At 42.3% G+C, this 71,370-nt stretch overlaps 2 protein-coding genes across 4 annotated transcripts in view; one reads left to right on the forward strand and one right to left on the reverse strand.

Annotated features, from left to right (window-relative positions):
* Nucleotides 1-14,577: 14,577 nt before the first annotated feature.
* GNA12 (G protein subunit alpha 12) lies at nt 14,578-53,948 on the forward strand. 2 transcript variants are annotated; one of them, XM_059826701.1, is made up of 4 exons: nt 14,578-14,898; nt 28,101-28,316; nt 50,803-50,853; nt 51,860-53,948. In XM_059826701.1, exons 1-4 carry the CDS (start codon nt 14,578-14,580, stop codon nt 52,427-52,429), a joined length of 1,158 nt encoding a protein of 385 aa, XP_059682684.1. In that variant the 3' UTR covers nt 52,430-53,948. The 2 variants fall into 2 exon arrangements, with proteins under 2 accessions (XP_059682684.1, XP_059682685.1); XM_059826702.1 differs by lacking the exon at nt 50,803-50,853.
* Nucleotides 53,949-65,024: 11,076 nt separating this feature from the next.
* The window catches only part of AMZ1 (archaelysin family metallopeptidase 1), an 8,439-nt gene continuing 2,093 nt past the window's right edge, over nt 65,025-71,370 (reverse strand). The window contains exons 3-6 of one of the 2 annotated variants that reach the window (XM_059826536.1): nt 71,341-71,370; nt 70,835-70,998; nt 69,297-69,404; nt 65,025-65,594 (exon numbers count right to left, since the gene is read on the reverse strand). The exon at nt 71,341-71,370 is cut by the window's right edge and continues 99 nt beyond it. In XM_059826536.1, the coding sequence (XP_059682519.1) occupies nt 65,025-65,594; nt 69,297-69,404; nt 70,835-70,998; nt 71,341-71,370 (872 nt within the window). Of the gene's footprint in view, nt 65,595-69,296; nt 69,474-70,834; nt 70,999-71,340 lie in introns of both variants that reach the window. The other variant, XM_059826535.1, reaches the window with a different exon arrangement.

The following is a 71,370-nucleotide window of genomic DNA, read 5'->3' on the forward strand; positions in this document are numbered from 1 at the left end:
ACCTGTTTGAGAGTAAATATCTGCAACAGCATGTCTGCTTCATCAGATATTAGCATCAAAAGCTGTCTGACAATTTAGCAACAAACAGCAATATTGATTTTCTTCCAAACTGCAGATACGGAAAGACAAAGATGGAGAGATGGCTTTTTCATAGGATCCCCATCATGCCCGGGCAAATAACAAGACAAGACCACCGGACAGTCAGCATGGTAACAGCAGCCTGCAGGTTAGAAGTTATTAAAGGATACACGAGATAGTTCAGCTCCAGGCTCGTCAGGAGCCTGTGCAAAATAGAGTGTTACCATCCCAGGGATGAAGGACTGGGACTGGGGCCAGGACCAGGCTATTCCCACCAGGGAAAATGGGAAGTAGTGTAAAGTAGGGGAGCTGGGATGGAGTGTGGAAGAGCCCTGAGGTGCAGCTTGCTTCCCTTGCTGTTTTCAGAAGATATGTGAATTAATTGCTACAAAGCAGTCTGAACAGTAATAGCTACCACTCCACCTGTCCCTCCCTCAGATACAGCAGCCATCCTGACTTTCCAGGGCACTGGCAGTAAAGCCATTTTGCCACCTTGGCAATCTTGAAAAATTCCACCTGAGAACTAAGGTGTGACTGTTTTCTCCTTTATTCTCTGTCCCGTTAACTTCTTGTTCACAAGTTAGTAGAAAAGCCTTCTTGTGGTCAGCAGTCAGATCTTGGAACCATTTCTTGATGACAAGTGTTGGGTATATGCTGTCCTTTGGAGAACAGCTTCCTTTTTCTGATTTAAATTCACTGCAACTAGTGGTCTCACATCAATTATGTACACTTCTCCTTGTCTCTCTGTCTGAAATGTCAGTGAATCTGATAATTTTTACTCACAGAAGTGGGGAACTAACAAGGATCTCTGGCACAGCCTGCAGTGATTGCATCTACCAAGGCATTAGCAAAATAGCAAGGAAACAGAAACAGGCACTGAAACTTGCTGAAGTTCAGTCCTGTGCTCACAAACCACTATTCAGAGAGTGACTCCTAACACAGCACTTAAGAAGGCACCAGGGCACATCAGGACAGTGCTCAGGAAGGGCTACACAAGGCAATCTGTAGCTGTGGTCATGGGGGCATCCAGAATGTTCAGGAAAGAAACAAACATGGTAAGAAATAAAGAATAACTCATAGTTAAACTGAGAGATTTATTCCTGGTGTAAATGGACACAATTCTATTACCTTTTGGTTCTGTCTAAATATGCCCCAGAAGGAACTAAGCTGGGTATCGACTTTGACCTAGTTGGAGTTCTTTATAGTAACATTACTGTATGGTTAAAATACTCTTTTAAGAGCAATTTTTGGTTGTTGCCTTCATTTTTACACCCTAGAGAAAGCCAGTGGGGTAAACTTCTATTAAATGAATGTGAAAAATTGATGCCTAGTTCTAAGCGCACATTTATAAATACGTCAAATCCAGTGGGTTACAACAGCTTCTTTCCCAAACAGCTCTGCCCTCCAAGCACTGCCTACCCCGCTGTAGTAATGGTCTTTCTCCGACCAGCCTCCTGAAACAGTCAAGCAGTCTTTCAAAGACAACCTTATGCTGGTGAGGTTTAGCTTTGTCATTGTAGCATGCCTGCAGCATTTACTTTGCCATATCCTGGTGCTGAGCTGATTTGCTCATTATCAGATTGCTGTTTATTAATCAAAGCAGTAACAATGGGACAGAGAAGCTGGAATACAGCACAGTGCTTCATTTGTTCCAATTGATTTTCCTATCACATTTTATTACTACTATTTACTTTGTATGCCTCGGGAAGATTGAACTGCACTGTGTAGTAGGGGGTACGTATTTGAATTTCTCTTCTTTTCAGCTCTTGCTATTTCTATTATGATAGTCAGAACAGTAGGTTCTTCCAGCAACTAAGCCATGACCTTCTCTGCTATAAAACAGCGTATGGTGATTTTGTGATAATTAGACTCCACCAGTGTGTGAAGTCCTGCAGGTGGAGTCCTAGGGAAATCCGTGAGAATCATGGATACCGAGCACATCTGAAAATGAGATCTCCAAGACGACATCTTACAAACTCTCAGCACTGACCAGAACCATTGCTGTAGCTGAAGCAGCTAGAAGGTATAATGAAAGAGCACACAGAATAGGCATATACATATGCTTAGGCTAGGACGATCCGGTTTCAGTATGAGGTTTTGTCTTGCAGTAAAATTAATGGAGATGATGGCGATGACGTTTTTCCCTGCTTCTTCCTAGCTCTTTTCTAATGTCTTAGATCACTGTTCACAAGCTGGATCTTGCAAACTTCAGCCAGCATGTCTAAAACATCAGGGAAGACCAGATGATTACTGTCAGGAGGTATGTGGTGGTTTATGGAAGTTGACGTATGGGTCAACAAAAAGACAAAGGATGGCACATGCTGTAAGATTGCATTAATCGTCTCCTTTCCATAAACAAGGCTCACTGAGAACCAAAAGCAACTCAAAAACTGCCTGAAAAAACTATCAAAATCTGTGGTGAAGCTCCTATTTTCAGCACAGCTAGGATTTCACTCTAGAGATTTGTAAGTGTTTGAACTATATTTGTTCTGAAATTGCCCCATTCAGTGAGTACAACAGGAAACCCATGGTTGGCTGCAGCTGTAGGTGTGAGATGCAGTTGCGTGGGGGGGTGATGAGAATGTATTTTAAACAAAAAGCTTTGTTTTCTACATTAATTTTATAATTAGCCTAATTCAGGAGTGAGGAGGCAGCTAGCAGGTGGTAGCATGTGTCATTAATAAAGTTCAAAACAGAAACCACAAATAGTCAGCTGAGCTGAAAGTTTCCGTGGGCTCTTCACTGTTACTGGAAATGTGAGAGTCCCTCACACAGGAATTTCTTTCTTATCACGTGTTTTATCTGGCTGAGGTGCTGTTTTGTAACAAGCAGAATGTGTGAATGTGTGTGCAGGTGCAAACACACATCTGTGCACACATGTGCACCCACACAATATTATCCTCTTTGGGAACATGCCACATGACATGGGGTAGAATTACTCCTTTTGGTTTTTTACTAGCAGAACTGCTTATTTTGTTCTACTAGCAGAAGCTTTTGGTTTCTAGAGCTGAGTTGTAGTGCCCTGGCCACCTCTCTGAAGTACATACATACACCTGTCAGTTGTTCAACTGTGTCTGAGTAGTACGACTTTGAGCTTGCCTGATGGTTCCCTATCCTCCTGCAGCTGATGACCTTGAGCTGCACCAAATAATTATTTTCCACTGGTTTTTTTCAGCATCAGTAGGGGTAACTGAATGATTGTAAAATAGGACAGTAGGGGTTAAGTGAAAACTAAAATAATGCCATCTAGAGGAACATTTTTTGGTCATACTTAAGGTCACAGTCAGATAAAGGGTTAGGAAATAGCAGCCTGAGACTTTAACATCACAAATGGGTTTCTGCAAGCACAGCTTGTGAGTGATGGGAGGGGGTGAGGAAGAAGGGAGGAGAATATACAGATACTGGTGGTGGATTTAACCTGGACTAAGTTCAGACACCTGGGTAAGATTCACCTGAGCAGTATTGATCAGAGTGGAAATATTAAGTATCTTTGTTAATCTGGCACTGTTTCATTCATGCTGTATTATTATTGTTATCAGAATCTGTGATTTGCTGTGTCCAGCCTGTATCAAATTCATCAGCTGTATTTCTCAAGATTATTTTTTCACCCTTTCTTACTGAAGTGCATTTATGGCAGCAGCAGTTTTGCAGCTTTTTAAAAGAATGATGTCTCCCTCCAGTGGCGACGTGATACAGCTTCGGTTTCCAAAATCAATTAGGCCATGTGAGTCTGAGTAAATGAGTGTGCATGACAATACACTTCTATGTGAAATAATTTTGTGACACGTAGAAGAGGAGAATGACCCTTCATTATTAGCCACCTGTTTTTATAACGTTTGTCCCAGAACTACCCTGTCTCTTTGAAAATCCTCTCTTGTATAGCAAATCTCATTTTAACACTATGCATTTTAACAAAATAGTTTAATATATGCAAATAGCACTGAATTCCTACTCAATTTGCATGTTTTACTATTTGAATAGTAATAGTTTCTATCTGCTGAGTCCCGAGTTGTACAATAAAATACTGGGTTGGGTCCCATCACCCTGTGGCATGAGGTAATACAGTACTTTAGACACTTTGTAGAAAAAATCTCTTTGGCTTAAGCTGTTTTCGGTTCAGAAGAGACATGTTCAAGCCCTGGTCACCTTGTAACAGAAAGCCATATGATACAAGTGCACTGGGGTGAAGAGATATTGATTTACCTTCTGTAAAATAAATGTAAAGTCAAAAGCCTGAGCATTTTTCAGCACCTCTCCAGTACTCTGCCTGATTTGTGTGACCCTTGCTGCAAGCCCCAAGTCTCAGACCTTCCACTACACATCCCACACCTTTCTAAACATCCCTCAGTTGCAGATTCATGTTATGAGTTGCAAAACTTGTGTGGCCTGTGTTGTGAGCCACAAGTACTCCCTTACTCATCCATTTTGTGTTCCTTACTCAAGTTCTCTGTTTTCCCACCTCTCTCCTCACATTTCCCCATCTGAGATGAACTTCATAAACCACTTTTCTTAACCTCTCTATGCCTTACTGTAGTCCCAGTAGAAACAGTGCAATATTAAAAAGGATATTAAAATAGCAGAGTGATACCTCAATATGGGAAACAGCAAGAAACATTATTCTATTTAAGCCAGTATTTAGTGTTAATTATGCTTTTCCTTCCAATAATGACTAACCACTCAGTGATGAAATTGGAAGACTTGCTCAGAAAGGGTTCCATGGGATTATTTGATTATAATATGTCAGTGGCGCTTGTAGTTACCATTCTGCTGATTTCATGCCAAAACAATGGGCTGTGATGGCTTGAGAATCAGCTAAACCGTTCCCCTTCTGCTGAGTATCATAAATAGATTGGAGAAAACATATTTGGGCATTTCCTTTCTGAGCTCTTTCATCATCAGAACTGTGATATAGAGTAGCTTTCTTCAGTGCTCACTGTATCACAACCATTTGCTAAAATATGAATATATTTTTGAAGATAAAATGTTATCTTGTCTCTTCCAGGAGAATGCATTCTCCTTCCGTTTATTTTGGGTTTCTGCTTGTACTTTTGCCCTGTCACCCACAAATATTCTTTGTATGTTTCTTCTTCCTTCTCTTCTAGCCAAGGTTATAAATTAAAATTCAATTGCATTAAAATTGTAAGTAATTATTCTTTGGCTCCCATTAGTAATGATTCGGTGCAGGGGGATCCCGGCTGCTCCCACAACTGTAATTCAATTGGACTCACCAGCTCTTGTTCACAAATCGCTTGAGCTGCACTTTCTTCACAAATTTATGGCATCAGCACTGTCCAGAGGTTGAATTACAGCTGCAGGTTTGATCAGGGACTGCATTATTCTGCATCTAATCCCTGCATTCTGACAGCAGCGGGGGGAGCGCTGTTGTTTTACAGGAACTGTGCATTGTTCTTTGCTTTATGTCAGGGGCTGAATTGCCTTTGGAATCAGGGAACTGTCAGCCCAAAGCTACAAGCAAACAACAAGCTCAAAATGACATGGTGCATAAATAACAAACATGGAGACAGTCAAAAGCCAGCACTCCTTCTTCTGCACTCTCCTAAATTACTGGGATGGTGATTGACCACAGACTGTGCTCTTGCATCATGGGATGCTATCTGAATATATGGATGCTCTCGGAATATATTGTTGAAATGTGACTCCCAGCTTTTACCCAAAATGAGGAATGTTGATATTCACTGGTGGCAGAAAGTCACTTAAACATTGATTAAATATTTCAGCCAGAAGCCATATTCATGCATTCATTCACATACAAGCCTTTCCTCTTGAGCAGTGATCTGCAACCTATGGCATTCTTGGCAAAAAGGGTATGTCAGCAGATCTGGAATGGCATGCAGCAGGACCTGTGCCATTTTCCACAGAGGTAATACGTCACCCATCAGCTGACAGCCAGGACTTTGCCTCCTGCAAGGCAATATGCCCCCAAACCCACTTGTACCCACGGTTTAAACCCAGTGGAAAACAGAAGCCTTTATCCCTCCTAGAAAGACAGTATTGTCATTCAGCTGACTGAAGCAGGGACTCGTGGCTCTTAGTTTGGAATTGATCTTCATTAGGACTAGAGAGGTACACACGCCGGACACGTTTAACCTCAGCTTGGAACAGGGGGAAAAAAATGGTACATTGCCTTTGAAAGTTTTTCCTGCTTTAATGAATCCATATGCATGTGCTCCAACAACACAGAGCAGACCTGTAGCTGGCATGCGTCAGTATCTACTACTCATTTAATTGAGCTTTACTGTTAAATCATTAATGGCAATCACTGAACATGGGGCAATAAGGTAGCTTCACCACCATTCTGCTTCTTGTGGCTTCTGCTAATTTTCTTGTGTAGTTTTGCTTAATAGCAAAATCTGGCATATTCTAGTTTTACACAAATCCTGGGAGGCAAATTAAAAGGGATGTAGAGCAATTCCTGTTGACCTTAACGAGGGCTGTAGTTTTTAAAAACTACTTCGAGAGGAAATCTAAGGTCCTTTTATTTCTTTATGCAACCTTGCCTTTTTTATATGCTTTGTTGTTGGAAAGACTCTGACATGAGACAGGGTATGGGAAATGTCTGCTTTTGTATGACAACTCAGAGCAACAGCATTTGGCTACTGGATTGCAGCTTTCGGCTGAGCTGTCGGAATCACCTGTTGTGTGCAGTCCCTTGAGGCTGCACGCTCCCCGTGCCGGGTTCTCAGCCACTCTTTCCCAGGTGTGTTCCAACATGTTTTCAGCGTATTTTAGTTCCCTCATTTGCTCATTTTTTATTCCTTTGCAAACTGAAATATATTTTTTCCATTCCTAATTAACTCCCTGCCACCCTGCTTGTGGTGAAACCTGATTTATTTCTCCTTCTCTGCACTGAGAGGACAGGATACTTAATCTCCTCTGGGTGGACGCTGAAACACCGTCTGAATAAAATGCTGATCACTCATCTGGTTAGTTCCTGCCAGCTCTTCTCTGCATTCCTGCCGCCTGGGTTTTGCATCATTTGCTATCGTTCCTTTAAATGACAGAGTCCCTTCCTTCTCCGCTTTTGGAGATTAATAATTCCTAAATTAGCCAGTAGTCACATTTAGGTGTGCCTGCGAGAGTTTGTCCTTTCATATTATCTGTAAGATCATGAATATTCACAAGCTAAAAAGGATTGTTTGGATAAATACTTTGAAAGGGTATTAAGCTAATAGCTACAATCTATTGCACTTGCTGGGGCATTTTTTTTTGTTGACAGGGACCCGCTTTTTGTGTTGATGTCCATTTGGTAGCTGCAGAGCAATAAAGGCGGCTTGGGATCCCCCCATTCAGGGAGCAATGAATAAACATGTTGTAGAAACAAACAAATATAGCAGCCCAATGAATTAGCATTTTGAAAGCCTCTGTGTTTGATACCCATCTGCAAAGTAAAGAGTGAATCTCAGATATATGTGGATGCATGCATACATGTTTGCAGTGGCGAGCTCTTTCAGATGGCAAACACTCACTGTAAGTGCCAATGTTTTTGCACATCTTGAAAATATTTGTGTAAAAATGGAAAAAGAAGCGATTGTCCGTCTGCAACGTGTAGTGGAAAATTATGTGGGCAGAATGCACAACGTGTGCTAAGTGAAGGGAGCCAGGTGAAGGAGGTGAAGAATCAAGATTTTTCTTCTTCATGCGGAAGCCTTGAGAGACCCATTTAGTGACATCTCTAATAGCACACTTTGCAGATGCGCGTCCGTTCTGCCTCTCCTTTGAAACTAACCTGGGCTGAGAAACTTAACAATGAATTCAGCCAGAGGGCTTGGAAGCCTGGCCTGCCAGCCCATTAATGGCCTCAGGCAAATACTGTGGACTCTCTCCTATTTATTCATCCTAAAGTGTAGGTGTTAAGAAATATGAGGCTGGTAAGTGGGAGACAGGCATCTGCAAGCGTCACCTCAGCAATTCAGGTTAGCAGAGAGCCTTGGAGTGGGATTGTAAAAATTGCATCATTTGTAACCTTTTCAGCACCAGCCTTTTTATAAAAAAAAACTGTAACCAACAGCTTTCCTTTGGACATGAAGGGAATGACTAAAGAGAACATCTGTTTTCCCTTTAGATGTAGAACTGCAATAGCAAGCCATGCATAAATTTTATTAAGGCTTGCTAATTTCCTACGAGTTTGGGGAGCTACGTGTTACCCGTGGAGATATGTGGCTCTGCATCACCAGATGAAAAGTCATTTTAAAAACAATGCAGAAAAAATGGACATAGCTTGGCAGCAAACAGGTTAGGTTCTGTTCTCAGGGAGCTCCATTTTCTTTGGCTTTGTTTTTGCACTTTATAATTTGTGCCTTTTTTTTTCCCCCTTTTGATGTCACTCGTCTTGTTTTCGAATGACTTTTTATGACATAGACGACTAAACGAAACACACGCCTGAATTGACAAAACTACTTACTGCTTGAGTCTTTTGTACTCAAAATCAGAGGTCCAAACACTTTCAGGACTTACGTCTGCTTTTAAGTTGTTTCTGAGATGCCAGACTTTTTGCGTATGCCAAAGACACGCGCTCGAGCCAGCACGTGCCTGTTCTGTCCCTTTGTGCTCTAGGAATACGTCTCCAGATTTAGAACTCAAAAGCAAGGGCTATTGAGACGCCGCCCCGCTCAGATCCCACAGGCCCAGTTTCTGTGCCCTCTGAGGAAACACTTCGGAGCAGAACCTCACTTTCTGATCTTTCTATACTCTCAGAACCAAGGTACACCGTCCCGGTGTGTAATCACAGCAGCTTCACGCTAAGAACTCAGAGCCTGCAAGACACTTGGCAGGACATGGCTGGTATTACACAGATCATGCCTTGTTGCATGAAATGAGTAGAAGTGTCATAGGCCAAGTTAAAAATATGCTTGTCTTCTCTCAATAACTAATTGTTTGGGGATTAATATGAGGGTTTGTGTTTTGAAAGTAAACGAATCCACTCGTTCGCTGGTGTGTAATGAAGGAGAACTGGCTGCTGTCAAACAGTCTGAAAACAGTGAATATTAACTACGTGAAGTGTCACAACTCACATATTTTATGTATATGAGTAACATATCCTCTGTGGGACAGAAGATGAAAATATTATATGGAAAAGAAAAAATGGTGGCCACAAATTTAATAGAAGAAGCAGGCACACTTTGCTTTGGCATAATTTGGCATTTTTACTGCTTAGTGGCAGCTGGGCTGGACCATTGCAAGAGAATCCACGTTTGTGAACTCACAAACATTATGAACCAAACATTCTGCAGCCTCTGTACTCACAGAGCTAGCAAAGGGGAAAGAAAATATAGTTAAAGACCAGAATACACTGAAATAAAACAATTATAATTTGAAAGCCTTGTTTGGTTATCCATTTCTCTTCCAGTCTTACCATCACAAGGCTGCCCGTGGTTCTCTAGTTCTTTGTCTGGACCTAGTTTTTAACATCTTGATGTCAATAGTTAGAAGCTCGAGTTTAGGCAAATCTGGATCGAAAAAATGGATGCGTGTCCCAAACAACTGTATATTAAAGAAATGTTAAAAGGGACAAGCAAATACTGAGATGCAAATTCACTAGTAAGTGTATTTTTTCTTGAGAGATGCCTAACTACTTCAGTTTTCTTTGGCTTCATGGGTCTTGAGACTGCAATCACTTCAAAGAATTGGGATCTCTGAGAAAGAGCATATTAAAATAGCGATCATAAAGTCTTGCAGAAAACATCCAGCCAAGGTCTCAATACCTATAGCAAAATACTAATATATTAGTAGTGGGAGGTTCCCATATACTTAACGATGTTACTAGAAAATAGTTGATCTATTTGAACTGCTCGTTTCATTCCTCCACAAGAGAACATCATTCACTTTGTCTCTCTCCACCTTTTCGTTCCGCTATGGAGAGTGTGCAGAGAGAAGGCCATTGAAAAAGCCATATAAAACCTCTGAGAATGCAATAAGCAGAATACCACTCTTTTAACATGACAAAACTACCAGCTTAGGTAAGAGCTTGCAGTGCATATAAACTCCAGCACCTCCTCAGGCAAAGAGACTCACAGTCTCAACAACGGAGAAGCAGCAAAAGGAGTTTAGATCATAAATCTTCTTCAGATCTACAAGCTTTGCTATCTGAATGCACAACGAGCAATTTAAGGGCCCCAACATCTTTAAATAAGTCAGACTAAGCCAGGAGTTCTTCTGCCCTGTGGTAACAACAGTTCGATATTTTGACTCAGTTTGCTCATCTAGCACAGTGGTCAGAAAGGACAAGGTGGATGATTTATCAACTCAGGTGATTCCATTAGTGCATACTTTTTCTTGCTGTTGTCTTAAGATTGCCAGATTCTTGCTTAAACTCTGAAGTTTAAATTACATTAGCGCTAACTCTGATATTGCTGCATGGTGCTGTACTGCAAGGTGGTAGGCATATCCTCCTTGTTTATTTGCTTCCCAGTCTCACTGAGCAAAATATTCTTCCTGGCAGTGACAGTGTCTGGTAGCGCTCAGGAAAACAACAGCCATGTCCCAGGTATGGGCAAACATTCAGTTTTGTAATACTTTTAGGGTCCATTAGCTGCATTCTCAGCTGAAGTGGTAGCACCTTCTTCACACTGTGCCTCCTCTGCTGATGTTGGTAACACACTTTCAGAGGAGAGAACACAGTCTTTAAGCTATGGGCCACAGTGGACTGGGTAAAGAATGGGCCATCATCCAGGAGGGGACTTGGGAAGACTTTGGGATTGGTCAACTACGAGCCTCAAGACACCAAAATGATAGCTTTGCATCCTCTCAAGGGCTAAACCCACATATCCTCTCCGTGCTTGACCCAGGTAGAAACAAGTGGGGCTTGTGACATATAGAAAGAACCAAAGTCAAGCACCTCAGCCCTCCTCTTTTCGCGTACTTTGTCCCAGCATTCATCAGTGAGGCCACGTCCTCTTCTGGCCTTTCTGAAAGCAGAAAATGGGACTTACTGACTGGGGCTCACTATCAGTGCTTTTTCCATAACTTCTTCATTTACCAGAGCTGCCCAGATGTCACTCCTGTCTGCAGTAAGGTCTTCATGCACAAGCAGTCCACTAGCTTCCCCAGCTTTTCAGCTTTAATCTTCTGCTGCCCATTTCCAGGGCCAGGGCCTCAGAAGTTCATGCTCCAGCCTTCCCCCCAAGCGCTCCCCATCTTTCTGCTCATAACTCAGTTGCTTCGTAGCCAACAAGGGAAATGGAAATAATGTTGCCCTCATTGCCTCTTTCTTTCTATCCTCCAGTCCTCTAGTTTCTTCCATCTTTTAGTCTCCTTCTCCCTCTCTCTATATTTCTGCGAGATGAAGGGAGGAGAAATAGAAGCAGCTGTACAAGTATTTCTTCATCTCAGCAGAAAGAGAACAGAAGTTATAGGAAGAAACAGATGGGGAAAAGGAAAGAGTAGAAATAGAAAAAAAGGTAAAGCTGGAAAACTGAGAAAGTAAAAGAAGGAATAGAAAAATGAAGTAATTAATATGATTTTATTTTATTTTTTATCAATATAAATTGTTTTAATTTCAGTCTAAGCCCAAAGAAGGGACATGAACTGGAAATCTTGATGCATGGAACTGGGCAAATAATAAAGAAACAGAGAAAGGGAAGCCATTGAGACTGAGTACAAGCCTCTCTCTTATAAGCTTTTACTGGGGTGCTTACACCTATTGCTTACGCTCATAACAAAACATCTGCAGAAACATCAGTAGGGATCATCACATGCATTTGTGAGGTTCTGCCCAGTCCCTGGGCAGAGCAACAGAAGATGTACGGCTGCAGATCTGTGGTAGTAAACAAAATTCTGGTTTGTCCCATTTTTAGAACAGCTCCTGAATGATTAGATGAGGAACAACAGTGCTGTGGGGGAAAGAGGGAGGGGTGGACCTTTTCCTTTTGACAATTAGATGTGAGCTGTTGAAAGCTGCTTTCATGGATGAATGCATAGAGAACTAAGGATGTCTGGCAACTGATTTGTTTGATTAGTTTATTGTATACCATAATTTCACTCTTACTTACAGACGAAGCAGGCCTATCGCAGGAGTTGGACTTCATAGTTGTTTGCATTCTCTGCCAAAACCCCTTAGCACCTCGGAAGTCTGAAGAGAACCTCAAGTAGGGCACAGACAAAGCTAGCGAGGCAGGAGTCACTGAGCTAATCAGCAAATATCAATCTGGGCACTTCACAGTTACATAGGGCCTGATTCGCAGGCAGTTTAGCATCTGTGGATTCCAGCGGGAGTCCTGAGAGCTCAGCTGTTCCTAAAATTAGGCCTACAGAGTATGGAGGGTTTTGGGGGTTGAGTTGTTTGTCTCCATCCGGCTGGTCTGACTGGCTTCTTGTGGGGCAATGATGACATCCAGTGGGAAAACTCGTGAATTACAGCAGTATTTCGTATGTGGAATGAGCTGCTGCAAAGTCTCAAACTACAATTGAAGAGTAAAATCCTGGAAGAGAAAATAACCTTCTCATGAAAGGTCCTGGGCTGTAGTGAATGGCTCATGACTAAGTCTGGTGCTATTCTCCTCCTGAATTCTGCAATACCTACAGGCGTTTTTAAGTGCCTCCTCTTGCTAAGGGGAAAAAGACTTGCTCTTTGGGGAAGGGTTGACAACAGCATCTCAGTGTGATTAAGTCACAGGGGATTCTCACTTCCATGAAAGGTTCTAATTTTTTTGCTTTGTTCTAAATCTGTGACTCCTTGATCTTTTGGGCCATCTTAAGGCTTCTTAACAGTCTCAACTTTCTATGAAACCTGTCATTTTAGTAGTTCCCTCAGCCCTCTTTGTCACTTGCCCCGGTATGTGCTAGCTTAGGCCTGCTCCAGTGTTTGGTACAGGCCGGGGCCAGGGTAGATTATCTGAAGCTTAAACTGGATTAGATGTTTATGGCATAAATAATTGGAAGCACAGACAAAAGAAGTTGTACAGGAAAGACCGTATAATCTCACAGAACTGAGGACATGTGTCTGTTTTTTATGATTTCATTTTGCAGCCAGAAGGTCTGGGATCCCAGCCACTGCTAGGTGATCGCACACCAGCTGCTTCCGAAAACGTTTGGTTTTTTCCTCCAGTACCTCATCAGGAAACCGAGGGGATTTTCCTTCAGATGTGTACTTTGATACTTTAATCCCTGCCTCATCATCAGCCCAGCACTAGATTGCTTCAATATGCTTTACAAGGAATTACACCTGACGTCCATCAAGAAATTAAACTTCTCGCAGAACCCCCCCGTGTTGCAGCGTGCTTCAGCGGAGGGCAGAGCTCCGGCGCTGGCCGGGCAGAGGCCCCTCGCCGCTCTCCGGGCAGAGGCCGGGCAGGGGCTGCGCCTTACAGGCCGAAGCCACCCGGGAGCAGCTCCCTGGGGCAGCCGAGCCTCGGGCTGCGGCCTGCGGAGGCAAATCCCCGCACCCTTTTAAAAACTGCCTTAGTCAGACACGACAGCAGCTGCTGAAGCGCCCTGACCGCGTGTACTCGTTTGATGGTGTCAGCAATGACACATTTCTGTATGTCACTGCGTGACCTTTCACAACCTGACGGCTGAATCGCTCTGCTGTGAAGTAACCCCCGCTGTTCGGGTGTTCCCCACCACGTTACTCACGCCGGCCCGCGGTTAACACCGCCGGCCCGGGACGCCGAAGGGCCCGTTACCAACAGGCCCCGAGCGGGCCCCGCCGCCTTAGCGCCCACCTCACGCCAACGGCCCGGGACGCGACGCGACGCGACGTCACGCCCGGGGCGGCGGACCCGCCTCTCCCACAGCGAGGCCCAGGCCCCGCCCCCTGCGAGATCACCTCGCTCGGGGGGCCGCCCTCTCGCCTCTGATTGGTGCTTCCCCGCCTCCCGCGGAGCAGCTCCGCCCCCCCGTCCCCGTCCCCGCCCCTGCGCTGTCCCTCCCGGCGCTGCCCGCCCTGCCGTGCCTTGAGCCCTGTCGCCCGCTTACCCCCGCCCCACACGGCGGCTTCTCCAATTGGAAGAAGGAGGCCTTGACCGACACTCCTGTCGCCCAATGAGACGCAGCGTTATCGGGGCGGGAGGGCCGGGCGGGCACCTCCCTCCGCAGGCGGCGGCGGCGCTCCCTGAGTGAAGGGGCCGGGGGCTCCGCGTCCCCCCCGCCCCGCCGCGCCACAGCGGGACCGGAGGCGGCCGCTGGCTGAACCCGGGCCGAGGGGCTCGGGGGCGTCTTCCCGCCGCTCTCCGACCCCTCGCCGCTCGGAGAGGAGCGGGGCGGCGGTGCCCCCTCCCTGGGCAGGGCCTGTGGGCCGCGCCCCGCCACCCCTCCCCCCGGCCGGCTGGCCTCCCCGGGCCGCACCCCGCCTCCCCTCCCTCCGCAGCGTCGCCCAGCCGAGCCGGGAGAGGGGAATGGGCGGTCCCGGCCCTTAGCCCCCGGCTGCGGCTGCTGCTCCTCCTCCTCCCGGGTCCCAGCGTCTCGGTGGCCTCCGCCCGATGCTGGCGGAGCTGGCTGGGGTCTCCGCGGCGTTGTGAGCGCTCCTGCCGTCCCGCAGCCGCCATGTCCGGCGTGGTGCGCACCCTGAGCCGCTGCCTGCTGCCGGCCGAGGCCACGGGCCGCGCTGGGGAGCAGCCGCGGCGGGAGGGCAAGGAGCGGAGCCGCGATGCGGAGCGGGAGGCGCGGCGGCGGAGCCGGGAGATCGACGCGATGCTGGCCCGGGAGAGGCGGGCCGTGCGCCGCCTGGTCAAGATCCTGCTGCTGGGCGCCGGCGAGAGCGGCAAGTCCACCTTCCTCAAGCAGATGCGGATCATCCACGGCCGCGAGTTCGACCAGAAGGCGCTGCTGGAGTTCCGGGCCACCATCTACGAGAACATCCTCAAGGTGAGGGGCGGGAGGGGGCCCGGGCCGGGGCGGTGGGCGGTGGCTCCAGCCGCCTTCGCCCGGAGCAGCCGGGGATGGAGGCCGGCGCCGACACATCCCGCAGTTTTGGGAGTTTGGGCCGTGCCCAGAACCGCCGTCGGAAGGGGACGTGAGCTCGGCCGGGGCGGCGGCGGCGGCTGCTCCCCCTGGGCTGCTCCGCCGCACCTCTCGGATGCGCCCTCTCTTCGGGGAGGGGGTGTCTGCCGGGCAGGTGTTTCGGAAGGCGGGTACCTTTTGTGCGGGCGGGCAGCGGGAGGAGAGGCTCTGCGGGCTTCCAGCGTTAGCCGTCAGAAGGCCTCGGTGAAAAAAGGCCCAAAGGAAACTTCCCTGCAAAGGGGATTGAGAAAAGCTTTGTGGAAGCGCAGAGGAAGGAGGATATAGGTGTGGCCTGTGCTCTGGAAAGAACATTATGAGAGCATCCTCTAAGTCCGAATTGGAGAAACCCCAAAACTTGAAGAAATGAGGAGGAATTTCTGTGCCTCTGCTAAGTGCCCTGAGTTTATATACCACGAGATGGGACAAGAAGTGGGTCCCCATATGGATGGTGTGGCTGCAAGTGGTTGTTACTTGGTACATCTTTAGAAACGGGGGGCACTTGGAGTTGGGTAGTGTGGCATGTTATCAAGCGTAGCTCTGAAATGAAAATAACTTTTTTTGTTTTGGTAACTTTGCAAAAAAGTTTTTGTTCCATGCTTGTGCAGGCTTTATAGTGCTAGTACTGTATTTCTCTAGTGACTGGAGAATATAAAGGTTACTGATAGAGCCTACAGGTAGAGCCTTTGGTCTACAGACAACTAAGGAAAATCAGCCTTGACAAATACTGTTTCTTTCTGGGAAACAAGCTTTGATGCCCTGTGCAGGTAGGAGAAGTGATTATATTTCACAAAATCCCTGAAGATGCATAAAAACCTCACTTAAGACTGTATCTGTCTTCATCCTCATAATCTCTCCAAAAGAACTGCTGCTTTCCTGCTTGTGTTTTTCTGTAGGACTGTCTCCATTCTTATGTGGGCATGGTTTTCTGAGGTTCCGTGAGATTTCATAGAAAATTAAAGGAAAGGGAATTGTGCAAGTTGATGATAACGAGAATTACTTCTGAATTTTCAGTTTCGTATGGAATAGAAGCTTAATGTGCACTTAATAAGCACACACACAATGACTCTTGTTTTTAAGAATGCTGCTATTCCATGAAGGGCTTTTGCTTCTGGTAGCGAACAGGAAAATTGTTGACTAATTTTCTTTTCCTTTTTTTAGTCCATTTTCAGGAGCATGTACATGTATTCCAGGAGCCCATTAGCTGCAGGAAAGTTGAAGCTCAGAAGGTTCTCTTTCATTGAAGTTATGGAAGCAAAGAGAGTTTTATGAGTTTTTATCTGTACACATAGAAATAAGGAACCTTATTTTAGAGGTCTTAATGCTTATTTTGGTACTGCCAGTGATTATTTGTTACTGTACTGATTTAAAGTAGTGGCAGAGGCTTCTAAGGAAGTGATTTGTGAAAACAGAAAAAAAATCTGAGACTCCTTCCTCTTGAAGTTGTCCAAGCAATGCTAGTTATGGTAAAATTTTGTAATATTTTATATATGCAGAAGGTATAGAGCTTTCAGCAGTAGAATTTAGTGTGCTTTGGAAAGGAAAGTAAGTGTCTCCATCTTGTAGTAGGGGAGGCTGAGTTTTGCACTTGAAACACTTGTTTGCTGGATGGCTGTGGGCAAATTTGCACAACTTGGAGTAGAATCCAGGTCCTCAAGGTAGCAGTCAGGTGTTCTGAATCCAAGATAGTAGTTAAGGACACTTCTTGGACTGTTGTCAGCTGAACACCTTTTTAAGCCTTCTAATCATCAAATTAAAATTTGGAAGTATTTTTAAAGTGAGTTAATATAGTTCAACAGGTAGCCCTTTTGGCCTTTCGGATCGTGAATTGGGAGTGTTAGGTTTAGGCTACCCTTCTAGGTATGTGGACCGCATCTGTCTGACTCTTCCTTCTCTTACTTCTCCAGATGACAGAGATGGGTGTTGCATATAAGAATACAGTTTACTCTTCACCTGTAGGTTTTGGGGAATGGCTTGGGAATGGTCGCTATGGAAAGAGTACGCAGAAGGAGGGAGAGCAAACAAAGGGAACTAAATGAGTTTTCTGGTGGGAGGGCGGTCTGAGACTGGAGTGTGGGGAGAAGGCAGTAGACATTCTGTTGGTGTTTTACTCATCTGAAAGAAACCTGATAACACCTTGATATTCTGCCATAATCATCAGGAAGAAATCAAATACCAAGATGGAATTACAGGGCTTTCAAAACAGAGTGATGTTGTCAGTGCATTTATTTTAGGGTAATTGTGTAATACTTTCTTGTATTAAACTTTGTCCTATGGAAAACCATAAAATGTTTCAAGTAAATTTATTTTGCTTCTTTGACGATGTAAATTGTCAAGTGAACCTGATTGCCGTTCTTTCTGTAATGAAATGGTTAGACTACAGGTTCTTCTCACTTTTTCAGGAATTTCGGACTAGAATGATCATCCATTAGGCCTATATGGAGCAGAGGCCAGCATGTATCTAACTTACAAGAAAGGCTATAAGATGAATTTTTATAATGCGATATGTGAACAATGTGAAATGAAAATGATCCTATGGAATAGCTTATAAATCTGTTTGACGTCGTGAAGTACAGCTGCAGCAACCTTAGCCCCTTTTTCCACACAGTTCTCAGCATGGTCAAACAATGGTTCTGTTAAGCTTCTACAACACTGAGATCTGAGTTAGAAATGCAGTGTAAATCTCTGGGATTAAATGGTCAATTTTCATTTTCCAACCATGACTAAACTTCTCTCTGAAGGAGGAGGATTACTGCTCTCTCAATAGTGCTTGATATTTCTAAAGTGCTTATTGCAGTAGTATTTAGGCAGTCTATACAGCTTAGAGAGAACGAAGGGACTGATTCAGAGAACAGAACCTGAAACCGCTTCGAAAATAACGCTGCTAAGTATGAGTTAACGTTAGTGTCAGCTTCCACTTTACTTTGAGTTTTCAGCTTTGTGCTTTTCTGATATCTTCTTAATGCTGAGTTCTTTCCTTACCCTGTTGTCTCCGTTTCTCATCCCCCACTTTGGGAAACCCTAGTTAGAAACAAAATGCTGAAAAGAAATAAATCTGTGATACAGAATTTACTTTTCCATTTAGTACAGGTGATGGTTCAGGGCCTTGCTAGCTTTTTCTGGCATTTGTGGGACAGTCTTCAAATACATTAGTTTTGCTTTGGTTTAAGGTAAATAGTCATCGGTTAACTAGGGTTTTGCTTGTTAATCGAGGCTAAGTTTCAAAGTAACTTTTTGGAACTTTTTGATGATTGAAGTGAAAAGCAGTAGTGTTAATGTTCTGGTATGAGTACACAGGCTTCATGACTTAAGCACACCCACCTGGAAAAGAAAAGTGGATAGGATGGGGCTAGTTGCTGCAGCATGAATTTTAAGGCAACTCTTGAATATACAGAAAAACTCTGAAAACTTTTGTGTACCTTAAATTTCAAATCTAAGAAATGGCTGGTGGTGTTACATGAGTGTTTTGATGCCTTCCAACCTTAGCTGAAGGAGTAATCTTTTGATACCTTCCAAAACAGATGGGTTGGCCTTGCTATTCTACTTGCTTCCTTTGATAACAGTTAAAGAGCTTACATACTTGAATCATGTCTCTGATGTTCCTTGTCTAAATGGGTTTTTTGTTTCAAGTATGAGAATACCATGCTGCTTGAAACAACCTGGTTTAGCTGCATAAGAGAATAATTAAAGTAATCTACAAGCACCAGAGTGGTACTTGCACCAGCTTGTTTGGGAGACTTCAACCTGGAGAGAGGAAAAAATTTAGCTTTGAAAAGCCTGAAGTATAATCTGTTGAGTTTTTGGTAATGTTAGCTTCCATGTTGAAAATGGGAAGGCCAGCTCAAGGTTTCAATACATCTGTGAGTGTTTTCTTGTTGTCTGTGGCCTGAATTGTGATGGTTGACCAAGGAATTGAAAAGCCTGGAATTGCAGAGGAAAGGACTACTCAGGAAATGATGTGTAACTTCATTGGTGGGCTCTGGGTGAGGAAAAAAACAACCAAAGATTTTGAACATGGAAACTCCTTGAGGATATATCCTTGGGGCTTTTGAGTGCAGTTGCAATACATGTGGGCATATCTGAGAGCATTTCTCCTTGACGGCTTGAGTATGAGTGACAGTAAAGCGGTCAAAATGAGTAGCCTGTGCTGAAGTCCATTTTAAAAGGAGCTTTGGACTTCTGCAACCAATACCAAACCTAGACTGCTACTGCTTCATTGTTGCAGGTACTCTGTATAGAATCATAGAATGGTTTGGATTGGAAGGGACCTTAAAGATCACCTAGCTCCAACCCCCCTGCCATGGGCAGGGACACCTTGCACTAGACCAGGTTGCTCAAAGCCCCGTCCAACCTGGCCTTGAAAACTTCCAGGATTGGAGCATCCACAACTTCTCTGGCCAACGTGTTCCAGTGCCTCACCACCCTCATGGTGAAGAATTTCTTCCTTGTGTTTAATCTAAACCTACCCTCTTTCAGCTTAAAGCCATTACCCCTTGTCCTAATACTACATGCCCTTGTAAAAAGTCCCTCTCCAGCTTTCTTGTAGGTCCCTTTCAGGTACTGAAAGGCTAATATATATGTTTTATATACACACACATACCTTCAATGGGCTTATATTGTGTTATAGTCTCTGACTATAAGGTAGATGTACCTTGTGTCATTGAAAAACAAAATGAGAAAACTCACTTGTAACCTGTGAGTGTCAGTTGAGTACAGATACAAACTCTGGTAAGTGGGAAAAGAATATTCCTGAATTTATTTGGGAGCTACGCTTTAAGTGACCAAATTATCTAGTCATTTATAATGCATACATATTTCTTCTAATAGCCTACAAATGAAGGAGGAATACATCTTTCCATTATGTGAACTCCAGTTACTCTTTAAATTGACTTTCCTACACATTTCCTTGGGTCTACACGTAAATGAATTTGGTAACCTGTTAGGAGGTGATGATAGTGACACGCAATCTGTTACTTCACGGATCTATTTGTACTTGAGTAGTTGGTCGCAGGACAATCTCATTCCTGCTGGGACAGCTTATTTTGAAAGGAATGACAAGGAGAATACTCTGTAGGAACTGTGGCTAATTAGGAGCTTTTCCATTAAATTTAATACACAAGTGCTAAAGCTCCATGATAGAACTGGCATTTAAATCTGATTATCTTTGCTTTATGCTTTTACTGTTTAGTCGTTATTTTAATATGGAAAATAATATTCATAAAATTATGTAGAAAAGAAAAAACTCTTATGAGTCTGGTCTTTCTGTTCCGGGTTCTTTTAATCGATGAAACTTGTACTAACTTCCAGTTGATATATTTCATGTGTCTTAAATATAAATTCCGTCAGCTCTGGTGGTCTCTTTGCATTTGGGGTGTCTCTTGGTTGGGCTAGGAGAGAGCAATCTGTCTTCATCGTGGAGGATAGTGGAAGAGGAGTAATGGTCAGTCAGTGATAAATAAATATTCATTGTTGTTCCAAAATAGAGCTTACAATGCTCTTGTGATGTAGTCATTAGTATTGCAGAACATGAGTTAGTCCCTGGAGACTGTAGACACATACTTTGATGTTTTCCAGACAAAAGTTTAGTCACTTGAGTGACTAAATTTGGGAGCTTACATTATATTCAGTTGGTTGAGTATACATATATTTTTATAATTAACTTGGAAATGGTGTTGGCAAAAAAATAGCAAATTGTGCTACTAACAATGTTTACAAGAAAACTTTAGAGCAAAGGCGAACTAATGCACATTGTTTGAAAAAGTAAGTTCAATACAAATTACAAAAAGAGAAAAAGCTAGAAGGAATCGGAGGCTGTAGAGTTTCCAAATGAGTTTCCTTCACGTGCATGGAGTTTTTTCACCCTCGTGGGGGTGAAGAACTGGTCTTATCTTAGCGTTGAAGGCCTCTCCTTCTCCACCCTTCCCTTCTGTCTAAGCACATCTGCTGGGTACTGTGGCAGTGTATTTCAGGGCAGCGTGACAGGGTCTTGCAAAACCTGATGGGGATACTTTTGGAACTGCAGATGCTGCTTCCGCTCCATAGAAAGCATGAACTAATTATGAGCTAGATATTAGTGTGATGGTCTCAGGAAAAGGAGAAACCTGGTAATGTAATTCTGAAAGCATTAACTGAACTTTTTTTAAGGTCCTGCACCAGTTGTCACCTCTGAGGTCATCATCTCTCTACTTTGTGCCTAGTTGCAAGTAAAGCTTGCAGTGAGAGTATTTTTCTTCTGCTGCGTTTATCGTCGTTTTGCTGGATTCAGTCAAAGACAAGGACTCTTTTCAGAGTTTCCAGACAAGCAGACATCACTGCTGCTCCCAATTCAGAGGTTCAGTGGCTAATCCAAATGTTTCTTAATGTTTGTGTTCTTGTGGACTAAGTAAATGACACTTCCCCTTTGTTCCCATTTTTTATTTGTATGTTGGGCTGGGAGGTAGGTCATCTTTACTGTTTACCCTGCTCTCACCTGGGTGGTACTGGAATATGGGAATGGTGAAAATACATGCATAACTGGTGAGCCTTTTCGTTATCTAACTGGTGCTGCTCCCACCCCTACCCTTCTGTCTGTCTCACCTTACAGCAAACTAATATAGGCGGTGGAAACGACGTTTTATATGAATTACTAGGGTTTTGGTGATGTTTGCTCACTGGGTTGGCTTATGGGCTCAGACAAATGACGAACTATCAAACTGGACTACCAGGGAAGATGCCCCTTTTGATGGTACCTAGTTGTTAGAGTGACTGTTCTGTAATATAAAAGCTTATCCTTAATGACACTGGGTTCTTGGCTGCTGCTTGGCTGTAATGTTCCAAGGACATAGATAAAATAAAAACACCGTTAATGCTTTTATGATAGCATACTGTAAAAATCTGATTGTCTTGCTATTACTTTGTTAGTAGTAGATCACCTTCTTCCCAGTGTTCCGGACAACAATTTAAAAAAAAGTGCATGCGACTCTATTTGCAAACACTGGCAACTTTATTTTTAAAAATTGTATTTGAAAATGTCTTTTTTAGAAGGCTAAGAGATGTTTTCTAAAAATACGAGTAGGTTACATTTTATCATCTTTCTTTACTTGCCAGTAAGCATCGCTGCTGAAAAGTCCAGTCCCATCTATGGCTGTGTGATTCAGCTTTCTCTCTCTTGTATTGGCAGCAGCGATCACGGAGCTGTTGCAGTTTTTTGGTGCGGTTAGACTTGCCAGTTGAGCTGGGCCCGTGTTCATATAGCTGCATCGCTTTGTACTGTTCCACTGGCTCAGAGGGTGTATTAGAAGTATCTTGCCAGGGTGGGGGCACTCGTTCTGGCATTAGCTCAGATTTATATTGGTCTCTGTGAATTGTGATCCCCAGACTTTGCCAGTTCCTTGTCAACAACGATGAGGAAGAACACACAGTAGGAAACACGTTTGAATCGCCCTGTGGCCTGCAATGTTCATGTTGGTTGACAGCCGTAGGAGAAGGCAGTATTGCCTATTGGCTGTGACTTGGAGCCCCCTGATCAAGTATTCAGCAGTGATCAGCGCTTCTCTCACAACAGCAGTTTCCATAAGTGATGTAGATGCTGGAGATTTAGGGCTTTGGTATGAGACTGAGCAGTGTATTAATGGTAAAAGCTTAAAAAGTAGCTGCTGCAGTTATTTCATGTGTAACAGTTACTCTATGGTCTGTGATCTCATACCCCATAGTAGTTCCTTAAAATTATTTTGAGGAAATGCGCTTTTCTATTTGTATACAAACTCTAAGTAGTTTTGCAAGTTCTCTCTAGACACTTGACTAGAATAATCAAATCTTTTGATCACTTGACTGTTGGTTTGCACATGGAAGAACCTGCCCTTGCTTATGAGCGACTGTCCCCCCAAACCTATTGTTTCTTTTATGTGTTTGCTGCTTAACTGTGTGTGTTCTCTCAGCCTCCGAGTTGGTCCATCTGGCGAAAGGTGTGGGACTTTTAGGATAATGAATCCTTCAAGTACTGGAGTATGTGAAGAATTTAAAATGTGAATGTTGTGTTTTATGTAGTAGTGTAACTATTGATGTAAGATATTCTTAAATCAAGCTGCTCTTTAAATGCTGCAACACTTCTTTTCATGTATTGGCAAGCATCACTGGCTTCAAGTAACGTTAGTGGTTGATAACCTTTTTAATAATTCCCACAAAATAATTTAATTAATTGTTATTTAAAAATACAAGACAACCTGGATTTTCTTCAAAGCTAGAACGCCTTCCAAAGTAAAGGAGAAAAAATATATTTGAGCCAGTCCTAGTAATGAGCGTTTGTGCAAATGCTCATAAAACCTTCATGCTGCTGGTGAGTGGCAAACATTCTGCTTAGGGCCTAACAGCTGTGCTCTGTCAGGCCAAGGATCTAGCGCTTTGTCTCTGACATGAAAAAAAAAGAAACAAAACCACAAAACAACCCAAACCCGGGTACGAGAACGGAGCAATGTGATACTTTGGTATACTCTTCCAGTTACTGGCAGCCTTTGATTTCGGAAACTTCTTGAGCCAGGACTTGCATCTGGAATGTAATTGAATAGTCTTTTTTGGACCTTTCTTCCATCAATTTGTCGTGATTACTTTTTGAGTGCATTTATACTTTTGGCCAACATCCTATGTAAATGAGTTTATCTCACTGCGGGGGTGTATAGGAGAAACCCTTCTTTGAGTTTAACCTTCTGTTTGATAACCGTGTTGCAGTACCACTCGTGTAGCAGGGGGTGGGGAAAGAATAGTCTTTTTCTACTCCCTTGCTCCAGGTGGTTTGTAATTTCTGTAGACTTATGATATATCATGCCTTAGTCATCTTCTTTGAAGCTGTGGTTTTCTAGATCTATTTAGTGTTTTCTTCTGTGTAAGATACAATACTTCATGAGTTAGATCTCATGTCACATTCTTGTTACACCTTTTCTTGTTCTACCCTATCTCCATTCAGGTTTTGTGCATGTCAGGGATTTAGACAGTGACTTGAATATGTTAAAAATTGTTAGGAAAGTAATGGAACAGAGAACTTCCTATTTTTCCTCCCTAACTGGTTCTTCCAGTATGCTGCTGTTTTGCCATTTTCTAATGCCTGGCACTATCCTTACCTGTGAAGGTTAATTCTTTCCACTTGTGCTTATTCTCTGTCCCGCTTTGCTTGCGGCACAAAAGCTTTAGAGCCATTGAACTGTTCAGGAGTTTATTTTGTATCAAAAGTTGTTGCTGCAGGTTTTTCCATATTCCAAATTTGAAAACAGAATGGTAATTGGCAATATTCAGTTTTCTGAATGAAAGCGTGAATTGGCATTTTCTATAGTAGTAGAAAATCAGAAAAACTGTCGTAGCAGTGTTGGGAAGGTTTACTGTGAAATGAGCACTGCAATGAAAATAGTCTGGTGTTACCTTCGTTGTTAGAGCTCAGGAGGGAGTGTTGTACATGCAGTAAGACTTGTTTGGGGTTTTTCCTTATTTGTGTCAATGGTGTTTGAGTCCAAATTCAGTTTTGATAAATATACTTTATTGTTAAATATATTAAACTATTCTGTTCATTCTATAAAAACTAAATTTAATGTTCTAAATGAAATCTTTACCCCTGGGCATCAACAGTAGGTATAAACTTCTCAGCAGTTTTACCTACAGATAAAAGCGACTGCCCGGCTGTCTCCCATGATGGTCTTTTGGGAGGAAAGAGGTATGGAAGGTGTTCTGAATGAAAGAGGGAACCTTTCCTGTGGTAACTTGTACTGCAGATTAATGGGGCAAGGATTCTCAAATGCTCCTTGTGGCAGCAAAAAATAGTCTAACTCTGAAGTGCGAGAATAGCAATACGTGGGATCTAAATTTGGCGATTTCTCTGTTTGTCCTCATCTTTCTGACATCTGCTTGTAGCATTTATAGAACTGTTTTGCAGAGATGGAGAAATGTTAAGCTTAGATTCACTTTACTGGGGATCTTGCTGAGTCACAAATACTTTTAACTGTTAAGAGTTGGGGGCAAGAAACATTGGCTGTTTTCCTCTTTACGTAAAGCTTTTACTCCTGATGCATTTCAGGTTTATTCTCAAAGCTGATGTGTTCTCCAGATCCTGATTTTGAGAGGTGCTGTTCCTGTGGATATGCGTAGGACAGCATTCCTGCTAACCCATTTCCTATTTTTTGTTCTTCATTCAGTGTTTAAAATTGACCTTCTATGCATGTCTATATATGTCGCTGTCGCTGTTTTGTCAGTGCTAATGCTGATGTATCTACATCTGAATCTGCCACTTTGTCCCAGATCGGGCTCTGTGTGTGGTTTGGTGGTGACCGTTTCTCTCTCTGAAACAGTCAGAGGAAGGTGCTGCTGCTATGCACTCCCCATGGGTAACCTTATGGTAGTTAATGCACTTGCATAGGGTCAGTGAGGTCTGAGGTTAGTTCTCTCTCCTGCCCCAGGGAGAGTCAACCCTGCATGTCCAAGGAGCAGCAGCCAGCAGATAAGTGACTGTTCTGGGACCGGAGCAGTCTCCACGCCCTTGATTGAAACTCTGTTCTGTGGTTTTCTCCAAACAAATGATGAAACTTTCCTTAACAGGAGTCTCTCGATCCTCTGTATCTCCAGTGGGAGCAGGAAAAGGCAGAGCAGCAGTGTGGGGAGGTGCACTGAGCATTTCCCACTACCGCTTTTCCCACTACCGTTTCCCAGAGGTCCCACTACTGCTTTATCTGAACAGGAGTTGTGCGATCTTGCGTCGTTCCTTTGAGACGCTCCGAAGGGACTGCAATAGCTGTGAGATGGCTAAGGGTTAACTCAGTCGGAAAGCTGTAAGACAGAAAAGCCGGGGCTGAGCGGCTGGGGGAGATGGTTGCAGAGAGCTGGAGCCGAAGCAGGTGAAAGGTCAGAGCCGGCCTGTGCGGGCTGGGAGCTCCGCGCTGGGCCGGTGGTGTGGGGAGATGGTGATGGATGGCCGACACACAGTGCCAATTAACTGTTTCTGTTCATAAACACTTCTCACTGATCAGAAACAAACCTGGCATTAAATATCTAGAAATAGCGGCGTCCCACAGGTCTTGGTTACCGCACTGCTTTGGAAAAAATTAACGTTGAAATTCTCGACTCGCGGGGCTGATGCTGGCTTGGCGCGGCAGCCGGGATGGCGTTCTGTGCAAGTGATGGGTTTGCAACCTGTCTAAGGTCGTGAGATGTCATGCAGGCATCAGAAATTCAGAGACAGAACCTTGTAAGTGGTTTTTTTTTCTTCATGCTTATATTTGTTAACACCATTCAAATAAAGCAGATCTAAAGGCTTCTGTTAATAAAGGGATAAACTCTGTAACTAGGAATGAGATTTGGCTTTTGTTCTCTATGACAGAGTTACTAAATAGTTATGTCTTGAATTTAAAGCAGCAGTTTGTAAATATATCAATTTTAGGTTTTTTCATGGTATTGTGGAGATATATTCTCTGCTTCATAAAAAGAAAGTAACAATCGCTAGAGAATCATAAATACTTACATTTTTGGAAAACTGCACTTCAGGAACACTGTTGCATAGTGACAACCACGATGCTTTGCTTTGAGTTCCTATTCTGTGACACTCACACTGAGTTGCTTCTCACTTCCCTCTCCAATCTTAATTTCCATTGGGAAAGTTACTGTTCTTGTATGGTGCTGTTAAAGGACTGGAGAGGTGAAAGGTTCAAGTGTTAAGAACACATGTGCAGTCTTGATAGCCTAAAGTATGCAAAAAAAAAATCAGTCCAATAATGTGGAGGTTCACGTGAATAGCTGTGGAAACAGAACTTCAATTTTTTTTTATTTTATTTATTTTCATAAACTGTAAAACCAAAAGATCAACACAATGAGAAAAGTAGTTTAATATAACTCACAGATTTTACTTGTGAATTAGATGGTACTTGAGATGTTAAGCCACCATTAACAGATCTATCAATTATTAAAATGGTGCTTACTATTGAGAAATAACTATTGGCCATCTGAAGCTATTTAGTATAGGTGTAGTTGGATTCAAGACTGAAGTTTCAAAGTTACTTAACCTCATGTGTTTGGCCTGTTGCCACGAATATGAAATTAAGTTTCAATAAAAACTGCAAAATGTGAAATTAAGCAGTCTCAGTAATCCTGAGAGATCTAGATCACTTTCCTTCCAGATTTTTTTCCAGAATTAGAGTGCCAAAACCTACCTGTCGTGACTTCTGAGTAAATGTGTGGCAAGTTGAAAAAGTAAGCTGGTGCTGATGGTAAACTGCACCTGCTTTACTGAGCCTAGTAGCTTGAAATCTATGCAACGTCTTCAGTCCTCTTGCTGCTGAGCTTCCCTACTGGAGGGAACTATTTGGATGAAAGTGTCTCAATGGAAGATGCTCATTTACAGCAAATTTTCAAGAAATCTGAAGTTGGATAGCTGTGTTGTATAGCATCCAAGTAGATCGTGTCAAAATTGTGCTTTACAGCAACATGCTTTTTGGATCTTGCTAGTTTGGTGTTGCTATCTTTTTTTACCTAAATGTTTAACTAGTTGGTGGATGCGTACAGCACTGGAAGTTACTGAGTTTCCTCAATTTTGGATGCTCGATATACTTCACCAAAATATACAGTACATTCTTTCAACAACATTTTTTTTTATGCTCTTCTGATCTCCTAATGCTTAAGAAAGCTAGTATTTCCTTTTTGGTATATAAAACCAAAATGCAAAGAAAAAGATGGGAAGAATACAGTTTCAAGGGATGGTGTTACTTTTTTAAAACCACGGTGATGAGGATCATACATTAGTTCCCAGACACTCTTCTTATGCATTTCATGTTTACTTTTATTATTTGTTGGTAGTGTGCTTGTTGCAACTAGCTGTTGCTGCTAGTGTTTTTTTTTTTTTCCACCTGGAGAGAGATATTGTGGCTAAGTTGCTTACACAAGCAAGCTCTTTCTATCTTATTTTTGTTGGAGATGTTGTGATAAACAAAGTTTATGATTCTCTCCTGAGTTCGGTCTCACTAGAATAGTGTCAAAAAAAAAAGCTTCAAGTACCTCTGAGTCCTTGTTCTTTTACACTTTAATCTTTTTATCACTGACTTTTTTTTATCTGAATCATTCTTTAGGGCTGCAGGGTTCTGGTTGATGCACGGGACAAACTGGGGATCCCTTGGCAGTACACCGAGAATGAGAAGCATGGAATGTTTTTGATGGCTTTTGAAAATAAAGCTGGAATGCCCATAGAGCCTGCCACCTTCCAGCTGTATGTACCAGCACTGGGCGCACTCTGGAGGGATTCAGGAATCAAGGAAGCCTTCAGCCGTCGGAGCGAGTATCAGCTGGTGAGTACACCCATCTCCATGGTGGGAGGAAAAAAGTTCTCTTCTATATAAATCTCTCTTCAGTTGGAAGATTGTTTGCTATGTGCAAGATTTAGCCATCATATGAACCGTTTGTAGTAATGCTGTAAATCTGAGCACTTCAGCAGCAGAAACAAGTGGTAATTGGAGCCAAACTTGAAAAACTACATGGCAGTAAGAGGGAGTGGAGAAGTGCACATGACTGGATAAACTGGAAGAGCAAGAGGAACCAAAAAAGGCAGGAATTGGTTGAACTAAAAATATTTTAGCAGCTCAGTAGGCCTGTTCATAGTAGGTCACTGATGAAGGCACACTTAATTTGTAACTTTCCAGTCCTGCCAGCTTGCACTATATTGATACTGGCAAACTATTCCTGCATGCAGATCTTTTGAAGTGAATGCAACACCCATTCTGGCTGCTGCTATTTGACTGTTTCTTTTCATCCTGACGTCTGCAAGTGAAACTTGGATAAGCAACTCAAAGATGACCGTGAGCTTAAAAATGTGCTATCTTCCTTGCTTTCTTGTTATTAGGTTTTCATGCTCTTGTGCCAAAATAGCTGCACTTCTGGTATGGAATATGTTTCTGGCAGCTGCTCATAATCCACTCCTTTTTCTTCCTATGTACAAGATGAAGATGCTTTTTTTCCCTCTTTCTCCTTTGTTCAGTGAAACAAAGTACTGATCCATGCACCTTAGTGCCACTGATACTAGTTCTTGGAAGGTGATATGGGATGATACCCTCATTGTTCTAATAAATGTATCTTTGATTTTGACATTAATGATGCTTTAATCAGCAGGTAGAATTCTTTGTTTTGGGTGTTCTGTCCCCAAACTTCATTCAGCTTTTTTTTTTTTTAAAAAAGGGCAGTCAAAGGTGAAAACCTTCATGCCTGGCTATGTGATCAATGTTTAGAGAAGTGAGTTAGAGGATAGAAACATGGCTTTGTATAGTCTCCCTTAGACTCTTACAAAGGAACTGGATATAGCTATAGAAAAACTAGAGAAATTCAGCAGTGAAATTCTTGTAGTTTGTTTCCTCATGCTGCTTCTCTGTGTAGGTTCTCCAGTGTCTAATACTGCAGTTAAACTCATGGTGCAGCCCTTAGGTACTCATCTGTCTCCACTGATAAGATGCCTTTTTGAGTCCTGTTGCATATTTTTGAAATCTGTCTCTGAAGTGTCTTGAGACTGGTAAATGGCTAAAGAATAAATAAAAGGACTAGGTAAAGTTGTTACAGGATGATTGTATAAACCTCACTTCCTTAGGCTAAAAATGTAACAATTTCCATGTTACAGCACTGGGGATGGGGGGGGAGGATATGCAGAGGGAGAGAAGATAGATTAATTGTTCCATAATTCCTAGCGTCTGTAGACACAGACTAAGACTTTGTTCTAAGCACTGTTCAAACGTGGAATAAAAAGATGGTTCATGCCACAGGGAACTTGAATTTAACATGAGGCAACTACTAAGAGAATCCAGTATAATAAGCAATAATTGCATCAGCAGCCTGTTAAGAATTTTTTTCTGGGAAATGCTAGGACCAAGCATGGGGTTTGTTTTTAAGGGGAGGTTCAGATTGGGATCATGTGGGAGGTTCATTCCTGTACTGGTTAGCAATAAAATTGCATCAAACTGGAAAAAAGAAGTCCGGTTTGTTGAATAAATAGCATTCCAAGACTAGTAGGCCTACCTCTGCATTCTCTGGCTTTGAGGATTAAACAGGAAATACCAAAAATAAAAAAGCCCCACAAAACCCAAGCATACAGGCATGCGAGTGATTATTTAATATGATGTGATCTTCAACATCAAGGTATAGTTCTATCATGCATCTTCTTGGATGGCATTCATATAAGCTGTGTAGTGTTACTGGGGCAACTGGAACTGCTGCAGGCACCAGAACTGTTAACTTGTCGACAGTGCAACGATACGGTGTACTACAAAAATACTGTGTAACTCAGTCCCACTGTATGCATCTGTGGCACTAACAACTTGAAAATCCTGGGTGCTGTTATTTTACTGTGCAGGCTGCATCACCAGGAGATGATGAAGTACCTCAGTTGTAAACAAAAAGCACTTACTGCATAAAAGTTTTTTAAATGTAATAGATTGTTCTCAAGGATACAAATGCCATTTCTGGATTGAGCACTAAACAAATTAAGACCTTAACTTGAACAAGTTACCCTGCCTCACTTCTAGGTTGAGCAGAAGTCTGATTCCCTGAGTACATGGGGATTAGCAGCAGTACAATTCCTTAAAAAAAAAAGTAGTTTAAAACTGTATAACTTTTTAAAGAAAGCAGGTGGTTTAAGGAGATGCCTTATTTATAATTCATAGGATGTGTATAAACCCATACCTTCATTTACTTTCAACTCTTGCTGGATATAGACTCATGTAAATAAATAGAAGCCAGATATAGTCGACTCTGAGAAAATAAATATCTTCTGAACTGATTTTGGCTAAGGCTAAAGAAAACCTCTGCATCAGCACTCCCTTTCTTAATATAAGTGAGCTATTAAATGGAATATGCTTGGTTTGAACTGAATTTCTTATCTTCATAACAGTTTTAAAATCATCACCAAATTTTGAAGCTTTACATTACCATGATCTTTCTGAATGCTTCTTGACAATGTTTGAAATTAAATCTTGCTCAGCACTTGCATTTTCTTCACCCTGGTCTTACAGTCAACTAAACACCAGCTCTTTTTTTATTATTGTTGTTATTTTGGCTTCTAAGCCCTAGGATTACATTGGTCTGCTTTTGAACTCTCTCTATTTTTCCAGGAAGTTGTGTGACTTTGTTTAAAAATAAAGAGTAAAACATGTTGGTTGGTTAACTAGAGCTGAAAATTGCAGTATACAGGTGCCTTCCTATGGTCTGTAATGCTAAGCTTAATGACTGACTCATCAGTAGCAAACTTGTTGAAAGAAAATGGCTCTGACCATAACCTCATACGATCTGAAAGCTGCTTCTCTGGGACCACAGAAGCTGCCTCTGGGCATTGGAGTGTTTTCTGCTTCATATTCAGTGCCTAGAAGTGCTGGCTGTAAATCCCTGTCTGGGTCTTTGAGCCTTTCAGAAGTGAGTGGGTGGATTCTACAATAGCAGGGTGCTTTTTTGCTTTTTTTCTTCACCGTCTTTCTTAAAGCAGACTAACCAATTTTGTTTTCTTTTCACAAACATCAGTCTCTCGCTCTTCCCCCGCCTCAGCCTGTCCCCACCGACCCAAGTTCCTCTGTTCCTTATGTGCAAGCCAAGTAGTTTGGGGACAAAAGCTTCATTGTATGTTTGGTTACATTGTCATGTCTCTGTCCTCGTTTTTTAACTACTAGAATAGGAATTCCTTTGTAATCAGTATGCGATTCTTCTCCCTTCTCCCTTCCCTCATTATCCTCCCCTGTTTTCTGTCTGTATGTTAGAAAGGAATACATTTATCATGTGTCTCAAATGTCTTGGAACATTTGTTCTTTTGAGGTTGCCCGTGGTGCTTTGGGCAACTGGGTGGTAATTCTTCATTGCCGGCAGGTGGAGACAAATTCTACTTTGAATGGCCCCCTCGGAGACAGGCCCTTGGGACTGCCATCATGATTTAGCTCAAAGGGTGGAGGCTTCTTCAGCTTGAGCCTAATAAGAAGTATTTGGGCATACCCAGGAGTTCAGGTGCATATATAATAATCTGCAAGCGTTTTTGCACCCATAAATGATGTTTCCTTTTATGTCACAAATCATGGAGACTAAGGCCAACGTAGGAATTGCTTTGGTCAGTTCTGTTTTGTTGGGTTTTTTTCGTCGTCCCAGGTCTCTTGTGGGAGAATGTGAGAAGCCATTTACTTTTGGTTTAATGTGTCCAGAACAAACATAAAATCTGAAGTGAGGTTAGCTACTTTTTTGACGTCTTGCAGCTTGGCATGCTTCATGTCATTGTGGGTAAAAATGGGACAAATAGGGCTTGTCAAGGCAAGATGATGATACTTTTGTCACGGTCAGAACAGATACATATTGTGCACTAGCACTGTTACAGAGCTTAAGCTAACAATGAGCACATCTGCAAAGGCCATCATCTGGCTTCAATTCTTAAAGCAAAATTGACATTATTTTATCAGATTGGGTTTTTTAAACATATGCACACTGTTTTGTTTTGGGGTGGTTTGGTGTTTTAAATCTCTATCCTAACTATTCTTAGTCAAAGCAGTATCTTTATTTGAATGAGTCTTACTGCTTCCCTTCAAAATACCAAGTCTTTCTAGCCTGTAACTATGTATTTCAAGAGCTCCTGGACTTCTCCTGTAGTACAAGTCATATTCTCATCTCTTCAGCATTGATGGGGCTATTTACTCTGAACTCCAAAGCCTCTTTGCAGTAAAGGCAACTGTGCCGAGTTACTCACATGCAGCCAGACTAGCTTCTGACTTGTGCTTACAGATACCTGCCTTTTTCATACGGAAAAGAGCATGGCCATCCAAGGAGGCTGCAAAAGGCATCTGTTTTAATGCAGTTCTTAATACACAGAATATATTCATGATTCATCAGTAGAGTATTAATTTAAATTTGTTATTATTGATATATTATTATTGATGTTCACTGCACTGTGAAAGAATTTCTAATGTTTTAATAGTTCCTTTTTTAAAAAAAATAGTCAGCATTAATGGGACGTAGTGGTTCCTGAGAGGGAAGTAAGGGGCTTGCAAATACAGACAAAAACTTACTACTGTGTCCATAGCTATTTTTAGATCTCTGCACAGGGAATTGTATGGAACACTTCCAGTAATACTTCAAATACTAAGAGCCTCTGAAGCCCTGGATGTGGGAAGACGCTGGAAAATGTTTTAAAGACCATTTCTTTTATTTCGAGTCACTGTTCTCTGGGTGTTTTGAGGTGTGGGGGTTTGGGGATATTTGTAGTAGGACATGAGTCACTCCCCTATGAATTAACTATGTGGTTTTTTCCTCTAAGCAGACACTTGAAATAAATCGAAGTGGTTAAATTATGCCTGCCAGAACAGATAGTGTGCTGGAAATGTTGCATAGTGAACAGCCTGCTCTTTGTGTTAGTATAGCTTTGGTGCTGCATTCTCCTTATGCAAGGAGCTGATGGCTTCAAAGCCTCGTAGGCAGCCAGCTGTGTGTTTCGGGCGGTATGGAGGTGAGGCACTAGTCATTCCCACTAATTCTTGATACAGAGTGGACAAACTCTTTCTTAAACGGCTTTATTTTGGTACAGAAATACTAGGTATGGCGGTAATGTAAGATGATCAGGAGTTGGGCTATATACCAGCTGCTGTAGCATGTGGAGGTTGTGGCAGCGTTTGACTGCCTCTGTAAGCCAAGGGAATTGAGAGGTTGGACAGTAAAGCAGAGTACTGACTTGACATGAGGAGTAAGTGACTTTGGAAGTGGCATGTTAAATGAAATCTACAGGAGTGGGCTCTATTTTGTCAGAATTCTTCAGTGCACTTTAATAGAGATTTCTTGAATCCTTAAGTAAAAAGTTTTGAACTTATCATTTGTCGTTAAGATGTAAGGGCAGACCAGAGCTAGCCTTAAAAGCACGTTTCTAAGTGCTTTTCTTTCTAACTACTCTTCTTTCACCATATATGCCACAGCACTGAAATGCAGGAGTACTTGGGCCTGGTATCGACATAACGCACTTGCTAATGCACTTCCTCTTGAGGAAATACAGAGTGTGAAATTAACTCCAGCTTATACAGTTGGTCATAACACAAAAATGAACTCTTTGCAAACTACTGTTTGAATATGAGCTTACACAAGAGGCTATGAATGTTGCTTATTCTGTAAGGATGATTATATTTTTTTTTTCAGAGCGGTGAAACTCACATATTTCATCAGTGAAATCCATTGGGGCTTGACCAATGCTGGTGAGATGTATAAAGGAAATAGCCACACTGTTCGGAGTGCCAGTGTGGGAAATCTTGTTACCATTTAATACACGTAATTGGGACTAGGCAGCAACTCTTTGCCAAGTTATTTTTGAGTTTTTCTTGGGTATTTCTAGTTTGCAGAACTCCTATGAAACCAAATTATTGCTGGAGAGGTTATGTGGATTTTTTTTCTTTTCTAGATCTGGATGGGACATACCACTCTGACCCAGAAATTTTTTTTAAAAGCAATGGCTTGACAGTGGTGCTACAAACTAGAAACTCGTCTTTGCTGTTGCTGAGCCTTGGTATTTTGTAATTACACAGTGTCAGTGCTGAAAGTCAGGCACACCTGTATCTAATAATGTTACATCAATTTTTTTAAAAGCTAATTGTGAAGCTGTGGATGGTAAATAGGCCTGTTTGAATTTAGTTATTACACTTAATGAATGATAGTGCTATATAACATAAGCCTTCCCAAAAACTTGCCCCTTGTTTGTTGTTATAAAAATAACAGTAATAGTCTGTTATAATCTGATTTTGTTATGTTAGAATTCTGAAACAGTGGCTTACTCTGACATAAGATGTCATATTAAGTTAAGATCTTTAACTTGCAGACTTTATGCAGCTTGAATAATATCCTGCTCTGGACTCATACAGCAGGGTGAATTATGGAGATGTTTCTCTTCTGTTAAATATCTAAGCAAGGTTTTATGACAGTATTGTGGCAGTAAAGTGCCAGAGGTCCAGATTTAAATTCTTAGTTCTAGTTCTATCCTCTAATCCCAAGACCTCAAAAGTTTATGGTCAAGTTATGGAGTTTGACTCATCTTTGTACAGCAAAAGAAATTAATTGCTTGTTTAAGTATAATACTGCAAAGCATTGTGGCTGGTCTGTAGTAGGACGGATTAGCAGTTGGAGTCCCTGGCTTCTAATCCTGTCTCTAAGACCAAATAGGAATTATTTTTTTCAGATCAAAGTCTCAAGTAAGAACTCTCAAACAAAAGTGGCATTTTGTTAAAGGAGGTGAAAGTTAGTGAGTTATAGTTTGGGTTTTATTAAAAATTGAGAGGTAACATAAAACAAAACACAGCTGGAAACCTTTGCACCAAATTCTGTGGATATTGGCTAATTCTGTATAGTTTGTCAGTTTGCATCTACAGAAGTTAAATGCTCAGTCTCCTATTATATTTGCAGCATTCTAAAAATAAATGCTTGAATGAGATATGTTAATGGGCCTGCTGCCACCAGAAGAACTCCTTGAGCAGCATGGTGTCTGGCTGTACCAGCGCTAGTGTGTCTTGACCGTCACTGAGATTCAAATTCAGGACTAAGCTGGAGCAGGAGGCAGAGTTGAGGATGCCTTCCTAATACGTTGTCTGTCACCTACACCAAGGAATGCTTCACTTGATAATCGCAGTTTTGCTTTAAGTGCCACTGAGCAAGAGGTGAGAAGAACTTTTAGTTAAAGTAGGCTGGATTCAAAACCATTTAGAGAATCAAAGGTCATAAATAATTCTACATTGCAAGTAATTTTGAATTCTAGCAAAATCCACTTGTGCAATATCTTTCTCAGTGAGAGAAGCCATTCTCTCAAGCAGAACCACCCACAGAAAGCTGTGTGATGGGTAAAATGGTTATTAGCTGTTCTTAAATACTTTCTGCTATTGGAGAGAAATAACAAGAACCAGAAAGGTCATGAATTATGACCTTTTCAAAACAGTGCAAATGGAAAAGTGTTAGAGAATAGTAATCTGTTACAGTACCTACCTGAAGTCTCAGCCAAGGATTAAAGCCCTCTGTACTAAATGCTCTGTGGAAAAATAAAAGGATTCCTGCCATGAATTGCTCCTGGCCTTAGGTTGTGACAAAATGCAACAGCTGGATGAAATGTAGCCTGCATGGATTTGGGAGGATATGTTGGAAAGTAACAAGCAGATCATACATAATAAATAAGTGGATAACAAGAAATTGATATGCCTGCCATATGGGAACTGAGATGGATGATGGATAAAAAGAGCTGTGCTACTGGCTGTTCTAGTACTCTGTATAGTGAATTCCTGGCACTCTACAGTTTTTCCTTTTTTTTTATTTAAAGATCAAAAACTTAGGGCAAAATTGCCTCTAAAGTCTATAAAATGTACAGTGCATTAATGCGCTTCATTAATGCACTGCTGTGTGTGAATACCAAAAGGTTGAAATTCAGGCTTTGTGTGGTCCTACTTTTTAACTCTTAGGTTCTTGGAGGTAGATTAAAAAGACTTGTATTTTTATGGTACTGTCTAAGGCTGCATGTAGGATTTTTTTTTTTGCTCTTGGCCCTTGGATGCCAATAAATCTTGACTGTATTTCTGGTGTGGTTATGGTGAATGAGCGAAACAACTCATAGATACAGCTCCCATGTTGAAAATTCATTACAAGAATTTGCATCTTGCCTGATGATTGCCATTTTTCTAGTTAAAAGATTTCTTTTTACTCGTGTATTTTATTAAGAACAAACTTTTTTGTCTTTACCTCTGAGCCCGTTAGAGAACTGTCTGGGTGTCCCAAAAGATTTACAGAATAAATACTGTACTCATCCTTGCCTCTCTCTGTATGCGTGTGGTATCAGTTATAATTTGATACGTTACCTTCAGCAATAGTAGTGAAACACAAAATCTAATATTCTTAGACTGGAAAAGTCCTTTTGGCTCACAACTCTTGAGAATAAATGCCACCCTGCTTCTGGAAAGAAGCTTTAATGTTATTATGCATAAAATAATTAGAAAAAATACTCAGTATGTCTGTCTTTGCAGAATTGTTGTTCTAAGCCCTAATTAGTGCTTCTCTAAGTCTTGCAGGACTGTATTGAATATAAGGATTTGTTCAGAGCAAGTACAGCTGTAATTAATCTTTGCATTCCCATCAAGAAATGCTGGCACATGCTGTGAGAAACAAGGAAGGAAACTTTCAGTTCAGGCTGTCTGAGCCAGTACCCAACTGCAGCTAAAAACCACTGGAGTAATCTCTTTATCCCTTTCTAGTGTGCAGGAAAGTTCTGGGCAGAGACAGATCTAACCCAGTGAGCAGCCTTGAGATTTGATTATGCTGTTTAATTTCTGTGTTCAGAAAGTTTCTAATGGATCTCAATAATTCAAGAGACTTCAGAATTGGCAACTAGTACCTCGGTAGAGATTCCCAGTAATGAGAATGTGTTCCAGAAATCTGAGTAAGTGAAGTACATTTAAAGGTCTGCTCTTTGTATGACTACAGGAGTCTAATAAACAGTTCCTACTGAAATTTGGTGGAAGCAAGAGAGAGCTCGTATATTATGAACATATGCATACGTTAAAACTGGTAGCACATGAGGAAAATTTTTATTCTAGTTGCAATTATGCAGAGACATGCATGTTAATACTTATCTGTTTACACTGAAGTCTAAAAACAATCAAAGAATATTGTTTCTAATGGAAGGGCTCCACTTGTCAGACTGGTTTCAACCCTTCCATCTCAAAGATAAAGCTGAAATGGAGACTGTTGTATTTGTGTTCCCATGGTAGGGGTTTTCAAAGTTTTTGGTGTATTAAAACTATGTGCACTACTTGAAGATCCAGCAAGGAGTGGCTTAGCTGTGTAAAAGAAGAGAGGGCTCCTGCTCCTTGCTGTGTGCTGTATTAGCAGTTTTCTGACCCTATGGCTGGTTTCAGGAAATTAGGCAAAAAAAAAAAGCACTGCAAAAGAAGAGGTGAATGGTTTTGTTAAGCCTGTCTCCCTGACATGGTTCACTCTGCTCAGAAGAGCAGTGCTGACGATGCACTTCAGAAAGTTCCAGCTTTACAAGTCAGCCTTTTGCACCTCATTTGTATGTACTCTGTACTAACTCAGCTTTCTTTCATATTGGTACTGGACCTTGTCCTCTCCACCTAGAATTGGGACAGTGAGCAAGGGTGATCTCATTGTCTTTCAAAATTCTCTAAAATGTTCCTATGAGGAAAAACAGTAAGAGGTCAAGGCTTGGATTTTTCAAGGGACCACTGAATTTAATAGGATAATGGGTAATGAATGCTTTCAAGCTTTCCTGAATATCCTAATTTATAGTAAGCTATGTAGGATCAAGAACAAGTGACAAGTACAGATGAACAAATAAGCAAAACATTAAAAACTAAGTCCGTTTTTAAGAGGAAGGCTTACTGGCACATTTGAAGTTGTTCTTAACTTGTCACACTGACAGTGAATTATGTTTAATGAGCCTACGTTCTTCAAAAGACTGGACCTGGCAGAAAGCTGAAAAGGAAAATCCAGGTAGGATAACTAGGTAGCGATAACGTGCCCAGTTGGCTATCTTATATTCTTGCTAGGTGTGCAAATCTTGATCCTTTTGCAAGGACTTCTTGAAAAGATTGTCATTTTCCTTAACCTACTTTTCTTTGGTTATCTTCCCCAGCTCCTGCTGTCTCCCTAACAAGCCTGCTCTGCCGTAAAACATCGAGTGTTTTACTCAATGTCTTGTGCAAGGATAGAACTGAACTTGGGCTGTAGTTCTGTGATAGAGTAATCACGGTGAGCAATAGGAAATGGTGGTTTAGGGAGTTCTGCTTTGCACTATGCACTTGCTTATGTTGGCACAACTGGTTTTTGGAAGCTCTGCTGTAAATTGGGAAGCTCATCTGAGGCAGAGTGCAACCCTACGACTGATTGTAAGCGCAGCCGAGGTAGTGAGACGCTGTGACGTGGGTGAAGGAACAAGCAGCTGGCATCGCAAGTGATCACGAGTCACCTTAACCCGGTGCTTGCCAAGTTATGATGGCAGGGTCTTTATCTCGCAGATCCTTCATCCAAGCAATGGCTCCTTTCCTCCCTAAATCTTTCCTGATGCTAACATAAGTTGCCTGTACCTGAAGGATTCTGTTTAGTTTTTCAAATGGTTGTGTTCCAAGTTATCACAGTATGTGAAATGTTTGCATACTGTTCAAAGTCAAGGCTCTGTTTCACAGGTATTGAGTGTAGAGGAGGAGGTGGTGAGCAGAGGGAGGGAAGAATCACAGTCTTTGACTTTTGAGCTTATGTGAAATGATAGCTGTGCAAGAGTGGAGGTTTTCATAGATTAGATGACTTAAGGATGCATCTGAACATGATACTGTTCCAGAAAATATCTTGAGGTTCCATACTGCCACAAGCTGACCAGCTGATAATTGAACACTAATGGAAGGAGCAGAGCTGTTGTCTTCGCAGAGAAGAGTGAGGTTAGCTCAATACTCTGCTTTTCCTTCTTCTGAACCTGCACTAGCTGGGAAGGCTTTCTATTACAAAGGCAGAAGGCAGCATGGTCTCCACCTTCTTGTTAGTTTGCAGCTATACTTAAAGTGGCTCTGTGGAGTAAACCTGTTTTGCTCTATTATTGCCTTAGTATTTGGGGGAGGGGAGGAAAACTTCTTGGAAACATCATGCAAGATTTTCTGTTTGAGAAAGTGGAAAACATGTTGCTCTGAGAAGTAATTTATTGACACCTTTCAAATGTCTCCTCTGTATACAACACAGATTCCTGCAGTTCAGACTGTGGCAGACTTGTGCTTCACTTGGCATTACTCCTGAACAAACTGTTGGTGTTTGTCCTTAGAAGGTCTGCTCTCCACCCCGCCCCCAAAGCCTCTTAATTCGACTTGCTTTCCTTGATATTCACTTAATTCTACTTTGGAAAACTCAGTTAAACTGAAAAAAGTTGTTCGTTGGTGGAAGTCTTTCCCATTTAATTCCATCTCTGAATTCTGTGTATTTAAGACTTTGATCCATCTAGTTTCAGTCTGGTCAGAGTACAGTACTGAGTCAGTAACGATGTTAGATGTGGGCAGGAGGTAAAAGAACCACCTACTGTATCCTCTTTTTCTGTCTTCTTTCTCCCAGTCCAGCACATGCATTTTAGGTTGCAAGGAGTTCAGATGGCTGTCCACGTGGCTGGACTATTTCCCCTTCTGCAGTTCAGTAGGATGTGACTGGGGCTTTAATTAGGATTTTTTTATAGGCTAGTCTGCTCAACAGCTTGTAGAAGTTTGTTAAACCCACTTCAGTTTCCACTGTGGCTTGATTAATTTACTTGTGCAGATGAGGCCTTAAGGATGGAAGCTAAGTCACTTACATGAAATTGCTTATTTCTTCGTTAGACTTGTTTTCAGATGCTTATAGTGCTTAATTTGTATAAAGCAGATGCACGTGAGGGTGAATAAAAATAAAGCTTTCCATTTGATACAAGACTTCAATGCTACTTGTGGGCTTTTTTCCTCCATGGTAAGTCATTTCTAAAAAGCCTGAGCTTCAAGATAGTAGCTTTATAATGATTGAGGACTGTGTGTCAAAGGACTCGGCTGTAGATGCACATGAAAACAGGCTGGAGTTGCACATTAATACAGCTGTTGTTCATGCAGTTACCAACCCTACCTCACCTTGTGAGTCTTCGTTCAGGGATGTTTGATCCTTTAGTGAATCAGTAGCTGAACAGCTTTAATTTTTAGCTCGGGTAAATCCATTCCAATTTTGGTTTCATAAGTGAAAGTAATGATATGGGTTGTGTGGTAGGATGGATTGAAGTGAAAAATGCAGGAAAAGCAATCCTGAATATTTTGAAAGATAACAAATTCTGAAATGAAATAAAAGTTTAGGTTACTTCAGTATGAAGATTTCAAGTATCAATAGTGCTAAGGTTTAATGCCAATTTGGAAGAAATTCCCCTTCTCGTGCTGAAACAACCTTCAGTAGGGGAGAGAATATTTGGAATAATTGATAAATCTTGGCTGGATATGAATAAATAAAGTGTTTTGTGATAATGACTATAAATCAGATCACAGAGAAAATTTGACTTGATTGTGATTGGAAACTGAAGTTTATTTCAGATCCTCAAACAACCCTTGGTGTTCACTATCACTCATCTACCAAAGGTTGTCTGAGGTTCACTATCACTCATCTGCTGGACTCAGCATGCAGTGTGGTCGCTGGCACTGGAGTGGGAGAGATGAGGTTATAGGGAGGGCAGTCACTTCTTGGGTGAAACCCTCTCTCACAGACCTAAAGTACAGCTGTGAACTAATGAAGTAAATGTTCTTGGCATATGACATGAGACAACTTGATCACTAGTCATCTAGGGGATTTACAGGTGCATGTCAAGGTCAGACTTCATAGAAGGCAATACCAATCTCAGGGTAAGTGGGTGAACATGAGATGTTGAGTAGTTTCTCAGTGCTGAAAGCAAGCTAGTATACGTTGTGAAATTCCACTAATTGGAGAAGTCACTGGGAAAGCAAACATAGTAACAGCTGGCAGAAATGGGGCACTTCATAGTTCAAAGTTGGTCAGTCTCTTAGAATTAACAAATACCAAGCTATTATTGAAAAAGGAGAAGTTTTTTATTTCTAGGGCAAATGATTTTTGAAAATCGGAGACAGAAACTGGCTTGAGGAACCCCTCAGACTTGCAAGCCTTGTGTTCTCTGGAGTTGAGCCTGCTGAGTGCTGAGGTAATGGGCATGGTGAAAAACTTCAGAGTAATGCAAACAAAGTGGAAGTTATCTTATTTTTTTTTAGCACTCTACTGCCTACATACTTGGTTTTATAGGAATCAAACTGTTAAATAGCACACCTAAGTGCAATTAAGATTTAACTTGCATTTTACCTCAGTCTGATTTCCGCCTTAAACCTAACTTTCAGATACCGAGCAGCTTTCTGCATCTTGCAAGACCATCATTTTAGTCTACATCGCATCTAAAAGTGTCTTGGTTGTATGCATAGAGAGAAAATAAGAAAATTTCTTTAAAACTAATTTTTAAATAAATGTGAGGGGTAAATGACTCTCCAATCCTTATAGTCACCTTTTAACAACAGACATAGACAAATTTCAGTAAAACATGTCTGAGCTGGTGTTTCCACAGAAAGTGGAGCATTAGGGCACTCTGCCACAAATGCTTTGGTGTAGAAGTGGAGTAGGAAGCATCGATCTGCAAGATACTCAAGGTTATGCCTGTTGTAAATGCATTCAAGTTGCTTAACTTTCCAGCTGGCCACCTGCCATGGAAAAGTCCAAGCTCAACATTCTCTCATGGCTGTTGTTAGCTGTTTTTTCAGCCCACAAGATCCAAGATATTTATTTCCCATCCCTTGATGTGATAAGATTTGAAAGGGAAACTCACTGGTAAACTTGTGATTTAGTCTTGGTCAGATAGTCAGCACTGCTGACTAGATTAATTCATAAGGTAGTATTTTTTTATCAATGTCTATTCTAGTTCTGCAGATGTCTTCTGTAAACAAGGCAAGTTTCAGGTTTGCATACTGAGCTGCTGAAAACAAAGCGTGTGACTAGGGTCACATAATAACGTGATTGTGCATCATTCCTGGTGATTTGTAAAAACATCCAGTTGCTTCTAAATTGTGATGTGTTAGTTGGAAATGCCTGGTTTTTGCATGGCAGCTGCCCACAGAATAAATGGGATAATTTACTAGCGATTGGCTAGAATGAATCTTGGATCCATGCTTCCATTTACGGCTTGGGACTTTCTTTTAACAGTGGTAAGACTGCTGCTTTCAGTTGCCTTCTCTTGTGCGTTTTAGCCGACTGTGCTTGGAATGAGAAGTTGGGCTGACCTGCATTAGTTCAACTTCACGGAGAACCTCTGGTGTTTGAGATGAAAGTGTTCTGGCAGCAATTTTAGACAACGTATTCGCTTAGACAGTTGGCAGGGAAACAGGAAGGAATCCTTTCATGGGATGCTTATGACTAGGTCTGTCGTCCACTCATGCCAGGATGAGTGTGTGTGAGCTGGGCACACTGCTGATGTTGGAAATGGTAATCAGACTTTTTTTTTGTTGTTTAAACATAACTGTGATTCTGCCATGTGAATTGGGTATATATCCCCTCGCATCTACTCCTTGATTCTTGCTAGCTGCTGGTCAGTGAAGGCTAGAAAATGAGAAATCACTGTAGCTAATGTGCAAATCTGTCTGGTTAAGGGCTTTTTCTAAATTAAAAAAAAAAAAACCCAACCAGTAATGTAACCCTTTTGTATTGCACTGTGCATATCTGTTTTGTTTGTAGCCAGTACTGTTTTCCCCGCTGTTTGCACCTGCTTTTCTTCCAGTCATTGCAAATCTGTGAAGCAGGAATAGCAGTGATGAAAAGACAGTAAGTAGGAGTAAAATCAAAATGATAGGGATTTGTCTTAATGTTTCTTGAAGCTTATAGTGTAGGATGAGCCTGCTTTAGTCTAATAACAGAAAATTCCTTTCCTCCTGAGGCACTGTTGCTAGTGTGCATGTTTGAGACAAATGGACAGAATTGTTAACATAGTGTCAAGAGTAATTTCTCATCTACATCCTGTTGATGTAGAAACACCTAGAATTTCAGGAAAAATTTAACTTTTGTCCTTGCAGCACTTTCAGAAGGAGTTGCTGTATTTGATTGCTGGGAAAAGCTAACGCATGTAGGAGCTGCCCTTCACCACAAGAACTCTGCTCCTGTTAAGAGTGTTTCTTAGCTGTAAGGCTAGAATTTCACGTGGTCCCAGGGATCCACAAATCTTATCACTGATGTGAGAGCTCAGATTAGCCTAGGCTTTTTGGGGAAAATTAAATCAATATTTATCACCTATTTTTTTATCCATGTGCTGTAAAGCATACAGTTTGGCCAGTGTGTCATGTAGGGTGAGGTTATAGAAAGCCATCCTGACTTGGACAACCAGATTTTTTTGCATTGCTTCTTTGTACTGAGCTTACAAATAATGAATTTTTAAAATATTTTCAAACTTTAACATCTGATGCCTACACTGTACAACTAGGCAGTGGAAAGAAGAGGTAGTTTTTAGAAGAAGCTTGGAACCACACTGTACTTTTTTGTAGTTGGTATGTTTGTAGGGTGCAGATAGCAGCAACTTGGATAAGCACTGGAGTTGCTGGATGAGAGCCAGTAGCTCAGTCTGTTGTTAAGGAGGAAGTTAAATAACACTAGAGAGATTTGACAGTTAGAATTCTGTATGGCTTAAATACGGAGAAGTGGTTAGTCTCTGCCTTGGAACTGGTGATTGAATGAAAAATTGTTTGTCTTGTGTCAATAAATTTCAGTGCCCAGACAGGATGTAGAATATCTGTAGAATAGAATTACGGTGCAGAATGAGCATCAGCATTTCAGGGCAATTTAGGTTACTTCAGCATCCTTCTTCGTGAATTCTTAACAAGCACAGACTTGCTTATCTCCCTGGAAAATAATACTTAATTCATCAGCTCTCACAGAGAAGAGAACACACTTTTGGCTGTAGTATATCCATGCCCTGTTACCAGTGAGGCTGAACAGAGGTGCAGATTTAAAGTAATCTGTTGGAAGTGCCTGCAGGTTTGGGGAGGGGGAGTTGTTTGTTTATAGTTGCCCCTTATGAGATTTTTAACCCTGGATCTTCAGGGTTTGTAAAGGAATACTACTTCCCTTGGACAAAACCAGGGTGCGGAACCTGGAGCCGTGTCTGCATGCTCACTTCCAAAGGATGTGTGTATTTTGGTGGCAGGATGTTAACCTGCTTGTGTGTCCAGTAGGTCTCACTAAGAAAAGTGTTTCCTGTGTCTCTCTTTGCTGGTGAGGTTTTGGGTTCTAATCTCAGTACCCAAAAACTCAGCTGATCCAACATCTCCAACATTTTCAAATGCTGGTCTCCTGGTTATTTTATCCTACTTCTGTGCTCATAACCTTGCTGTTCCCTTGGGCTTCTGCTTTGGATATCTTGCTTTTATAAAATGCTTGAAATTGTAACATTCAAGCCTGGTACAATCAACAGGTGATTGACATCCCAGGGAACTTTGGCTGAAAAACAAAGATTTCACTTGCAAGTTAGCACTGAAAGCTAGCATTAGCATTGCATTCTGTCAGTATGTCTCTCTGGCAGTCCTAATGGAATAGTACCTTATATAGAGCCCAACTTTGGATGGAATTATGTGTCAATGCTTTAAGTCCATCCCATTTGTGTATCTGAGATCTCAGAGGTTAAAGGCTGGGAGATTCCCAAACTTCTTTCTGGGGTCTCCTGGATTTCCTCTGTGTTTCTCAGCTGTGCTGCTGAATGGAGGGTGGGGTACAAACACCGCTGTGCTTTTATTCGGATCACTGTTGCTTTCACCTTGCAGATTCAGCTGCAGTTTGTGATAGTTACTTAAAGTATCCGTTTCTCTGTGTGTTTTGCTGTATTTGTGGGAATCTCGTTAGATCTGTGTTACATGCTTCCTTGAAGTATAACGTTTCCTTCCTGTGTGGTTTAATTCATCATCTGAAACAAGCTAAGACTGACAGGTCTACCTTAAATTGTGCACTCTAAATTTAGCAGCTTGAGACAGAATGATCAGGAAGGGCTAAATTAATATTATGTCAAAAAGGCCTTGGGACAAGGAAAGGAAAAAAAGCCAATTTGGAACAGAGGGTCCCCTTTCAAGTCTTTTAGTTCAGAGCAGAATTTAGAGGAACTCCTTTTCAGAAGGAAAAGTTTGAAATGAGCCTGTATTTTAGGGAACGGGACAATAGGATGTTTCACTATCATTTATGATCTGACCAACTGTCACTCTGAATAACTGGCTGAGGGTTAAAGTGACAAGTTGATAAATTCTAGCCTTGCAGAACATTTCTCATTACTGAGTTTCTGTGGGTATCTTAAAGCAATCTACATACAATGTGTTGTGCATTTATTTTCATGAAATGAATACCGCATGGGAACTCTGCCCAAGTGTTTTCTGCTTGCTTTTTGCAATGAGGCTATCAATGGCAAAGGAAGTGATGCCAGATCAGTTATAATATTTCTTTAGGGAGATTTCTTATGTGCTATGAACCTAGCCTGAAAGGATAGAGATGTTAAATTCAATTAGTTATTTTCATGGTAACTTTTTTGGTGCTAATGTTAAGATGACATTCATTTACTACAAAATATATAGCATAAAATGGAATAAATATTTCTTCTTAATTTTGTCTTTTGCCCCTTGAGAATGCTGTGCTCAAAATTATCTGGGACATAAGAGCTTTACAGCACTATTTCAGGAAGCAAGAATGCATGTTTACATTTCACCTTTTCTCCCTTTCTTCTCCACCAGTCAGTAAATTGTACTATTTTCTCTGGCTTCACTAAACTTAAACTGCCCTATCTGCAGTATAAAAAAAAAAAATAATAATAATTTTTAAAAATCCAATAGCGATGCTGCGTTGTGGAACTTGTGGGCTCATTTTAGGCCTTCTGTTTGTGTTTCTTGATTCCCCCAGTTCCCAGATGTGCAGTGACTCATCCTACTGAACAATGGGAACAGCATCTCTTATTCCTTCACTTGGTCCCAGTTGGCAAAACTGTTACTCAGAGGATATGTATTGCAGAGGGAGAAGAGATTAGCAGTGAGAGAATGAATCATCCATGGTAACTCTTGTGTGGTGAGCAAGAAGTTAAGGAAGACTTATGGTCCATACTGTGCTCTCATGTACTAAAAAGGAGTATCTGAATTATGTAAAATTCATAACTCAGAGGTCATTCTGCCCTCCCCTACCACTGTCCTGGAAAACACAGGGCATGGATGGGAGACAGCATTTTGACATCTTGACTTATTATCAAGGAGAGGAAAAAAATAGCTAGCTGGTTTGTATCAACAGCAAAATAGATGATGGTCATCTCAGACTTTCTTGATATAACTTTAGAAATGTGAAATATAGTAACAGACTATGCGTTAAAAATTAAAAAAAAATAAGAAATGTCAGTACAGACATGTTTCACTGACACACTCTGCTGTGACTGTGACAGAATGGTGCTTTGTATCCAAGTACCGTGCCGGTTGAAATGGAATAATGCCTTTCAGATTTTAAGAATATTACTTATGCATATTGTTAGAATTAAAGGAAATGGTGTACTAACAGGGAAATACAAGATTTGAGTCTTTTTAAATCTGAAAAGGCAGAAGGTCAGCAATCTTCTGTGAATATAGTTGGTCTGGGGAAGTTTCTTGAGCTGCCACAGTTTTTCTTGACACACCAGCCTGTAAAAGATTGATGTGTCTGACCTGTACCTTTTTTGTTTAAGTGAATACACCATGATGTGATTATCTTTAGGCATTTACATATAGTATAAGTAGCTTTGATGGCTTCCATTTCTGTTTTGCTGCTTGCAAGCATAGTTCAAAATAGATTGCAATGTTCAAAAGACTACTTAATTTTTTTTCACTAGAACCATTAAAATAGTAAGATTGAAGTTGTCAATCTGCGTAAAGATATTTTTAGTGTCTGATGAATCAGTTGCAAGTATTAGCTGCCGCTTCTATAGGATGGCATGCTGGTGAACCAGAAATAACTGGCTAAGATCTGGAAAAGGAGAGCATTTGAAGTGCTAAGCCGGCTTTTGAATGGAGCTGAATGGCTAGATGACTTTGGAGAAACCCTAAGAATTTGCTCTGACAAAGCCAAAACAGCTTGTTTATGGCCAGTGTCTTCAAGAGAAAAAAAATAGTTCAACATCAGAGGGGCAGCTGATACTTTTTGGTTTTGATACTAATTTGCCTTGAATGGAAAACCTACCTTGATGAACAATTCATAAACTCTTTGTGTGTGTGTATTTTTTATATATGTACATATATAGGCACACACAAGTACATTTGTGTGTGTGTAATACTCAAAGCATGAGATGGCATTGCATAAATAATGTTTTATTGATGGAATTCAAAATTGCATTCAAGTGCAGCTTGATAGAAAGCTAAATAAACTTAATATCTAGATCTAATTAATATTGCTATCTATTTTCTCTGGATGACAAGGAAAAAATTAAAAGCTAAATGAATGTTCAATTAGTACAATTGTTCTGATTAAAAATACTAATACAAAACAGTCCTAACACCTGGAGTTTCCATATTTCCCTCATTTAAAATAAATTACAAGTTATTCATCAAGTGGGTTGGTGCTGTCTGCAGTTGCTCTGTGCTGCCTGCTTGATGCACTGAAATACCCCACACGCTTCCCAGAAGCGACCAGCTTTTCTGTGAATCAGGCTAAGATGTAGAGCAAGGTTACTCGAGAAGTCTTTGGGGCAGGAATTGAATCCACGCTTCCATAGGCTGTAACACAGGAGTCAAGCAAGGAATCAACTTTAAAGTAGGGGGGTTTGAGTGTTTGGGGTGGTGTTTTTTTCCTCTCCCTTCAGGTTTGTGTGCTTTAATGTTTGGAGCTTTTCTTAACTTAAACCCTCTGGAGCTTGTTGGGGATTTGCTGTTTTGACTGGAAACAGATATTTTGACTTAAGTACTGGATATCTTTGAATTCCGTGCTAAAAAGAGAATATTCGGGCATCTTCAAATCTGTCAGACCATGCATATGGTGTTCACACCTGTTCCAGCAACCTCACTTGGTTATTTAGCTATCCAAGTGTTCTGCAATTACTGCTTAAAATGTCCCAGAATGAATTATTTGGCTTAATTGCAACGTTACGAAGAGCTGTGTAAGAAGCTAGAGAAGTCTAGTTTCCCCACATCATTGCGGAAATGAACATGTATTTTTTTCATTAATCAGATTACTTTCTTACCCTCTTATAAATGTGCAAAATGTTAAACTGACCGATGCGTGGGGCAGGAAATAGGGGAGGCACAAGCCATAAATCAGGTAAACTCGCTTGTGTGTCCCGGCAGTTCACATGCGTACAGCTGTTTCCTGCTCCCAGCGTGGGAGGGTGGATGGACAAGGCGAGGACTCTTAAAGCAGCTGGGTAGAAAATAGGAGCAAGTTGTATCCGAGATGGCCCGTTTGCAGTCCTGTTGCACATCTAAAGGCATTGTGTAGGACAAAGCACAATAGATAGAGAAGGGGTTTGGGTTTCTTTATAGCTTCAGTGACCTTTTCTTTTTGGGCTCTCCCATATCCTAAATATGAGTAATGCTGCACAGGAAGACCTTTTCTCTTATTCATGTGGTCTGTGATATCTCTTCTGATCCAACAGAGTGCCAAAAAATACAGGAAATTACTTTCACCTTATGAAAATTCATGATTGTAAGGAAGCTCTTGGAGCAATTGTTCTTTGGAAACTTCCCCCCAGAAAAGTCATCTTTTCTGATAGTGATCCACTGTAAATCTTTTGTGATACATGGTAGCTTTTTGCAAATATGTGTGTTCTCTCTCCTTTATGAAAAGACACTTCCAGTTTTAAATGTTAGGAAATAAGAAGTTATGGCTCTTTTTTGTCTATGCCTTATGCTGAAAGTGTGTACTTGTGCAGTACACTAAATCCTCTGGTCTCTAGTCTGATTCTTCAAAATGAACTGTTGTGGTGGCATCTGTTTAAAGTTGAACTGGAGGGGAATAATTTTATTCTGCAGTCTCAAGCCTATAGCATAGAGGTTTAAGAATTCATATTGCTGTTGGAATCAGAGATGATATTTTGAGAATGTTCTCATTCTGAATTAGTGACTTGGTGAGGGCACTTACTGTCAGTTTGGTCATTACTGACACTGCTCTGATCTGTGTGAGAGAGAGATATAATGTGTTTTTCTGCCTAAAATTATTAAAAGGCAGCAGGATTTTCCATTTTATCATTCTAATGACATGGCTACAACTGCAAGACACATGTCCTATACAATGGAGAATGCTTTCTTACTGCACAGATCATCTTCATCTGAAGAAATGAAAGGGAAGTGTTTGAAGGAGAATGGGCTTCTGCCAAAGATTGTTTAACTCCAGAAGTAAATTCTACATCTATATGGAAACAATTTTATTACTTCTAAAAAGTATCTGTAGGGCTTCTTGTAGCCACTAATGCAAAGAGGCGCTTGATTTGAGTGTGATACATGAGCAAGTTTGTTTGAAAAAATTAAAAAAAAACAAAAACCAAACACAAAACCTCTTATGCATTTTCACACAAGAATAAATTTTCTTCGTAAATATTGCCTATGTTCTTCTCAATATAACTGCTAAAGGATTTTGTACAAGATCAGCAAATCCATAATTAAAACTCTTGAGCCTAAAAGGGAACCTATCTGTAGAACAGAAAGTCCTTCAGAATGTTCCTTTTTTTTGACAAGCAAGTCTAGCTTCAATTATCACAAATTGTGGGTGACTTAAATCTTTCACTTTTCTAAAGATATGCCAACCAGTCTAAGATATGCTTTTGTTCACTGCTATGAATTTTAAACAAAATACATTGGCTTCTAATAAACATGTTTCACTTTTACTCCCACCCAGTGTCAATTAACTGCATTCATCATACAAGGGGAAAAAACCCGAATTCTTTAAGCCAAAGCAAAGGACTGAATTTAATAACACTTCCTTTTCATTGTAAAGATTTACTAGATAGCTTTGAGCATTTATTCAGTTTTTGCTAGAACTAAGAGAATTGCTTTTGAAGAAATACTACCTTACCTACATGTCAGTAGTGCATTATGGCAGCTCCACTTCATCAGCAGCAGTTTATGTGAATTCAGCTATGCAGTACTTCTATTGTTGCAGCTCCTGAAGCATATCAGGATGTTGTCCAAGCTTCCACGTGTGGTATTGCTGTGTTAGACCTCAATGCGTGTTGGAAAGTGAAAACACAGTTGGATTTGCTATCCTAGAAACAAGCTTAGTTCCCATCTCTTTCCTTTTCCACAGGGTGAATCGGTGAAGTACTTCCTGGATAACCTGGATCGGATTGGTCAGCTGGTAAGACATACCTTCTCTTTCTGCACCAAATGAGCTCAAAGAAATAATGGTAGCCTGGCTGTGCTATGATTAATGCCTTTTGGTTTGTGAGTTCTTTAAAATTATATTGCATTAAATAACTTCAAACTTCTTTACTCTAAAAATAGTAAACTACAGCCTTATGAAACTGAAGCTTAGTATTTGCTTAATCTTTTTTGACAGACAACAAATATCATTTATGGAAGTTTTATTTATGCACATATTTTCTTTTATCAGTCCTTCTATGGAGTCTCTGAATCTCATTCACTTTTCGTGATGATCTGATGGCTGATGCTACTTAAGGTAGCAGAATGAAAAATTAAACATAAAAATTATTAGATAAAAAAATTGTAGGATTCAAAATCAGTAATCAAAACATCTGTCAGGAGACTTGGAGGAGAAAGAAGGGAGATGATTTTCCTAAATAGTAACAGTGATAAGCTTCTGAAGAACAGATCTCTCTACAGTGGTGGGCTGGGCCACAACCTGCGGTAGAACATGTTGCTGTACTCACTGGTCATGGACTGTGAACCTGGAAGAAGTATTTCCACTAAAGCTTGCAAGATGTCCTTTGTAAGAGTAATGAACTATGAAAAACTAGATTTCAAAAAAAATCCTTGCAGTGATGATTTGGAGATCTGCTTTACTGAACACTACCTAAATGGCAATAGCACTGTGGCTAAGAATTTCATAATGATAAAATAGAATTCAGCCTGAAAATGGGAGGCTTGAAGGATAAAAATATGAATGAGTTAATTGGTCCTATATTTTTATTCTCATATGTATCAGGATCTTATGTAGCTGTTTACCAATATGTTGAGATAAATGGTCAACAGTCCATTATTTTGAAGTTGAGTATTCATTCTTCACTTGATAACTAAAAAAACATAGCTTTTGTTGATTTCCCCCCCACCCTTGCTTCAATATTCTGGCATTAGGCAGCATTTTTGAAGGACTTTTTTGACACTTTTTCTCCTTTCTTTTACAGAATTATTTCCCCAGCAAACAAGATATTTTGCTGGCTAGAAAAGCCACCAAGGGGATAGTAGAGCATGATTTCATCATTAAAAAAATACCTTTCAAGATGGTGGATGTAGGTGGACAGAGATCTCAGCGTCAAAAGTGGTTCCAGTGCTTTGATGGAATAACTTCAATTTTGTTTATGGTCTCCTCCAGTGAATACGATCAGGTTCTCATGGAAGACAGGCGCACAAATAGACTCGTGGAGTCCATGAATATCTTTGAGACAATAGTCAATAACAAGCTTTTCTTTAACGTTTCTATTATCCTATTCCTCAACAAGATGGATCTTCTTGTAGAGAAGGTAAAGACTGTCAGCATTAAGAAGTATTTCTCGGACTTCAAAGGCGACCCTCACAGGCTAGAAGATGTTCAACGTTATCTGGTGCAGTGCTTTGACAGAAAGAGGAGAAACCGTAGTAAGCCGCTCTTCCATCACTTCACCACTGCCATAGACACTGAAAACATCCGCTTTGTGTTTCATGCTGTGAAGGACACGATCCTTCAAGAGAATCTGAAGGATATTATGTTGCAGTGAAGGAGAGCAGCCCATGTTCTATTAAAATTTGCCGGAGGGTTAGATCAAAGTTTTTATCCTTTCTTTATGGCCCTTGCATGTGGCATAGGACCCATGCTAATTACTTGGCTCAGGAATGCTGTAAACTAGCCAGTCCAAACAGAGGAGCTATAGGCCGAAGGAGTCAAATGTTGATGTTAGCTACTGAATCATTTGGACTAGAAACACTACTGAAACGTGGCCGTTGTAGGTTCTGTACCTAGTTTGGAATGCTGAATAACACAACCACCTTCTGCCTTCTTAGAAAAAAGAAATTGCTGACAAACCATTTATAGAAGACACGTTTTAAATTAATATGCTCATTTTTCAGAAACACTAGTTGTACAAACTGCCTTTTTTTGTAGTTTGGAGGTGCTGAATCAATCAAACTAATCTAAACATAATGAGATGGGTAGCTGTATTGGAGAAGGTTAATGGAAGTTCCATTCTTGACCCTTAGGAACATAACCAGATCTTGTGTGCATGTTCAGCTTTGCCAAGGGTCTGGAATCCACTTATCAAGGTGGATGCACAGCTCTTGTCTGAAGGTCTTGCATAAGTCTCCTGAGGCAAAAACTGTATAAGGAAATCTGTGTTGGAGTAAATTGGATGGGAAGCTAAGGCCTCGCTGATACGGAGAAGGGTTTATTTTGCACTATGTGTAAAGGATATTACATCATGGGGAAATTGATTCCCTTGGTGAAGCATCCTGTGCTAGAGCACCTGACCATGTACCTGCACGGTGGGTGCTTGAGTGAGATGTACTTCACGGAAATTCAGCACTGTTCTCACACCCGCCAGTTGGCAGTAGTTATGAAGGTTCAGTATCTCATGTGACAGGGCTTTATCTATATTCAAAAGTTTGAAAGCTGATTAAACTCTTAAGCAAAGGTTTTGGTAGTACAGCAGCTGCTTGATTAGTTCCCAACAGCTGACCTTATAGGAAGACTGAACACCCTAGAGATCCCAGTTTTACAGCTGCACTGATGTATTTGGACAGCAAGACCTTGCTGTAAAATTAGCCTTTAATCTCTGTCTTAATGGGATCTTTAGCCTATAGTAATGCACATGTAATTCTGAGTACAGTCAAGTTTGGAGTTGCCCTTTTTGGGCAATGATTTGTGTGTAAAATTGCAAGAGGCTATGAATAATGTTGGTATGAACTGTTAATTTCTTAGCTCTCTCAATCTGTGTAACTATCAGGTGCCTTTTTTGTGTACAGACATATCGGATCTTTTCTACTACAGTGGGGTACATGGATAAATTGAAGATCTGCCTTTTGTATCAGCATTGTAGTGCTATCCTTTAGGTAATTTTCAAACATAGTTTACTGTGCAATTTTTGTCATAGTTTTTATCCAAGAATAAAACCTGAAGGGCTGTTTGTACCCATAAAAAGTCAGCAGATTCCCTGGAGTTCTTATCCCCTTTGAGCCTGTAATGGCATCTCAAAACAAGCAATGTTTTACTTCAGCTGGTAAACCCATGGGAAATGTGGTCAGAAAAAGTCCTGTTCCGTTGTCCTTTCATGTTAATTTGGATAAAATCTGGAATCTTTCTTCCTCTCTGAAGCATGCAGATGTTCATATCACTATTTTTGTGTAGTTTCCTAACGTAGCAGTCTTGGCTTTCTTTGTGCAGGCTTCAGAGTGGAAAAGATGTGGCTATTTCAGTGCTATGTAACGCGCACAGTATCAAGGTAAGAAGCAATTGAAAAGTTGCAGATGGGAAAATCTAACTTAAATTTGAGCAAACTTAAACAGGAATTAGCTTTCTTGTAACAAGTCTTATTTTTGCCAGGACCAACTCTGTCTTTTAAATATTTATTCATTTCTAACCTTGAAGGGGAAAAATGTTATGTGACTCTAATATTCAGATGGGAGGGAAACTCTTAAGATTATTACATTTGAAAAGGTAAATGTTTCAACACAGAGTGATGTAAACAAGTTTACTCATCATAGAAGGTTCGTTTCTCTAAGCTAGCCCATTTGTTTGGCCAAAGACTAAGACTGTTTTCAAAGTTTTCAAAAATTCTTAGAGTTCTTGGTAGTGGTTTCCACTTCACAAGACCCTGGGAAAGAAGAGGCAGTTGTGGCCTGACCTGACTTCTTAGCTGACTTGACTTTATTTCCTAGTTTGCTGTGAGCTTTATTCTTTCTTTAAGTTTTCTAGATGAGTTAATATTATGCTTGTTCTCTCAAATGAGTTAAACATTCCCTTTCAACTGTATTTTTCTCAAGAATTACCTCAGTTTTATGTCTGAATCTACTGTAGTTTTACCTGGGAGGCGTAGCATGGAATTTGCTTTTGTTTTTCTCTTCATGCTCATCCATGGTTTTGTATCCGTAGTCACCTTATGGGTTTAAAACTCTGAACAGGGCTAATAATTCAACTTCCATTTTAAATAACTTAATCTGCACCTGGAAAAGAAACGGCATGAGAGATCTCATATTGAGCTCTCAAGCATTTTTTTGTATGATACGGCAGTTTTGCACACTAAATCAGAGTTTTAGGGAACCAGTTTGATCATCTCAGGCCCACTATTGCCTTTCTTCTTTTTATTGATAAAATGGACCTAAGCACAATGCTGTAGACTGCGGATGAAAATCAGTGATTTGGCTGTGTAGGCTCTGTGTTCTGTCAGACTTTGATAGTGACGGTTCACACCAGGGACCCAAGATCAGGAAACTCTTCTTGCAAAAGTCAAGCACTTCCCAAGTTTGTGAAGGATCTGGCCCATGAGTGAAAAGAACTTTTTTTTTAAGTGGCAGCTTTCTCTGCAAAATACACTCTACTTCCTGCCACAACTGAGGGGTTTTGTGTTTGTTTTTTCCAAGGTAAGTTGTAGTATAATAAAGCCAGAAAATCATGTTAGGGTAAATCAGCTAATTACTAAAGCAGAACTTAGGTAGGTTAGGTTGTACAAACATCTCAGGAGAGGCTTGGTTGGTTGCTTAGTCCTTTCACAAGAAACAAATACAAAACTTTATTTTAAGTGATATCCTGGAGAACTTTGCAGGTAAACACAGCTGGAGAGAACATCTTTTTTTGTTAACTTTATAGGCTTATTGTTCATTTGGCTAGTCAGGAAATGGGTCACAGGCAGGATGATAATCAGATGGAGACCTTGAACAACTACTTTTTTTTAAAAAAAAAAAAGCAGCCTTTTGCTGTCCCTCCTCTGACAGCCGCAGGTCAGTGACCAGTGATGGGGTGTTGCAAACGGGTTGTCTCTCGCAAGGACAAAGAGAGGAAGTGCAGCATGTGCTTGCAGGAGAGACTTATGTAATCTTGCAGTTTAAGTAGAAGAACTAACTAAATGGGAGTCATTTATCAAACACTGCTTTGTTGTCCTCAAAACAGGCTTTAAGCTAATATAACGTGTCAGTCAGTACTGTTCCTTCAGATTGCAGTGCTGTCATGCTCTGAACAATTCTTAGATGGCATTACGAGGTGACATGGTGAATTGGAATTTAAAACGAAGAATAGTTTTCTGTAAGTGACATATTTAATAGGCAGTTGTCACTTTGAAGGAATTAAATAGTTCTTAATGTTGAAAATGAATTAATACTGATTATGGGATGGAAATGACTGGCCACGCAACTTTACACTACAACTCAAAGATGCTTCCAGTTTGATACAAAGAATTGATCTTATTTTATTTAATATGGCAGCATAGATTATTTGACTTATTAACCTGATAATATATTCGTTTTTTTAAAATACTGCTGTGTAAAACCTAGAACTAGGCATGTTACAAGCATGAAGAAGCTCCTTAAGATGACCGTTTACAGGCTTTCTGAGCCAACTAAAGCCTGAACTTCAGCCAAGCAGACAGAGTGGAGAAACTAATGGCAGAAAAACTGTAGTGAAATGGACTAGGAAGAGCTTATCGGTATGTAGCACTGCAGACAAAAATGTAATTCCACTAGGATAACTAAAGTAGTTGTTAGTATGAAAAACAGTGCATTTGAAAAGTGTGTCCCATCTTGTCTGTGTGTTGTCCCCCTTCCTCATGTCTCCATCCCCCCTGGGTATTCACCAGTCCTTGTTACTGTGATCTGCAAAGAACTGTAGAATTAAATAAATTAAAAGAATAGACATGGAACCATTGAAGAAACTAGCAGAGAACTACCTTCCATGTCATTTTTAGAAAACAAGCCCTTTGCTCCCTTTAGATGGCTGTCTTTGTGGTTATTACCTTCATGTTTTGGAGTCTTTTCTATGTATGTACCTCTTTAGTTCTCCTGGAAAAAAAAAAACCAACATTCTGCTGCATGGAACTACAGGATTTCTGTAAAAGGCCCCTCTCATTTTCAGGCAGTGAGTTTGACGCCTGACTTAGCTTTGCTTGTGTCATCAAATTTTCAGGAGTATTAATCGGGTTGATAAGCAATTTGATGCATACCAGCTTGAGACACAAACACGATATGCAATAACACCTCCATACACTGCAGCTTGTTATGTAAGCTAAACACTGATCTCTCTCACTGATGAGAACTATATTGATTCCTCTAAGTTTAGTAGTAGCCTCTTTTCCATATCATTTTTCTACTATAAAATCACATGATGTAGTCAGGGGTTTTAATATAGCACTGCCAACTCTTTACCTCAGTACACTCACTATTAATTCTGTAACACAGAAAGTGATGGGTAGGGTGTTTCAGTAGCAACCATAAAACATCTGTGCCTACTTCTGTAAATGAGTTTTTAACAGATTTCCAGGGAGCATCCGTTATGGGACAGGAAGACTGGCATGGTCTGGGCCAGACTGGGCTGAGTTAATATTGACTTCACACACTTCTAGATGAGGACTGTCTAGCCTAGTGAGGAAGTAATTGGCAAGGCAATACAAGACCTAGTGCTTTTTAATATTACCTGTTTTGTGATTAGCTGGGGTGATTTCTGCTTTGTGCTGTGAAGTGGGCACTTCTTTGTTTTAACACTAATCTTTTTTTACATAGATGAAATGAGTAAAGCCAAGATATTTGGAGCTGCAACTGCTGCTCTGCTAACCAGGTGATGCTATCTCTTTGCTCGTCTTGGTGGTTGGACATTTTAGCTTGATTCTTGACATTTTTATCTGTCTAATGGCATTTGGAAAGCAGTGTTGAAGTTTGTCTGTGTGTCAATATGCTCGTTTTCTTATCAGGTGGGAAGTATGGAGGTACTAGATTGTCAGTGCTGGTGGTTCTGTGCCTGGCTTGACGAACTGTATCACAACCTAGCTCTTGGCATGTGTCCGAAGGTCGTATCTTCTGTCCGATGTGAAAATATTCACAGTCGGAGAGAAAAAAGAGCAGCACTGACTTCCAAGGTGGGCATTCTGGTAAAAAAGCCAAAGTATGTTGGAAGGGAGCAAGAGAGGGGAGCTATTTTCTAAACAGATCCCAAAAGCTGATGGTGCTTGAAGACTGACTGCATTGAAGTGAAATGCCATCTGCGTTGACCCCAAAAGCTTTGAGTGACTCCGGAGAGCTAGTGGCTGTGAATTAACAGCAGCAGGCTGGCAAGGCTGGCCCTGCTGCAGCTGCACACCCTTCCATTGTAAATCTCCCTTCATCTGTTCATGACTGAGTGCTAAAACTCAGTTCCTACTAGAACACTGACAATATGCAGGTATCTGGCCAGACGGCGCATCTTACTCCTTTCTAAAAGCTACTTAAACTTTCTTCAAGATGTCAGAGTGGGAGTATTTCAGGGGAATGGCTAGGTAACAGACTGTTTCCATCATTTGAATAAAAAGTAATACTGAGAGAGAGCAGAATTTTTGGGTAAGTAGGACCTGAGAAAAAGCATCTTATGAAGGAAGTATCAGATTTGGAATAGCACTGCTTCTCTGCTAATACTTCCCATCAATCTCTTGTGCTGAGCTTGTGTGCAGGTGGTTGGACACAAAAGCTGAGAGGAGATAGCAGGGAGAAGGGGGATGCGGAAGAGAAAGGATCTTTTGGTCGTTCGCAAGACTTGGAAAGCGTGCTTGGTGGGCTTAGGTTTGAAAACGTGTTCAAACTCCCGTTCGCGTTGAAGCCATTAACTGTCTTTAGGCTTATGAGCGTTTTTCCAGTGACCAGGTGTCATTATCTGGCATGTGTAATGAGCTTGAATTGATGATACATGTTAAACAGTATTTCTGGCGACTCCACTTAACAAAATGGCTAGTATTTATTGCTCTTGTGATGAGTTGTCTTGTTTATGGAATCAATATGTATGAAAGCAAACTGACAAAACACAAAGTTATCTCGTGACACAATCATGTAGCTAGGAAGCCAATTAATGTTATCTCTTATTCTGCAATTTACTTGCTCTCTGGTGCCTATGCATTGTAACACACATACTATGCAATATCATTCTTTCTTTAACCAGTTCACTGCGTTGGGCAAGAAAGGCCTGAGTTTAGCCTTAATTTTCTAACAATTCACAGGAAAGTACTTTAAAAACAGTGGCAAACTAAAAGAAGGTGAAAAATGCATAAAGTAAAAGCACAGTTCCAGACTGCTCACATAAGTGTCTTTCTAGCACCAAAACAGCATCCACAGTAGAAGCAGCTACTTGCTGTAATAGTTTCAACTTAAGAAAACTGTGTACTAGATAAAATTATATTGTGATGTGTAAAAAGTGTATTTTATAGCTTTGGTGACTTAGTTTACTGTTTTGTATATATGAATTTTATAAATCTATTAAAACTTGACTTGTTATACTGTTCTTTATGGGTTTTGTCTTTCAACAAAGTCTAGAGTGACATTTTTTGCTTTATTCAAACATTTTCTGCAAGAGAGCTGCTTTTTGAATAAATTACAGCATGAACTGCATGGAACTACAGCTGTCATGCAATAGTCTTGTTCTGTAATCTTTACATATCTCCCACCTCTCCAGTTCTGGCCTGAACCATTCTTCCTGAGCGTGTCCAGCAATTGAAGGCTGGTGAGACACAAGTCTATATAAAACCTCTAACTCATTCGGCTGTAGCATTTCAGTAGCTGACTTGGGCATTAGAACTGATGGGAAGTGGAAGGGGAGACACAGCTAGAGTTTGTGCTTATGTATTTTAAGCTCAACAAGAGAAGATAAGTAAGCCTGTTGAGTTGGCAACACCTGTCAGAGATTCCTCTTCTGCTGTGCACCATCTGATAATAGCCATGGGAACTACGCTTGCTTCTTTGCCAGTGCCAGTCTCCTCTGTCAGACTCACTCTCTTGTGTGCCGTGGTATCCAATACGGCAGTGCAGAACCATTGACCTTTGGAGAGTCATCGGTATCCCTGTCTTACAGCGTTGCCATCCTGGCATCAATTCTGCCAGAACTTGAGCTCCAGTTCTTAGGAATGTCGTTAACCTTTCCTCGATGGTACTTCAAAAGGTCACATCTGGCAGATTTTTATGGCAAGTCTTAATTGTTTCTTGTGTGAACTGTTAATGCCTAATCAATTACATTCGAAACACTTCATGGAGCGTTGTTTGTCCTTTCTGCTAATCAGTGGAAATGTTAGGTCCTCGGCTACATCAAGCTTTTGGGAATGGGTGACTTTTTTCCCCTGGAGGTGCTGAGCACTTTCAGGTGACAATGTGTATTGTCAGTGTTCAGCATTTCTGAAAATGAGGGCAGATGAATTGCAGATTCCGTATGCGCTCATAGGAGGTTTCCAGGTGTGATCATGCACTTTCTAATCTGAAAAGCTCTCAGCAACAGCAGCAGCTCCAAGTGATCTCTTCGGTCAGCTCTGTGAAAGCAAATTCCCCCTTTTCTGGGCCAAAATATTCCTGTGAATTACAGCTCTACAAGATAGTATATAGAGAAAGTTTAACAGGTTTCTCACTGGAGCAAGAAAGGGCTCTTCCTGGCAATACCTGCTGGAACACATTGGTGTTTTACCAGGGGCCGTGCCAGGCTTTAGAGATATTTGACCAGCAGACAGAGAAGGGGGTTGTTCTAAGTTGTCACTTTTGTCTGCTCCAAAGCTCTTTGGGGTTTGGTTGGTTTGTTTTGATGGAGTTTCTCTGGTGTCTGAATTCCTGAAACTCCAAAGCTTTAGTCAAAATAAGAAATGCGTTGTCACTGGAGTGCCTACCTGAACTCAGTGCTTCCCTACTCAGCAGGCGCTTAAACCGCCCCGATTTCAGTGGGATTTAAATTTTTATTTGGAACACATGGTGGGAGGCTTGAATCTTAGTGACACCATTAATATTTCTGCATCTCAATTTATCCCACTTCATATGGCAAAGATGACCCTTCCATAATTCAACTGCACAGACGTTGCCCCGTAAGAAGAGGCTGAAGCAGACAGTTCTGCAGGTAAGTTTGTCTGTTCAGGGCCAATGCATGCTGGTACCCTTCACGGGGAGCTGAAACTCGGTATATTAACTTCGAATTCTCTTCCCTGGACCCGCATGGCTACCTGTTACTAGAGTATCTCTTCTGCAATTTCAATAATCCAACGCTCCAAAGATAAAAGGGAAAACATGGCTATTTCCCCAGGGAGAGACTTCTCTAAAATGCAGTATGCCGGGCTGTATAGCTTTGTATTGTTGCTAAAGTGTACAAGGCGTAAGGTTTGGGGTGGTTATAGTAATATTTAAGTGCTCATTAAGAGAAATGGAATTGCTGTGGTTTCCAGCTCCAGTCTGGTATCTCGATACCCTGTACAGACCTACAAGGAAGTTTATTCAGTAACTAACAAAAACTACCACGTTTCTTGCCACTCTCCCCAGGACTGACCAGCATCTCGGGAAGCTGCATGGTGTTAAGGGAGGAAGAGTTATTAGGAAGAGTCTTCAGGGATTTTTTACAAAAATGTAACTTTCCTTTAAAGCCTCAATTTTCCACAGCACAAATGGACTTCAGATAAAAGTACCATTTTTAGGGGAGGGAGAGGATCATATCCCCTGTTAAATCAGAAAGTGCTGGATAGTGCTAATGCAATGTCTATGGAAGATGCTGGTTTCTCCTCTCCCACCTTTGCAAGCTGTTGTAGGCAATTTCACCCCTAACTAGCAAAGAGTCTGGGGTTTTTTGTTGTTTTCCCTGGACGGTTGTGTTGTACCCCCGCTCCCTTCAATTAGAGCAACTTCTTGTTTTAAAAGTAGGAGTGGAATGTTCTGCCTGTTTATTCGTGGGAGAAGATATTTGTCTTTATGAGCTCGTAAAGCTATTAAAAGACTGTGTTTTCTGCTCTGTTCAGGATTATAGGCTTTAGAAGTTGCTTCAAAACAAGTATCTTTGAGCTTGGGGCAGAAAAGGTATGACCGGAGTTACTTTGATCGGGGAGCGTGCTCTAGGTAGCCACAGGACGGTGTGGTTTGGGAGATGTTCTGTGCCAGTGGGTCTAACGTGAATCCATGTTGTACCATCGTCTTAGGAATCGTTGCTTGAGAGGTAACAGCAACTTCAGGAAGGAGTTACTGGGCTCTACTGGGGGATCTCCTGAAGGCAGCAGCCAGGTCATGTGCAGAGTTCATTTCTAGATCACCTGCCTGTCACAACAAGACACCGCAGGTCCCGAGACAGAGACGCCTGCGCTGCCTTCCCGGGGCTGCGGAGGGAGGCTGCCAGGCAGCGCCCCAAAGCCGTGCCCAGGGGAGCTCTGTGCAGGCTGCGGGTACTGTTGCCCCTTGGGACTTCCTTCCCGTCTGGGTGCCCAGCTCCTGTCGCTGCCTGTCCTCCTGCAGAAGGCTCACCGAACTGGCTGAAGCGCTGCATCGTGAATAGCGAGGTTCTCCTGCCTGCTACACAGTGTAAACGCGGTTCCTGGACCATTTGTAACCAACCTCAGTCTTAGCTGCTGAGTTGCAAGGGCCTTCTGGGTGTGCATTTATGTAGAGTACCCTACTGCTGCTTGCTGATTGTTGATCCAGAGCTTGACCTTCTAAAACGACTCCGAAGTATCTCATCTCTATTTCTGTTCCACAGCTTACTCAGCAGGTTATTACCTGCAAACTATGTTGCTGTTCCCACCCCCTTCCAAGTAGAAGTATCTCCCTAGAAACCTGCTGCTTAAAATGCAAGAAATCTTATTTAGGGGCTTACCTTCGATTTGTTTTACTTCTCATTCCTCTGTCAGTTGTTTTCTGCCCCTCCACCATTCTGGTACACGTGGAGAGGAGTAGGAGTTGCACCTTTGTGCTTTAGTCTTGGTTATAACCTTAATTTTCTGTGTAACCTTGGCCAGTCATTTTATCCCTCTGTGACCCAGGTTGCCTCCACTCCTCACACTGGTGTAGGCTGTGTAAAGTGCAAAGTACTACTTACAGACCCTGGGAAGAAAACGTTATGCTGTGCTGTCATGTGCAGCAGCACTGCTGGAAACCTTTGCTGATGTGAAGAGTAGCCACCTCCCCGGGAACGTCTTTGCATGAACAAAAACCTGCAGTGCAATATTGCTTGGACTTTCTCTCCTCCAGCTGCCTGAGGACTTAAAAGCGTAACAGCCGCTTTCTGCCCGTCACCACGAAGTTGCATCTTGCCTATGGACCCTGCTGGGCTGCCCACAGAAGCAGGTGAAGCTCCGAGTTGCCATGCTCATTTATTTCTTACCTGGAGCAGTTCTGGGCAAGCTGAGCTGGTAAGTGGTGGTTCTGTCAGTGATGGTGTCAAAAATACCTGTTCTTGGTAAGCAACAACTCTTCAGCAGAAATTCATGCGTTCACAACAGAGCTATCATGAGTCTATAAGCCAAGTGTCACGTAGGGAGTTTCCCATCTGTGACTTCTGCCAGCCGTTCAGGTTGTTTCTGTGCCACCCATTTCTCTCTGTCTTTGGACTTTGTTATGATAGAAAGCTGCCTCTTTCCCCCAGGCAACATTGTCGTCCTGAGTTTATGGCCTCGTTCTGGAAAATTTCTGAAGTTCAGCCTAATGATTCAGTACAGAATCGAGTAAGAGCAAACAAGGCTGAACAAAAAGTAATCTCTTGCTTAAAATAGTAAATGTTAAGGCAACAGCTGAGCAAGTATGGGGCAGTACATGGATTTGTAATTCAAGCAGGATTTGTTTGGAAAATTTCTGCTGCTGGGAAGAATGTCTTGGATGAGAACCCCATCGCCTTTGAGGCTGCCAGGAGAGGGCGGCAGCAGCGGCTCTGCTGCACCACGCCTGCGCTGAGTCCAGGCGCGCAGCCTGGAAAAAATGTTTCCAGGAATTGCCGTCATCCATCCCGAAGCCAGAACTCCCTTCTTCTCCCTGTATGAATCATGCGGATGTGAAGTTGCTTGTGTTTCCGGAATCCAGTTGAATTTATTACAAGATCATCCTTTCTAGTCACCTGCATGTGTAAATCTCAAGCTTTTCTCAAATGTTGTCCACCAATTCTCTCCTTTCCCACTCCAAAAATGCCTTGCAGGCTTGCTGCGTGGTTTGAGGCCCTCAAAGTGCACAGGGCAAGTGCTCAGGAAAGCCAAAGCTATTAGCTCCTCTGAGGGAAACATCCTCTCTCTCCTCCCAGCTGAACTGGACCCAGTCCTACCTGCTGATATTTTTAGACGGGAGAAATCTGAAGCGTGGCCGTGTAGCTGTGAGCTGTAGAGAGCATTATCAGTGTTGAGGTCGGAGTGAACCGGGGATGGAGAGGGTCAGCCTTCCCCCCGGCGTGCTGCTGTTACAGAGCTCGAAAACCCGTTGGCCTCTTGAGCTCCGTCTATAAATAGCCAGAGAGGAACGGCATGCCCCGGCAATGGGAAGGCAGGCTCTGCAGCTCCGGGTGCCAGCACAGCACCCGTTCCTGTTCAGTGGGTGACTTACAGAGCAGAGGAGAGGGAAAGAGCCAGGGTGTTAACTTCTCAAGGCAGAAAGAGAGGAATGCATGTGTAGTTCCCCCTTTTAAGTTAATAATCAATGAGTGTGTGAATGTTTTCAAAGGTTTTCTCTCCCGTGCCAATCTACAGAGGATGTGAGTAGTTACGGCTCACGGCTCCAAGCCTGGCTTTGTTTGAACTGAAGCAGCTCCGGAGATCCCCTTGAGTGTCCGCCAAAAGACAGTCATCACACTAACACTGTTCTTTATGGCAGACGAGCTGCCAGGGATCTTTCTGCTTTACTCCCTGACTCTGTGCCCGTCCTCCTCCATCTCTCCCCCCTACTCGTGGCATGAATCCGTAAGCCCCGGCTGTGCTCTTGTGCCCAGCGCAACCTCCAGCTGATGGGGCAGCGACTACAACAGAGATGAACATTTGGTGTGGGGGGAAATGGAGAGGGAGAAGTAATACCTGTGCCCTGGTTTAATTTGCATCGGTTTGTTCAGGTGGACCAAGCTGCTGTGTGAACATGTTCAGTGGTTAGCACAGACCTCCTCCTGGCTGACTTCAGACCAAATGAAATATGGCAAGAAAATACAAGCACCTGCATGGGACTTGATGTGGGTCTGGAGTCATGCTGTCACTTAGACCAGCACAGGAAAATCCCTTAGAGAAGAACTGATCACATCAAAACTATGTTAGCAATCTCAGAAAAAGAAAGACCTTTTATTCCTGTGGGGAGTTGCTGTTTCTCCCTGGCAGCAACAACCTGTGGTGAGAAAGGTCAGAAGCAGGGCAGTAACGTAACCAAAGCCGTGGGAGCAAAGCTGGCCCAACCCAAGGCAGACCCAGCCTAGTTTTCCTCCCACCGCCAGCGATGAGGGGACGATTCCCCTTTGGACAGTTTTCTGGAACTCAGTTTCCTCCGCAAGGAGGAAAATTTGTCTCCAAGAACTTTCCGTAGCCCGGTGTTGTCCCTAGCAAAGGGTAGGTCCTTCTTCATGGCAGGCAGTTGTCCTGTAAACATTTCCCACTTGGCCAGGGCATCCACGGTCTTGTCTACTTGAGCCAGTTCCTCCTCGGAGACGTTCCTCTCCAGGGCAGCAATGCACATCTCCAGCCACAGTTCATAATCTCTAATGATGTCTGCGGACTTGGTGGGCCCGGGGAGCTGGGGCTGGCTGTGTGCCTCCGCCAGCGAGCACGAGTGCTCGTCCTGTTCCAGCTCCTGGCCGATGGAGAGGGCCTGGCTGCAAGTGTCCGGTGTCAGCGGCTCGGACAAGGAGGTCACAGCCTCGGAGTCGTTCTCGCAGCACATCCCGGAGTCTGAGCTGAAGGGAAGGATGTCCTCCGAGGCGGACAGGTCTGCTGACTCTTGCCTTGGCCAGGTGGACAACACAGTCTGTGTCCAAGCGTAGAGTTTCTATGGTGAGAGGGGAAAAGGTTTCATTTTAGAGAACGAGAGAAAACAGGCACACCTTTCCCAGTGCTTGTCAGGCAAACCTAGTCATCTTGGGTGGCTCGGCTTCAGACGCTATGGTGCTCTCTGCCTGGAGATGGGTTCAGACAGCTCATGGTTACCCTACAAAGTGGGGCTCTCTCTTGCCTTAATTTCTTGGGGCAGTTCTGCCCCCAGTCAGATGTGGACTGTATCTGCGTTATTAGTGAAGATGGTAGGAGAAAAATGGCACAAACTCACTCCTCACTGTGTGGATATGATCTCTGCGAGAGCCAAAACAGTGCCTCTCTAGAGGAAGCTGTGTTATTATAAAAACTCCTGAGATAGCGGTGAAGAATCTTGTTTCATCATGTTAACTCCTGTGGTAATGTGGATTTTATTCCTAAGAATAGCTCTTCCCCTCTTGAGCTGAAATGCGCAAGTGGGAATGCCGGGCTCCAGGAAAGCATTAATGAAAGGAAAATGTCTGAGACAATTTCCTTTTAAAATATTAAATGCTACAATGGGGCATATAACGGGTTGCTTCTGGCACATTTATTCCTTATGCTTTGGGGAATGCATTGCAGTACTCCAGTCATCGCTGGATAAAAGGTGATCTCCTTGTCTGCCTTGTGGGCGCGCGTTGGGGGTTTTGTGGGTGTCTTTCAGCTTTTCCACACCTTTGTGGCCTCATCCCTCATCTTTACCTTCTGCAGCTCCCAGCTGATGCCTTCGCAAAGCCCTGCGACCGCTTTGGAAAACACAAGGGTGACAGAGTGTTAACCTGAGATGCCGGTCAGTGCTGGGTCCGTACGTGCTCAGCTCAGGGTGAGCTGTAGCGTTTGAGAGGTAGGCAGCAGATTTCCAGCCCTACAGAGCTCCCTTCTCCCGCGGCGCCCCGCCGCTCCCTCCCCCTCTATTGCTCTCTCTTCAGGCAAGTGACAGAAAGGATAAAGAGCTCAAATTGAGTGGGTGGGAGAAATCAGCCCTGTTTCTCATTTCAGTCTGTGCATGAAGCCTCAGGGAAGAATTTCATACAAGAATAAAATGGACTCTTTCAGCCAAGTTAATCCACCCTGCCCTCTCCCTCTGGGGCAAGAAAAAATGTAAGGGGACAACTTTTCTCCTGCCTCATCCCACCTCCAGTAGCCCTTCCCTCCCTCTGGGTTTAAAAAACAAAGGCGGCACCAGAAGCTGCAATAGGAGCCAGACTAGGGAAGGGGACAGCAACGCTATCTGAAAGCTGCAAGCAGCCCATGATTTTATAATGCCTCTTAAAATTCCCAAGAGTAGTGAATCTGGGAAGGAATCACAACGGCTACTTAGCCCAATTCCCAAGAAGAGAAAAAGCTGCGGAGATGAGGATGTTGTAACAGTACATTTGGATTATTTAAGGCAAAAGGAGGGGACGATTGTCTCAAGATCACTTACCAAAACCCCAAAATCTTCCCTGCCTCTCATCCTTTGGGTGGTTTATTGATTTGAACTTGGGAAGGGTTTGTATGGCTGTAGCCTCTTTTTACGTTCTCCTATTTAACTAGAAAGGGATAACCTCTTCATGGGTTTAGCTCACCTGTAGGCAGGAGCATCTGAAGCGGACGCCCACCCCAAGTAAGTCACTAAGAATGAAACCTGTTGTCTGACACCTCAACGGGCTCCAGGTTTGGCACTGGAATTTTTTCAAACCCTTCTGCTATGGCAGAGTTTTTCAAACCCCTCTGTCACGCCCAGCAGCAGGGCAGCCACGCTGCGCCCGGGAGCAGGTACCGCCGCTAACACCGCGGCGAGGGTGTAGCTCACCCAGCCTCTACGAGCAGCTCGAGCACGGTTTTCTTCTGCAGCGTGGCCACCGCAAACTGCCCCAGGCGCTACGTGCAGAACCCCCTGGGATGCTGCAGAAGCAGCAGGTGGAAACGTTGGTTGTGGTGGGGAAACACCATGAGAATTGATTTGCTTTCAGCTTTCAAGACGACTCACGCTGGAATAAGCAGCTGTGATGAAAAAACGGAGTACGTTTCTGAGTGCAGCTCGGATAAACTGAGGGGCTCTTCCTCCTGCATAAGGACTGGTTTCCTGTCCCACATGCTCTTCTGCCCGCAGCCGCGTCTCAGTCGCAGACTTCAGCATTACCTGCTCCTGGCGAGGAACAGCTTTGTGTCTGGCATTTCCTGCGTTAGTGAAGAGTGTCTGGGGCCGTTACGTGGCAGGTAGGGATCCGTGCTAGTTTTCCAACGGGAAATGTGACTTCAGACTTGCACTTGGCCAGCCACAACCTCTCAAAACACGCTTAGCAAGTAACTTTGCTATCTGATATTGTCTCCAAATGCTTTGTGCTCTCTTCTGTCAGGTTCCTTAACTATTTAATTCATCTCTGGCATTTATATTTCCTCTCAATGCTATAGCAAAGCCTCTTACAGAGATTATCACAACTCTCTTATACCAGCTTGTACTATATCCAGCCGAGCTTTTCCTTGTCAAGGAAGCAGACGTGACATTTGGCAAGCGTATCCTCTCTTCAGGTTTGTGTTCGCTGTCGCCAGGGGATGCTGAGCCAATTACAGTATTTACTGCAGGTGTAAAGGCAAAAATGTTTCTAGAAAAGCTTAATGCAGATGGCAGTTCTCTTCTAGAAAGCAATAGCTGGATGCTGACAGATCGGGTGTTTAAATAAACCAGAGTTTATTCCTCTGGTGTTCTGGGCAATTTAGGCACCTTTCGGAGAGAAGCAGGGACCGAACAGCCCCGGAGTCAGAGTCGGGTCTAATGCCACCGCAGACGTGCAGACAAGCAGCAAAACCACACAAGCATGTTTTTTCCCCAAGTGCTTTGCAGTGCTTCTGTGCATCTGATTCCAAGCTGAATGAAACTAGAGGCATTCCCCGTTCTCATTCCGCATGTATCTTGTTACAAATATAACCCACAGACTTTAAAATAGGCAGCTGTGGAAAATCCTTTTTCTGAACATGATGTGTGTCAGACAGGAATTATAACCAGGGAGAAGATAGGGTAGTGAGTGAGAATGGTGAAATTATTTATATTCCACCAGTCATATAGCTACTGCATCCTGCTTTTTAGACAACAGAGGTAGAAAACCCTTTCTAGAGCTAAGGGAGTGTTAGCACTACTCCTGGTGCTGTCTAAACGTGGCATTAACTGTTCTGTGGGTGGGAGAGAAGAGGCAAAAGATGTGTCTGGGACCCTCCACTTATTAGGGGGCAGTAATTTGGGATCCTTTCGCATATCTTTAAACAGAGGAACTGCAGCAAAGTACCTGCCTAATACTTTCTCCCTTTACCAGCAGCCCCAGAGAGGCAGAAAACCATGGTGCACATAGGAAAGGGCACAGATGTGGGAATCGCTGCGCTCACTGCTGCTCTGACTTGAAATCTGCCTGCCCTCCCCACCTCATTTTTGGAAGTAGCCAGATGTGGTCGGACTGTTGCACTGTCCCTTGTTGTGAACAGCCAAAAGCCCTAGGGATTGTGTCAAGTGCTATGTTAGGCACAGACCACGTGTACAACATCCCCCTTATCTAGGTGTAAGCTTTCTCTCTTAGCACCTTGCACCAGGAGCAGCATCTGCATTTAACATGCTGCTACGGCACATTTAGCGCCGCGGTTTGGGGTGAGCCGCTCTGCTCCCCGCTATGTCCCCTTGCTCCAGGAAGGGCTGGTGCCTCTGTCTCACCCTGTAGCGCTCAACAAGTTTGAAGCCCACGACGTGCTGCAGCTTCCGAAGGCAGATGGGACACGGCTCCAGGGGCCGTAGCAGGGCTTCGTCCAGGCTCAGTGCACCCTGCATGATGCACTGCAGCCAGCGGCAGGTCCCCAGCCCCATCAGGTGGCAGATCTCGTGACAGGTCACCTTTCAGGAAAGCAAAAATCACAGGAGCGCATGGTCATTCCTGCTTCCACTGCCCTCTCCTCCTCCTCTGCTGTTCCACTTTCCCCGCTCCTTGACCGTCTAACTGACCCCTTGCTGAGCCCCGGTGGTCCTTCAGCCCAGGCTTTTCCAAGGTGAAAGGGGAACGTGGCTCCCTTCTTCCCAGGTACCCCAGCATCCACCTTTGTGTGGTGGAAGAGAAAGGGTGGGTGGGTTTTTTTCAGAAGCAGCTGTGGGAAGACCCATGCTCAGAGCTGTAGGGCAATGCTGCTGTCACTCTCTTCCCCAAGGACAGTGTGGTGGTTGTTTTAAGGGGAAAACCAGTCCCACGGGGATCTGAAGAGAGCAGCGCAGTCCATGTGAGAAATCTGTAAGAAACTATTGGCAATAACAGATCTGGGTCCTTCCAAAGCAGACGCTCTTAACATTTGTGCCAAAGTGAAAACTAAGCTGGAGTCAACGGGCCAAGCATGACTGCCTTGGGAATTGGCAACCGGGAATTGGCTGAGGATGGAGGGTTCCCCTCCTCCTCCCATTGCCACCTAGCATCATTTGAAATTGCTACAGGAAGAGTAGTAACTCTGAGTTCTGGAAGACCAGAAAATCGGGGGATGCAGAGAGAAACGGCATTGACGACGTTGGGGCGGCTGCTCTGCGCGGGCCAGCTTTGGGAGAAACGCTAGAAGCAGAGCTGGCTCAAGGGCACAGGGGAGACCGTGGGATGAGGGAGGATGGCACTCATGAAAAAGATGTGTTGGAGATGAATGGGGTTTAAGGACATCTGCATATAAATATACATGCAAACTTGTCTAAGGTATTTTTCTCCTCCATCCATGTAAGCTGGTCTGGCAAGCGGTCCTCTCCCCTTACGGATACCAACGTCGGAGGAAGACACAGTCACCCTGTCCCAGCCATCCCTTAGTTAACACACAACTCTACTAGATACTCTAATTAACCCCCGAATACTTCAGCAGCTAACAGACCCTACTTGCCTGTGCATCGCCTGAAAAGCAAAACACCGACATGTCCCAAGCATGAGACTGGGAGCTGGGCAGGGCTTTTGTCTCCGTGTTGCTCCATGACATAAGACAAGTCCTGTAGCCTCGCTGTACTATAGTTTGCTCCGGGGGCAAGGGGAGTAAGAGGTGTCTATGATGTGGTGCATGAAAATATGAGCTTTTTAGGACTGTATAAGTGTGTGGACTTAGCTGTGATTGCCTCTGTCTTCTGGGAGCAGAGCCTCAGGCCTGCTTCACTGGGCTGAGAGACGGATTATGCCCAGCCCTGAAATATTTAACCCTACATGGCAAGAAATACGGGGTGCCAGAGATTGCTGGTCCTACCTTACAACACTGGACCATCTCTTGGGCACTGAACGGCAACGTCCGGTCTCTGCTTTCTTTGCTGACTTCACATAACCGTTCCTTCTGTGCGAGTGGATTCAAGCTGCTACAGCCAGCCTGGGGGAAGTCCCCAGAAAATCTGGCAAAGCTGCAGACTCCCACTTCTGTAAAGAGAAGCGCATACAAGTCGGGCGTCAGCTCTCTTATGACTGTCTCTCAGCTTAGGCAGCATGAAAAGAAAGCTGTTGTAGCACAGTCCAGTTTAGCACACAGGCTGTGATTGGACACACTTCCCAAAAGGTTTGTAGCACCTCAGTTACCTTTGTCTGGATCACGAGCCCTTAATCCCCAAATTTTAAACTGGGAAAACCTAGTTCCTCTTATCGGGGAGTGAATAAAATGTTAAGGATAAGATTTGGCTGTTCCAGTCTCTCAGAGAAGGCTTTTTGGTACAGTGCTGCCTTATTTGCACCCTACGGTAGGAGATCATGGGACACCAATCCCACCTTGTCCTGGTAGGAATTTGCTGAACGTGA

The sequence above is a fragment of the Gavia stellata genome, chromosome 18, assembly GCF_030936135.1.
Source record: "Gavia stellata isolate bGavSte3 chromosome 18, bGavSte3.hap2, whole genome shotgun sequence".
Lineage (NCBI taxonomy): Eukaryota > Metazoa > Chordata > Aves > Gaviiformes > Gaviidae > Gavia > Gavia stellata.

What these genes read in the sequence shown, in the direction of transcription:
- GNA12 (XM_059826701.1), top strand. Translation starts at nt 14,578, where the DNA reads ATGTCCGGCGTGGTGCGCACCCTGAGCCGCTGCCTGCTGCCGGCCGAG. An exon ending in GTCGGAGCGAGTATCAGCTG is followed by an intron (nt 28,317 to 50,802) that starts GTGAGTACACCC and finishes CCTTTTCCACAG; the next exon opens with GGTGAATCGGTGAAGTACTT. An exon ending in TGGATCGGATTGGTCAGCTG is followed by an intron (nt 50,854 to 51,859) that starts GTAAGACATACC and finishes TTTCTTTTACAG; the next exon opens with AATTATTTCCCCAGCAAACA.